The sequence below is a fragment of the Manacus vitellinus genome, unplaced genomic scaffold, assembly GCF_001715985.3.
Source record: "Manacus vitellinus isolate BGI_N305 unplaced genomic scaffold, ASM171598v3 scaffold_4_pilon, whole genome shotgun sequence".
NCBI lineage: Eukaryota > Metazoa > Chordata > Aves > Passeriformes > Pipridae > Manacus > Manacus vitellinus.
The window spans coordinates 32694921-32757674 of record NW_021940604.1 but is presented as its reverse complement, the minus strand read 5'-3'; the positions used below and the strand labels follow the sequence as shown (position 1 = coordinate 32757674).

Here is a 62754-nt window from a genome sequence, read left to right as displayed (position 1 = left end):
CCCTGGGCTCAGCACTAACCCCTCGGGCGGGCTCCCTGCCCCGCCATAGCCGCCGGGCGGAGGGAGCTTTTCCAAGGGGAACAGCAGTTTCCGTGAGTCGCTGCGTTAGACGGGGCCCGGGCGGTGGGGAGGCACCGGCAGCAGCACGGGCTGGGGCGCCAGGCACTTCTCCACCGCCGGAATTCCGCAGCCCAGCCCGAGGAACAGGGCTTTGGCTCCGCGGCCACCTCTGGGGCGGCCCCGCGTTGGTAGTTAACTTTGTTGCCGGCCCTAGTGGAACGCGGGTCTGCCCGCGCAGCGCTGTCAGACGCGGGTTCCGTGCTGGGGATCCTTGTTGCACACTTCAGAATCCCAGTGCTGAACACGTCGCACTTGCACACCCCACACGAGAAACTTGGAAGCTAACCTACTGAGCTCTGCCAGACCTGTGTCTCCAGATAAAGACAGCAAAAGGGAGGCAGGAAGGCACACACAGTATTAGTCACTTCCCCAGAGGCAGCTCAGCCACAAGCTGAGCAGTGGCTGCTGCCCCTGAGCCCGGTCGAACATTTCCAGCATATCTCCAGTGCTCTACAAACACTTAAACTTGCGCAGTGGAGCAAATACAGACAATTACAAGGTTAGTTCGGTGTCAACAAATGCTCACATGCTGGTGTATAAGTATGTGAAACATACAGCTTGTATTCGTTGATACAAGAGAAAAATCTCAAGAATTCGATGCCATAAAACTTCATTAAAAGCTGGACCACTCAAATTTATCTGAAATAGCAACAAGTACAAGGCAGCTATGCACTTACACGTATTCCAGCTAATTTTTAATTTGAAAATTTGATTAAAGGTTATTTTTACTCAAACTTTTCACCATCTTTTAAAAAAATGAAACTTTAAAAAAAATTACTAAAACAAAAGCTAACATTTTTTTGTGTAAATCTGTGTGATATTTTTAATCGTTTTCTTTATAAAAATGTAAGTATTTTTCTCCCTTCAAAAGTTAATAACTTTCACCAAAAACATAGCTGTCAGCTGGGCAATGACAATAATATTCTCAAAAATAAGTCTGGGGAATATTTTTCAGTGAAAATACTGCACCCAAACATGTTATTTTCAGATGTCTACAGAAGGTGCTTCAGTGTTATGTTTATAATACAAATGTGGTCCAGAGTATTATCTCAATTTCATAAATGGATTTGTTTTCCAGAACTAATGAAAAATCACAGAATTATTAGGGCTGGAAGAGACCTCTGGAGATCATCCAGTACAACACCCCTGACAAGGCAGGGCCACCCAGAGCAGGTTACACAGGAACTCATCCAGGTGGGTTTTGAAAGTCTCCAGGGGAGACTCCACAATCTCCCTGGGCAGCCTATTCCAGTGCTCTGCCACCCTCAACATAAAGTTGTTCTTCCTCATGTTGAGGTGAAAATTCTTGTGTTTTCATTATAATTCTCAGTCAGTGGATCTGACAAACTATAGGTGGCAAACTCCTGAGAAAGTAATTCCCACTTTCAGGACCATTTTTAGGGGAAAACCTTTTTATGCACTTAACTTATAGAAGTAAAAGCAATAAAAAGACTAGGATAAATGCAGTGAACAGATTTGCACCCTTATTTAAAATCTCAGCTAACCCAGAGTCAGAGTTCCAGCTATTTGATCCTTTGAAATTTTACATAGAAAGCAGGAAGCAGAAAGTCTGACACACAGTTCCTCCAAATATAGCTCAGTTATTAGCCTTAATTCAGTAGGACAAAAGTGGTATGCTCAGTAAAAGATCCATCGAATCAGGTTTTTTCTTTTTAGTCACATAGAACATCAATTGAAAAAAATACTCTGCCAAGAACATTTGCAGGCACTTATCTGGTGACTTAGATTTACATGAGGAGCTTCATTGCACACGCCTGAAAGTTTGACAGCTTCTCACCATAATATAAGTTGTGCTAATTCCTGAATTTTCCTGGTATATGTAACCCCTGCCTGCTTCTCATCCGGTTGTAACCATTGTAGAGCCACACTGAAGCCACAGTTGGACTTCTGAGCCTCCCCAGCACATCCACACTAAAAACCAGTTATTACAACAGGACCAACTACAGAGTAGCACAGATAAGATCTAAGATCTTCTGGGATACTCAACAGGAATCTTACCTCCAGTTTCTATGATGCCTTTCCAAGGTGCACATGCATTGGAAATTTAGACTGCTGTAGAATTTGCTACACTTGAGCTATGAAACGCAGCAGTTACAGCACTAGAGGGGCAGATCACTGGTCACATAGCAAATGTTACCGCTTGTAATAACAAAAACAACCACCCCATGCTACACCTGCCACAGCATAATTCTGAAATGATTGAGCCACTCTTGGGGTTTTCTCAACAATATACTTTTCAAGCCATTCTCAGCCCTTAGCCTTGTTGGTAAGACTGCCAAGTTATTAATATATCTGTATATTATAAAAGATATCTAAGTTAAGGAAAAGATTGCATTCTGCAGTTTATTCCAGGTAGTGCACAGCTGGCCACTGGCCTATTTGCCCTGCAAGATCCTTGGTAAAATAAGGCTATTTGGGGAAATACTTGTTTAATTAAAAGTCAGTTAAATGTCTTCATCCTATCAGTCAAATTCTCTGTCTTAAGAGATAGGCTGAGTTACAAAATACAAGGCCTGTACCTATTAAGAGAAATGTGCAAGTCAGAAATTAATGAAAAGGAGATAAATAACACATGAAATTTTGTAAAGAAAAAAAGCTTTTCATATATGACTATCTCAGTCTTTAGTAAGCCGATTTGAGAGTTTTTCCATTCTATAAAAGTAACTTACGATCTAAAATTGTCACATGATTTCAGCAAAGAAAGGCTTAAGTAATGGTAATATTTTCTTTTAACATTCTTTCCAGTTATATCCTGTGTGCATGTTCTGACTTTTCCAAAACTAGGCAGGGGTAGCACTTATTAAAACAAAATCAAGGTTAATCCCTCTTATATTTAAACTATTTCAAAAGTTCTAACTTTGACCCTGCTAACTCTTCAAACACTCCACTTATTCTAAGTCAGGAAAATAAAAGGAGCCAAGAAAGCATTTGCAAGTCCAGTATGATTCACAGGACCAGAGGCAACGGACACAAACTGAAACACACGAGGTTCTCTCTGAACATCAGGAAACACTTTTTCACTGTGAGGGTGACCAAGCACTGTCACAGGTTGCCCAGGGAGGGTGTGGAGTTTTCATTCTTTAAGACATTCAAAAGCTGTCTGGGCAACTAACAACTGCTTGAGCAGACAGATACATACTATGATATGCTTAATTATCTTGATCTTTACAAATCCAACTCTATCCACTGACTTAATGATACTTCTGTCTTGAGATTGGAAAGACTCCTCTCCTTCCCTCCCTGGCCACTGAATTCAAAACCTAAAGTGACTAATTTTTCACTAATTTTTAATTATTCTAGTTCTGCAAGATGGATGAGGAATCTGCTCCTACAGACTTGACATGATACATCTCAGGGCTTTTGAGGTTGGCATCACCTGCATTCTGCTAAATATGTGCCCAGATAGTTGCAGGCAGAGAACAAGCCTGGCAGTGAGGAAGGATGGGGCTCTCCCAGAAATTATTTTGGTGTTTAATTTTATGTATAGACTGAAGGTCTTAAATTCATTCTGAACTGCTTTTCTAGCTTTTGTATATAGCTGTTGTGCTATAACAACAGCATCAGTGAGAGAAAAAGTATTGAACTGCTTATTTCTGCAAGATATCTATGTTTTGAGTCTTTTCCAATACCAATCACTGCTTTTTCCTCTTCCCACTAACTGTCACCCCCCTACACACAGGTACATCTACCCTCAAATTAAACACTCTAGAGGTGACATTGTAAGAGAAAGGCTCAACAGAAGTAGTAGAATGTAGTTTAGTTCACATTCCAATAATATCTTTAGGTTTTTTCCAATTTAAGTTAGAGGATTTTAACTCAGTTTTTTATCAGCCATGGGTTCAGACCAATCATTGTAGAATTCCATGTATTTTGCAGTACACTGTAAGTTAATGTGTAAGTATTGAAAGAGGAGTGGAGGAGGAGAGCAGTATTTTTGCATGTACAGAAAACAGTTAAGTCACTTCATGTGTATGTGGAAATGCCAACTCAAAGCCATCCCAAACTGACTATTATCACTCAGGAAACAGGCCCAGCCTTGTAACAAAGAACTACAAATGCCCTATGCTTACTGGCAAAAAAGCAGTGCCAAGAATTAATCAGAACCTATACCTTCAACATGGACAAGAGACAAATAAAGAAACCTAATACTGGTCTACAAGTCAGAAGTGCCATGGGGAAAACCTAGAGAATAACTGCTTACTCTTTCTTCCAGCAGAAGAACTAGGAAGCGCCAAATCAAACAGGCAGATAGCCAAGCAAAGAAGAGCTACTTTTACACACACGCGACTAAGATGGGGAATTCATTGTCAGATGAAGCTGTAGGTATTTCCATACACACCCCCCAAGTAATTAATGTAAGAAATCCCCATCTAAACTTATTAAATGCAGAGATAGAGATATCACCCCAATTTAAATTTCACAATAAAAATTAGTGAAGGCTTGGGGAGCATTCCAGAATGTACTATCATATCTATGCTTGCCCTATCTTTGCATTTTTCCATTAGCCAATACCCACTACTGGAGACCAAATATTGGTCTCAACTCCTCAGTCTGATGGTACAAATACCCTGTTATTTCAGCAAGCAGAACATGCAATCACTAATTTGTTCCTTTCATGCCAAACCCTTCCCACTTCCTGCAGAAGTATACATGCAAATGCTCCTCTTCCTACAGATTCCCTCTAATCACATATTCCTCATCCCACTATAGGCCTATAAACCACAGGCTTCCTATACAAATAGTTCACAAGCTTATCAAGAGTGAGGAAACTATTGGAAGAGGCTTCCCAATCTGACAAAAAAAAATACTGCTTTACTATTGCTATTACTCTTGGGTACAAGGAACGACTGCTGCCTTTTCCATCCTGTTACCCTAAGCATCTGATGCTTTAAAGCTCTTAGAGGAATGCTGCCATTAGGTCAGTGTCTGGCAAAGCTCCATGAAAAAAAAAGGAGACAAGATATTCAGCAAAGTGACGAGACAGTTATCACACACGCAGCCCCATTTTCATCAAATTAGCATGGAAAGGCTGGAGAAGGAAGTTTCCTCCATGTCCTCGTGCACTCTGCTTATGAGAAGAACTCATGCAAGAGAGCTGCAGAGAGTATTCCTCATCAGTATCCACCTTTAAAATGTCCCAAAGTCACCTCAGGACAGTAGTGTTATCCTGTCCACTTGCGCAGTGCGAGGTAGCCAAGTGCTGAAGCTGCAACTCACCGAGCACAGCCACAAATGAAAATGTTGATAGAGAACTTACTGCTATATTTAGACCTTCCTTCACCCCAGACACCTATCCAGCCCTGCCCTTACCTCCCTGAACTGCCTAGCAGCCATCAGGACTCCAGTACTCTGCACACTTATAAAAGCCAGCTGAAGGGTGGAACAAGGAAAGGGACCCTTGGGAGCTACTTAACCCCATGTAAGTTACTTACTGCATTAAGCCCATCTCCAAAGGCAGACAGAAAGTCAGTAGGTCACAGAATATTCTTCTCCAGCTCTGGGCATCTTTCCCAGGAGAGGAGAGCACAGCACACCACAGACACAATGGCCTCAGCCATACAGCAGATGGGACAGATCATGAGCTGTTATCCAGCTGTAAGGCAAATGTGGAGAGCACAGCCTGTATTCCCCCAGCTAAGCTCTCACTCACCTTAACCTCTAAACCATGACCCAAATATTACATGTGAGAATGTGCCTGCTGCCCAGGCTTTAGCTGTCAGACTATTAACCCTTAATGGCATGGATGATCAATTGCCAGGGATTGGGCTCATGTCCCAGGCTTATTTAGTTCACTACTAATGACATGGTTGATTACTCAGGAAAGTGCCTGATACAGCAGTTGCAATACACAGCTTTCAGGTCAAGTGTTCCAGGCTACTTAACATGTAACCAAACAACCTAAAAATCCTTTCAAGCATGGATGAGCCCAAATAACCTTGTGTCTTTCAAGGTCCTTGTAAGAATAGAGCAATCTTACCCCCCTCCACACACACACATTTACAGTCTTTGCCAGGTACAAGGAAGAAGTGACTACAAAAATGCAGCATTTCTGCAGATCCCAAGAGCAGACAATACCACCTTTTGTATACAACTGTTTTTAAAAATTTTTTAAAGATACCTGGAGAATGCTGCCCTAAGGGAATTCTCATTTACAGTACAAACTTCAGACCAGAGTACAAGGATGAGGAACTCTTACTATATCAGTACCTCAGGCTGTGCTTGCTACTTTTCAATAATCTTCTTTTGGAAGGTCTAATCTGTACTTCCACATGGGCCTTCAGAGACACTGATCTTAACCTAACAGAGAGCTTCAGCACATGTATAAGTTTATCCTTTCCAGCTTGTGCAGCAGTAACCAGGTATCCCTTCATTGCTTTGCACAGGGCAATGCAGGCAACACGACTGCTCAAATCTGAACAAATCTGTAATTTAATATGGTGCAACTAATGCAGTTGTATTGTGCTGCTAGAAACAATAGTTTAGTTCTTTAGGGAAGTAAAGTTTTAATTGTACCTAGCAACTGGGCACTAGAAAATAATAAATTGCTGTTCTCTGATCTGTAGAGAACAGTTGAGGAGTATTAGGCTTTCAATCTGCTTTCAGAAAATAAAGTTGTGTCTCTTTGATTCTGTAAGAACATACAGGGTTTTTTTTAAAAAAAGTTTGGATCTAAAAGGTAGCAGCAAGTAAGAACAGTTACAGGAAAGTTTCATTTTGAAAACTTGAATCTATCAGGGTCAATTTTTTAAAAAAAATCTTTTCTCAGTTTATGACTAATTAAATAACTGGTTGATAAACCTGTGAACTTGTTTACTGACACCACATACAAATTAACCAAAACACTTTTAGTAGCTCTCGTGTCTTGTTTTTGGCTGGGATAGTTTTCTTCTTAATAGCTGATTCAGTGATGTAGTTTAGATTCAGTATGAGAACAGTGTTGATAACACTGATGTTGGGGTAAGCACCACTTAACAATAACCAAAAGTCAGGGACTTTTTAGTATCTCAAGCTCTGCCAGTGAGGAAAGGCACAAGAAGCTGGAAGCATGGTTAGGACAGCTGCTGATCCAATCTGGCCAAAGGGATATTCCATACCATAGCACATCATGCCCAGTATATAAACTGGGGGAAGCTGGCCACAAGTCATGGATCATTTCTCAATCTAGGCATCAGTCAGCAGGTGGTGAGCAATTGTATTATGCATCATTTGTCTGTCTTGGGGTTTCTCTTTGTTGTCCCCTTAATGTTACAATTACCGTATCTCATTTCAATCCTCTTATTTCAACCCATGGCTTTTACCTTTTTTCATGTTCTCCTCTCCATCCTACCAGGGCAGAGGTGAGCAAGCAGCCGTGTGGTACTTAGTTACCAACTGGGGTTAAATCACAACAGATACAAAAGAGTTTAAGTTTCTAATTTTTTTTTTTTTTTCTGGACTCTGGTATCTGCAACATTCCTCACTCTGATAGAAAAAAAACAAGCTAAATCTAGGGCAAATTATTTCCTATTTTGTCAGGGTAAGATGAAGTACACAGCTTTAATGATCTTAAGACAGTTTAAAAATACCTTTTCAATCAACTTACCAATTTCAAAGTAAGGACTAAGCATTTGATTTATTTCAGTCCATTCATCTCTTTCCACCTTTCCATATAAATAAAAAAATGACTGAACTTCATTTTAGGACAGATTTTAATCATTCTTCACCTGGAACTATAAAACTAGCACCACTGTTGCTGGAAGAGTGCTCCTTCAGCTGTGGAGAACTCCAATCTCAGGGGAAAAAAAAGCAGCTATTACTGCTCTGGTGAGAAGCCTGAGGTATGAAGTGGAGCTCAGGGGTACTGAATGTATGAGCACACATCAGTACTTCAGATTTTCACCTCCAACATACCTCAGTTAAACAGCAAAGCTGGCTTAGCACTGGGGCCTTCGCTGAACTCCACTTACCACCTTTTCTGTTAATGTGAGAATTGAAAGGGACATCAGCTTCAAAGAGGAAAAAAAAAAAGCGCTTTTACTTCAGCCCTCTCCCAATCTCATCCTCCCTACAATTACTAACATACCCACTACTTCATCTATTTTACAGCCCACGTATCATTCATTTTTCAAATCTTTTTTAAATGGGCATAGGTCATAATTGCCAAGTAGTATTGAAATACAAATCAAAATCTCCTCAGGAAATTCCCAAGAAAACTGCTGGAAAGGCTCTCTATCCTTCTCCTGTTCCTTATGCGGTCATCCTCAGACAGAATACTGAACGAGGCAGACTTTGTCCTACTCAATACAGCCATTCTTCTGAGCATCAAACACCACTTTGTCCTCCGGAGCTTGCAGGAAGTTTCAGACAATGGCAGAGAAGTACTGTCTTCATAGCCCTGATAGCTCAACTGGACTATCAACTAAAAAGCCACATGTTGTTCAAAAGAAAATGGAATTCATCATTGTAGTTTTACTTCCCCCATTTATATCCTCCAAGGGAAACAGAAAATGGTAGACAAGTAAAAATGCTTGTAACACCGGTTGTAACACCAAAAAGCAGAAAATGCAAATCATCAGACACATGCATTTACATAGCATACAAAGGCCTCCATCTGTGCTCCACTCACCTGAAATCACCAGTTATTCGTAAATTCATTCATACTTTGGATTATAACTCAAACTTTGTCCTCTAAACTGTGGGAGGGGGTGTGCAGAAAAACTACTAAAGTCAGGGCTAAATACCCTTCAATTGAAATACATTTCCTTGGGCAAAGTCAAACAAACACCTGCTCACTCTACTGTGTCCATGTTTAAATGTCTTAAGGAGCATCTTTCTCTACCAATTGATATTTAATTTCAGTGCTGAATTTTAACTGGCAAAACACATACTCTAACTTTATATGGCAAACTTATACAATTAAGACCTTGTCTGCTCCAGGTGACAACTCCAACACCAGCACACAATATGGCTGCAGCCACAGCCACACACTTCTCTGCAGAATGGCAGCCTGACAGCACAGCTTACACTGAAATTCCAGTTCACTAGGATCTAGTACTTCAAGCAGGCATCACACCAGCACTGGCACTCACATAGCAGTGAGGGTGCTGTGGCAAGATAACCACTGCTAGGTTAGTTTGACTCACTTGCAACTCTTGTTTATAGATCCACAGCTTTCACCAGCAAAACGAGTTCCTCAACAAGACAAACTTCCCACCTTAACAAAGACCTTATTAAACAGTAGCAAAGCATTTATGCAGTCAACTCTTCTATCCTACTTGCAGTTGCAAGGTACTCCTTTTGCTTGTAAGCCCACCACTCAATTAAAAAGAGACTGCTTTTTTACCTTGTTACTAAAAGGGATACATGGCAACATTCCAGAACAAAGTTTGTCTAACCACTGATTTCTTGGACCACAGCCCAACAGCCATGTGACGCTTCTAAGCTCAACACTGATGACGGTTAGTGCAAGATCTCACCAGACTAAAACACAAAAAAGCAAACTGCTTTCATGCTCTCTACTGCACAAATCTCCAGTTAAAGCTTTAAATCTAACAATCTGTTTTGTAAAACTGAAGTTTAATCAAGTGCTTTTGCAGAGAAATCTCATGCCACATCTTCCAAATGCATCAGAGTAACCCTTCACAATTACTCCCCATCTCAATCACTTGTATAAAACATCACTCCAAAAACCACACCAGAACTAAATCCACAAGTGGTTTACAAACATTATCTCCCTCCCACAAAGCAAAAAAGCTACTTGCCATTTTAAAACTGGTTACAAAAATGACCTTCTTGCATCACTTCCACTAGTCCCACATTCCAAAACCTCTGGAGTATCATGGTTAAAATATTTGTTCATGTTTGCAAATACCAAACTTTCTAGACTAATACACATTTTTCATCCACAACCCATTTTCTGTGGCCATACAGGAAAATTCATACAGAGTTTTGCAGCTCAATATCCAATATGCCTCATCACTGGCCACATCTACCTTTTTCTGATAAGTGAGGCAAATCTTTTTCATGATTAAAACAATGCTTTACAGGGCTTCACAGAAATGCACAGTAACCCCCTTTTTCTAATGCTGCCAATCCTACATCCAAGACCATCTCCAACGAATGTGCTTTGGGTACCTGAAGTACCACCCACAATCCTGAAACTTTGATCCCCAACCTCACAAGACAAACCCTCACTAATTTTACTGGATATACACATGGCATTATCTCCTTAAGAGCTTTCACATTTTGTATTATCAGCCCAAAGGATAAAAAGATGGTACCTTTAGTCCAAAACACATACCACACTCTTCTGACCCCACAACGAAGTCATGCAAATCCTTTTGAGTATCTAACAAAGTACTTACCAAATACTGCTGTCGTATTAAGCATCCCCGTCCTTTGCATCTTTTCAACCTCCATAAGACAGACCTAGCTCAGACTAGCAACTTCCAGACTTACCATCCAAGCAGCTTCACTAGATGCTGCCAACAGCACCCAGACTTTTCACAGAACTGCAGTGGGCAGATGGAGACCAGTCCCTTCCCAATTCTGAATATGGGATTACCAAGTTTGTTGTCCTGGTATCATTTAAACACTATGTGGAACATCATGTGTCCAGTACATGCTGCAAAAGGCAGCACAAGGCCACATTGCCTTTGTAGCTCTTGCAATTACCAAGCAGTCAGGGAACACTGTGGTGTGATACACACCTGATGGGCAACAGGCAAGTTTTTCACATCCTCATCTTTATTCAAGAGAAAGCATGTACAAAACATGGCACATGGAAATACCTACCATTCTGAGAAACACAGAAATAAAGGCTGTTGAAAGAGATGAAGGGAAAGCTGTTCTGTAGTAAATTTCTGAAGATTCCAACATTCAAGAGACTGATTTACAGCTGCTTGCTGAAAAGCAGCTGGCCACTGCTTATTAACAATAATAAACTATAGGAGATGCTCAGTGAGGCAATACACACCTGGAATTTTGTCAGTACCTTAGCATACATTTTAGTAATCTATTGGACACTTATTTTAAATTTCAATAGTTCATGTGCTGTTCCTGGTAGTGTCTTGCACTTTGTACTGCTCAGGCAGAAAATTGGGCTTTACATGGTATTTGTCACTTATCACAGGCACACTCCATGAGTTATAGGAATTTCTCCAGTTCTCTAGAGAGCTGCTAGCACCCAATGCTGCTATTTTTGGCTGCAGACTTTAGGGTTGTTTTTATGTATTTTGGTGCATTTCAAAATGATTCAGTAACTGTAGCTCTTTTAACTGTTAGTTATTATGCCATTCTCGTGTTTCTTCCTTCATAAAGCATTTCTGACAATTAGGCTTGACATTTTAAGGCAGATGGAGTCATACATAGTCATCTTGAAAATCCAATTTACTTGGTGACCAATTTATGAACCTTCATTCCTCTGTGGAAGAGTGACAATTTGACAAATACAGCAAATATGCTGCTACTGTGATACAGCACTGGTACTTTTCAAGTGACTGTCTAAAGCACAAGTTCTAGTGTATGTGGTCTCTTTTCCCACCACTGACCTCTTTTCCCCACACTGCAAGCAGCTAATAGTGCCAGTGTGTTCCTCAAGGAGCAGTTCCACTGTTGCAGTACTAGTCTTTCCATGCTTAAGTGGCAGTCAATAAAAACCCAACTCCTTGATTCCTCAACTGATACAAACTATGATGCGATCTGCAGACATTACATTTTTCTTTCTTACAAGTGTTTCAGGTTTATGCTTCCGTAACACCATTACCTTCTATACTTTCTCCCGTTTCCTGGATGACATCACCCTTAAAACGCAGACTCCCTGGTTTGCATTTGTGTACTCATTTTGCTCTCCCTTGTCTTTACAGGGCTTGCATGCGAGCTCTGTTTTCCTGAGTTATCGCAGATTTTCAGTATCAGAACGTGTAACCAATACAGTATTTTAAAAGGGTAACTGCTCAGGGGGTTTTCCATGTATTAATGCTCAACATTCATTTCACTAATTTTGCTGTTATCCTTCCTAGAGAGGGCAGCCTAATATTTTAGTAAGGCACTATTTTAGACACGCAGACAGTGATTTTGGTCTATATGCAGTTTCTGAAAACAGCATCTACTAAACAAAGTTGCAGCAGCTGTTTCAGCAGGTTGTAAAAGCACAGCATCCCACTCCAAGCCACAAAAACTTTTCAGGTGTAACTTCTTCCTGGTTACTGATCATCCACATTTGTCAGACAGCTCTGACAAAGTGTCCAGCTCATCACTGCAAACAGAGAGCAAGAGTGAAATTTCAATTTGCACATAAGCACACAGCACTTTGTATAAATTGTTACTACTTCTGTAAAAAAACCCCAAAACTAAAACCAAAGACAGTACAATACTTTTCTGGAAGTTTAAATCAAATATTTTGGTCTCGTCTCAGATTCCGGATCCGTATTAAGTTTTTCAACAGGGAATTCAGGTTCGGGATAGGATCATCACAGATGAGACAAAGGAAATACAGAAAACAAATATAGTTTTCTAAAACATTATTGTTTTCTATAGTTTGCAGACTGCAGTACAAAAGTTAAACAATCTCAAGTCCTGTTGTATTTCAGTAATAAAGTACATAGGTTTGAAAGCTAACTAAGCTTAGGCACAGCTATCAGCACACATTGTGCTTTAGGGAACAAGTATTTTTAAATGCCAACTATGACTTAACATATCATTAATCAATTAAGTATATTAATAACTGTCATAATACAAAAAAAATTGAACTGTAAGCACAGTTATTTTAGGCTTAAAATGAGAAAATATTTAGAAGCTTTTCAGTTACATACCTGAATAAGCTAAAAGCTTCTAAAAGTAAGTTCCTACATTTTGGTCCATTTTCCTGTTAAAAAAAAAAAATTTATTAGTTCAGGAAAGTTTTCTTCCATCACCCAGAATTACAACTTGCCACCTATTTAGGCTCTTATACAGTCCAAACTGCATTATTCAATATGTTGGATTAGTATCAATACACTAAGTCCTGAGAAACTAATTAGAAGACTCCACTTCAAATATGCTATTTCTAATACAACAATTTACATGTCACCTCTTTCTTTTAAATGGGGCTGACAACAATGCAGTTTTATAAAACAGCATTTTAAAAGATTACCATGACTGAAACCAGTTTTGCTGAGTTTCAAGGTACATACAGACTATGAAACCGATCACCTTCAAATGCTTCACCTGTTCTGTGTTAGTCTAAACTCAGAAGCCAGATTCACATGTGGTTTGGGATAGGTTCTTCACTGATCAGACATACCAGTGGTTTTAAGCTTTACTTGGTTAGGAAGCTTTGACATTTATTGGCATTCATACCTTCAGTTGAGAAGCAGCATGCAAGCATCTCAGCAAAGACATAAAATGCACTGGTTAGTGACACTAGCAAGGTTTGCTACTTCCAACTTTTCTCTACATCAGCCATGTAAGTCATACCACTTCCTACTTGCAATAGTGCCTGTCTAAACAATACAGCATTTTATAGGCAGCAGTGCTGCACAAGAAGTTTCACTCATACAAAACCTGTTCTTCAAAACAAAGTGCTCGTAGTTAGCAAGGTATTTAAAGGTACCTGTCTTGAATAACAAGTGGAATAAAGTTGCAAATGTGTAGTAAGACAGGAAAGTTAGAAGTTCTTACACTAACTTTCTAACTAAAACCAACCTGTGAATATACTTAAACACCAGAGCAATAAAATGAGTTGCTTTTCTTAACTGCTCACATCTGAGCGAGCCCTAAATAAACAGTCCTAAGAGGGTCAAAGTGCAAACATCATCACTAGCTTTCAAATACCAGCAACACTTACTTACCATACCTGGCTAATGCTTATTTACCTGCTATAAGGCAGGATACCTCCAATTACAGGGGTCTAACACTTCCCCCTCCCCGTGCTCTTTAAAGATGCAAGCATTTGAAACAGTACATATTCATGTCAACACGGACCTGAGATGGGTTTAAATAATGCACCAACATTCTTATTCACAACCTGGCGCATGCTGGCACCTGACTTGCACACAGGGGCAGGAGTAAAAGTAACACCAACTGGGATAGTGACTGAAAGTTTAAGTGCTTTCATCTCAGGAGCCAGATCCATACGAAGTTTCTCAGCAGTGTATCAAGTTTGGCAGTTTTATCACTATACACCACTTAAATACCAGTGACTGGGAACTATAACACCACTCATACATTCATATATTCCACAAAATAAGCTTTATGTCTTACATATGCAATGTACTGAAAAGGGAATGCATTACTTTAAACCAAAAATTTCCACTGCTGCATCAGTATTACCTCTACCTGTTGTAATTCCTGTTGCCAGGAAATCTTCAGGATGCCTCACATTCCAATTACTAGAAACTGTTCATGCACTCTAGAAATTTGAGTAAAATAATAAATTACAACATGTTCATACATACTATAACACAAGCAAGAACAACTGAATTTTACTTTTGTAACAACTGGTGGTAAGCATTTGAGTCAAACTAAATCGGATACAGATCCTTTCTTTCAAAAAGGTGAGAATATCAACTATACTTTTAAATAACAAACATACATTTTTATTAAAAAATTGCAACATTCGCATATTTACATTAACAAGTCTCTGGATGCTCCCTTTTTCTTTGTCTGAACACTTTCTTATATCAGTCACCCAATAAAGTGCAAATTCACAATTAAAAGCCATATTGAGGTAATACTTCAGATTTAGCATGAACACTTCAGATAGGCATTTTACCAGCTCTGACACAAAAACTTCGTAATTCCTCCAGCCTACACAGTTTTAAACCATGTCAAACATGCCTAAAATATAATGATATCTTTTATGATTATTTTAAAGCTAATGACTTAATGATTATTTTAAAGCTAATAATTTGGCAGCTACTAATTTGATCATGCACATATTAAACTAATCCACTTATCATTAATTTATCTCCACTAATCATTTGAAACATACATAGCTTTCAGGAAAATCCACTTGTGTGTAACAAGTATTCTTCTACATGTGACAGTGCTTCCATGAAGTGCTAAAATTAAAAATAAGCAAAAATTATCTTTTAAATTAGAAAACATCTCTTGCTATGGTCTAGCATCATCTATCATGTTACTGTGTCAGAAACGATCATCAAGCACTAAAAATTGACTTTTTCATAAATTCAATATTCTTCTGGAACAGTCTTTAACACCCGACAAGCTGAAATTTTCTATGCACTAGAAAAAAAGTTACCCTGAATTGGTTTGGAACTCTTTTGCAACCATGACAATGGCTGAAGACCGAAGACATTCAAGCTTTTTATTCAAAAATATTTGAGTGGTCATGCATTTATTCACAATGCAATACTGCTTGTCCGTTAGTTTGCAGGATCATCACCTCAGTAATTACATTTAAATATGGTCATGTATGTATATTAACTCAAAGACATATCCAAGGCAGACAGCTAACTCACACTACCTCAACAATCAGTATAATTTAGCACAAGCTAACCAAGTCATTTGTGACCTGGGTCTTCATGTTAATATAAATGCCACATCAAAAGAAATGCAACTAAGAACTGACCTATGGGCTGACTAACTCAGCAAAGAGCACCAAACCTTAAAATTATCAAATAATTACTCATCGGTTTGATGGCAGCTATGAAAATGCAGTGTACTGGTTTTCCTTTTTGTCCCACTTAGTAGCCATACAAAGATGACAACCCCACGACACTTAAAACTCCCCATACTTTTGACAGACAGAAATATGGAAACCAATTAAGAAACGGAAGCATTTATTAACTTGGTCAGTAACAGAAATGCAGTATTACTTCTAGAGCAACAATAATAAAAATTCCAGAACTGTTACCTTAATACACAATGTACTGGACACAACAGAAACCCTCCTCTCCATCATACCTAAAAACAAAGAGTGAACAAACTTAAAACTTGAAATCAGTAGATTTATATTACCAGGCCAATAAGTCACACATCATGAGACAATTGTCAACAATCTCTACCCAACAAGTTCGCTGAAGAAAAGCAGCAAGAAATGCAGTTTTAAGTAACAAAGGAGTTGTTATATCACCTTTCAATCTCATATTAAAAGCATTGTAGAAATAACTGCATGTACCTGCTGTTAAACTTCACTGTAAAGCATTTTCAATGACAATTCATCATTCCAAGATTTCAGTCCTCTAAGTAGAAGAACTGATTTCCACTGGTTTAAAAAATCGTTTCAAGCAGGTAGCAAGTATCAAAATCCACTGACTCAACCAGCAGAAGAAATGCATGACGAAGTATGTTTTACCATATACAATACTCAAAATATGCATGTTCCCATGAAAATGCTTCTCACTCTGCACTACACAGATCAAATAAATGCAGCAATCATGGAAAGATAACTCATCACACATTTTGATTCAGTTAACAAAAACAATTTAAGCTATGGAAAACCTCGAGTAAAGCTTCCGCGTAGTGGGTGTAATAAACATTTTTACTTTAAACTTCAGTTATTGAGTGTGAGGATTACTACTGGTGTGTAAAGAATCAAAAATTTTACTGTTTAGTAATCTCATGTGTGATTCAGGCTATCATAAGACAAGCTAATTCAACACTGAATGAATGCACCCGACAACTTCCATATCCTCCTCATCTTTACTTGCAGATAAGAGCCTAGAATCATAGCTGGGTTTTTTTATTGTATTTCCCGTGCTTCCAGAAGTACCACAGCTCAGTGAGATCAGCACTGCAAGAGGGGGGAAAAAAGGCTTTTTAAGGCCACAGGAAGCTTTTTGGGGAGGTGGGGTTTTTTTCTCTGTTTTCTAATATATGTCCACTTATTCTATTGTATCATTGTCTAAAAAGCAAAGGAAACATCGTTAGTTTAAACGTTAATTCTATGGTTTACATTAAAAAATCAAGTAAAAGTTATGTTTGGTTTTTTTTCCTTGGCATGATACGTGAATTTCACAGTATTTTTACAAATCTTCTGCAGGACAATCCCACGATGCCGATGGCTGAGCCCTCCAAAACATATAGACAACACAAACGCGTGCACGAACCCTGTGCCACAGGAACAAGGCGGCTCCGCCTCGTTCGACGAGACCGAACCTTTTACTGGAACGAACACCTACCTCGTTCTCATTGGCATGTTTTATTTCATTCCTCTGCACTAGTCAACATTTTAGAAGGTTCCCAAAAGGGGAGGGAGCCCCGCCCGGTGGCTGAGAGCACCGCCGGGCTCTGCATCCCCGCACCGCTCCCTGCCGCACCGGAAGAGCAAAATGGCGCGGGCCAGGCAGAGCCTGGGGGGCCCCCTGCCGCGACTACCGCTCCCAGCGCGCACTGCGCCGCGGGACTGCGCTTCCGGCGGGGAGTTACCCGCGGGGCGTGCTGGGACACGTAGTCCGCCCCTGGGTCCCCTCGCACCCCTGGTGCTGCCCGCGGGGCCCCGTGCACGGGCGGCCCGCGGCCTGCGCAGGCAGGATTACGGCCAGCCCTACGCACGGCTCCAAGCCTCACCTGCCAGCTCCATCCTCGAGTACTACGCGAGCGGCGCCGCGGGGGACCCTCCCAAACGGCCAAGCGCAGGGAAAAAGCCGCGGCGCACCCCCAACCGCGCTGGGGCTGCGGCACACCCCGCAGTCCTGAGCGCCTTACCACGTAACTTCACAGCAGGCGCTCCGCAGGGAAAAAGGAGGCGCCACCCCCTTCGCCAGCCTTATATATACGTCGCTGGATGGGAACGAGGCTAGCCACGCCCCACGCTCACGAGACGAGGGGAGGAGACTCGGGGCCGCGCTTTGCTCGCGCGGAGGGGTTGGGCCATCTCTGGCCGCCCGGGCCGTGCGGAGGGCGCGGCGGTGGCTGTCTCGCCTTCACTGCCTCGCGTTCCCTGCGCTCCCGCCTCTCGGCTCTCGGGGCACGGCGTGTTCCCCGAGGCGAGAGGAGATAGGGGCACTTGAGCCTGGCTGTCGATCCCGGTGGTGTTCGTACGTTTTGCGTTGCAGGTTTTCTGCATAAAACGGAGAGCATTTCTATGTGAGTTTTTAAAGTGAGGGCAGGAACCAACCTGATGCAGATCCACCTCTCAGACTTAAAACAATGTTTCTCACAGAACCACAGCACCATTAGGGTTGGAAAAGACCTCTGAGATCAAGTCCAACCTATGACCTAACACCACCTTGTCAACTAGACCGTGGCACTGAGTGCCACATCTGGCCTTAACACCTCCGGGGACAGTGTGAGGGTGGTGAGGCACTGGAACAGGTTGCTCAGAAAAGTTGTGGATGCCCCATCCCTGGCAGTGTTCAAGGTCAGGCTGGATGAGGCTTTGAACAACCTGGTCTAGTGGAAGGTTTCCCTACCCATGTCAGGGAGATTGGAGCTACATGATCTTTTAAGATCCCTTCCAACCCAAACCATGTTATGATTCCCTCTATGCCACCTCAACTTTAGCTGCTGGAAGTTGTGTGGTTGCACCTCAGTCAGAAAGTGACTTATTCTCCAGATGAATCTACCTCTTGTGCTGCTGTGGAAGTGCTAGTGAAAGAAATGGGAGCAGGTACCTGGGCTACAGTAGGGATAGCAGGAGCACTACAGCCTAGATGATTAAACTGATGGGAAACCACATCCCAAAATCTAATTTATGGGAGTTCTCACTAATTGTTTATAAATATTTCTTTTGGATGCCTGATTATTGAGAGATATCAATCAACTTAGTTGAGGAAAAACAAGGAAGGGTGAAGAAAAGCTCAAAAAATTGCTCAGTGTTTTGAGAAGTTATTAACAATATGACAAAAAAAACCATGTTCCACAAGGTGGGCTCTTAGTAGGAGGGTTTAACTTTTGGGAACACATAAGGGAAAAGCAAGTTGTGAGTCTAAAGTGCTAAAATATCTCGCAATTTTATTCCTAAAATTATTGAGGATAATACTACCAGAAAAAGTAAACAGCTGACAAATTTTAAACAGGTTTTATTCTGCAGCCCATGGCAGGGGAGGACACTCATTTTGTCTCTGCTTTTCTTCTTCCACAACCTGTTTTACCTATCTGAGATTCTCCTCTTGACTGCAAGGTACAACCAGCCCACTGCATTTTCTGATGTAGAGGCATGAGGAAAAAGGTCTACAATGCTGCCTCTTGCTCTGAGTGCCTCCCACCAGCACCTCTTTCAGCTGCTGTTTCTGCAGGAAAAAGCGAGAAGCTGTGAGCACCTGGGAAGAGTAGCTAGTGCTTCAGGCAGTGCTCAGCAGCCAAACTTGGGCACAGACAAGCAGTTTATGCTGTTGTTTATCTATCCATCTGACCTATTTAAAAAGCCTCAAAACTGATGTTTGCCACAGGGCACTGAAAATGTTGACCCACCCTTCCTTAGTGACATTAGGGTTAAAGAGAAGCAAAGTAATCACAGAAATTAATCACTACTTGATCAGCCCTAAAGAAAGACAGCAGCTCCTAAAGCTAAAGCCCCTAGAAGTGCTAAATAATCCCATGTTTTCAACAGCACCTGTGGAGGGCTTTTACGGCATGTTATTCTCTCAAAGAATGGAATTTTTTTTTGGAGGGGGGAACCAGACAGACTCATAATTTAAACCCAAAGTACGTTACATAAAGCAGGAACAAGTCTTGCAGGGTATACCATCTAAGGAGTCCCTCTGCCGTGCCTTTTCCAATTGGACACGTCTATCTTGTATTGGCCTTTTTAGCCACCAGTGCGCTTGTAATAAATGTGGGTAGAGCCCTTCCCAAATCTTCATTCGCAAAGCCCAGCCATGAACGTTACATAAAGCATGAACAAGTATTATTTTGGTTTGCATTTGATAATAAGAAGCCTATAAATAATGAGGTGACTCAGGCCTGTCCAGACCTGCAAGATACTGCTCTGTACTGTGAGCTTTGCAGACAAACACAACTGTGCAGTCACTGTGGGGAGCCTCACACCTTGCAGTGCTACTACACACTGGCTTTTGTAATTTAGCAGAGGAAACTCTTCATCTCTCTATTAGACTGTAGGGTACAGGTTTCCTAGCAGTACCTGAGTGCACGTTGTATGTAAACTTTTTATCCCCAAAGAAATGTGCCTCATATTTCTCAACATCACCCAAGTCTGCTAGCACTGGAGAAATCTATAGGTCAAGTGAAGTACATCTTCATTGCAGGCAGGCAACAATTACAATTACAAGGCTGAAAATAATTATCCAAACCAAAATGAAAATGTACACCACAATTATAGATTTTATTTCAAAGTAAGATTCCTTCTTTTGCCTTTCTTTCCCCTTCTTCAGGCTTCCACATCTTTAACCTATATCCCAAGTGTCTGGATGAGGGTGTAAGACATAGAGCAAGACCTGATCCTCAAATGCCACTCCTCAGAGAGATCCTAAGGCTAGAATGAACCATAAACCTGTTTGCCATAAAGTGTTAGTTTATAGATGAGTCACTTCTGAATTTAGCTCACCACACAACGGCGCATTCATGCACAGCATCAGCACTGTGGGAAGGGAGTGTTGGTTATGAGATCATGGGGGTGTAGTGGATTGACTCTGTTGAGACCTACAGAAATATATGCTGGCCTGAAAGGATGGTGGTGTGATTACCCTCCAGGGCTTTTCAGTTCCAGGCAACTTGCTACAAGTTCTTTTTCTTGTTTTAAATTATTTCTTTCTTCTCTCGTTCTTTCTCTTTATTTCTGTCTCCCCCCTGCCACTTCTCCTCTGTTCCTATTTTAAGTTTGGCTTCTTGGAATTTCTCCAATAGCATTGCAGCTTTGATGGCTCACACCTCTTGGTTTGGTTCGGTTTGGGGTTGTTACCAGTGCATCCTTTGAGATACTGAGTTCCCTTTCCCTCTCACTTCCCCAGCAGGAAGTCTATTGTATGCAGGTTTAATTTCTTCCTTCTCAGAACAGATAGTACTAATTGTAAAATCCTGGGCTGACTCTGCTGTATTTCACATTATGCATCATAAAATGCATGAGTTGGGAAACAATTTCATTTAGCTTATGAATTTGCCCCTGGATTTAATGTCTTACCAGAATTTTTGATTTGAACTTCTAAATTATATCTCTTTGAATTTTTAGTCACTTTATTGTCACAGAAATATTAGTACTCTTTTTTCTTTAAATTTTTATAATAAGAAATGAGATCATAAAAACTTCAGAATAGTTGTATGGGGTCAGATCAGAGGTCTACCACCCCCACCTCCCACTAGTATCCTGCTTCCAACTGTAGCCAAAAGTAAATGCCTAGGGAGGGGAGTTGGGATAGAACAAGCGTGTAGGGATCCTTCCCTGCCCAGCCTCTGGGAATATAAAATTCAGAAGCCTCTTAGGAGTGGGTTTGGGGTTTCTTTTATTATTTGTGTGGGTTTTTTGTACATGAGAATTTAACAATTCTCTATTAATTTTCTACCCATAAATTTTTTCAGTCTTCCCTAGAGCCTGTATAAAATTTTGGCATTCCCAACAATGGGCAGGGAATAGCAGAGCTTAATTAGCATTATAGTAAAATGCTCTTCCTGTAGTTCACTTTGCAACTGCTGTCTGTTTGCTCTTTGCAGTTTTAGAAGCAGTGAGCAATGCATCCCTCTGCACTTGTTGAGCCCCTGCTCCACAATCTCTTCTTCAGGCTGAGAAAACCTCATTTATTTAATCATTCCTCACAGGGCGATTACTTCCTACCTTTGACCTTACCCTCACTGATCTTCTCCAAATTTTTTTTTGTTTCGTTTTGAGATGGGAGTCACAGAGTATACAGTGCATTCAGGAAGCAGTTCCTTTATGGGCTTATGCAGATGTGTGATGATATTCTCCATTTTCTTCTTTGTTCCCCAGCACTTCCTAAACTTTGGTTTCCTTTCTTGGTTATCGCTGTGCATGGAACTGACATTTCCACAGAACCATCTGTCATAACTGCAGGATCTCATGTCTGAGCAATAAGGGTCAGAGCCCACCACTTTACATTTGCTGTTGTGTTTTCTTTCCTCAATGAGCAGTGCTTTTTACTGATCTATGTTGAATTTCACATGTTGCTGTTATACTCACTCAGCTTTTTTAAGCTTCTACATTTACTTTTGCGTCAACAATGACTGATTACTAATTTTTTTACCCCTCTGCATGCCACCTTTTTTAGATCAATTCAGTAAGTTCATCAGTACAGGTCATGCAGATTTCTGAGGTAGTTTTCTTCCACTCTAAAAATGAACCATTTACTTCTATCCTCTGTTTCCTACCTTTTATCTTTTATCCCATGTCTGCTTAGTTTGCCTAAAATCATTTGCTAAGAGGCCTTGGGGAATCTGTGCATTAGACCACATTAGCACTTGCTTGACAATGGCAAGCATGACATGAGTTTACCGAGTGTTCTGACCACTGTCCTATAGATGATACTTATCTAGATGCACACTAGTGATTTTTTAATTATTTTCCTGGTACAGATGTGAGGCTTAGTGGGCTGAAGTACATTATAATTGTTTGCTACTTGCCCTTCTTTAGCACCAGAACAATTTAAAGGGGAGCTCACACACAGCAATTAGCAGTTCAAGTGTTTCACTGGGTTCCTCCAGAACATCATTTGATCCTGTTGAAACTGCAGCATCTTCAAGAACTTTGAACCAATTTCCCTGGTGAAAGCCTCAAAGGTAGTGTAATGCACGGAATTTCCCCAGATTTTCCACACTGAACACAAGAAAAAAAATTAATGCAATTGCATGGCCTGACTTTTTCTGAACAGACTTCCTGTGCCTCATGAATTTGAAAAAGCATATATTATTAGTTTTGATAGACTAAACAGTGTTATTCTGACATGTATTTTGTGATCTTCTTTTTACCCTTTTACAAGCCTTGAATGGTGATTTTGTGCCTTCAAGATAGTGTTCTCAGTTCATCTTCATACCCCTTGTGAGGATTTAATTTCTTTTAGTTTCATTTTTAACAAGCATCTTCATTTTTAGATATGTCCCCTTTCTGAAGTTGAGTACAGCTGTGGTGGATATTTGGGTTTTCTGCTACAAAGATAATCTAAGTGTACAATACTTACTTATACTGACACATTGGGTTTATTGCCATAATCTAATCAGTTTATTTATGGCTAAAATTAATGATAAAGAATAACTAAGCTTTATACAAGAAAAAAATCTCAAACCCTCTGCACTTGGTTACTTTAAAGAAACTATCAAGTTGTATTAACATGTATTAAGACAATCGAACTAATTAATATTAATGCTTTAAGTTAAATTGACTGATTTTCCCTCTGTTTGCAAAGGAAATTCTGTGTACTGTCTCTAGGAGTACATAATTGTAACTCTTTTATTGTTTAACAGAAGCGCTCATTATCTTGAACTACTGCAGCATTTCAGTATGCCCAAAAATACTTGGGGGAAATTTCAGTTTGAGTCTTTGTTAGTAGTTGAGAACATCATCTTTCTCTCTTGTTAAATCTCCTCTATGTTATTCTATATAAACAGCATATTTCTGGAAGATAACATGTTTTATTTAATTGCTATATAGTTGCTCTTTATCTTGCTGACTTTTGCTCACTCTTAAGAGGTGAAATGAACAGACTCGGGTGAGATGAAAGCATTGAAGTGGAAGTATTGTAGCAAGATGGGAGAAGAGCAACCTACTGTTTAATGTTCTTCTCATAGATTTACAACACGGCTGTTTATTAATATCATTTGTAATCACTTCATTAATTCAACAGGCACAGGGAAAATAAGGCTTTTCTGTCATATTTATATGGCCTTGGCAAATTGAGAGTCAAATCCACTTTTAAATAGGAAATATATCTTCACTTTCCTTAACAAGAGGCTTCCTCTGGTTCTTGGAGAAGACAAGGCTATTTGATTACTTTTACCAGAACTATTCTTAATATTGCTATCTTTAAGAGCCTTTCTTACAGAATCAGGAAAAACAACGCATACTCACTTTGCTCTTTTTAAAATCACGTACCGTGTGAAGTATTACAACAAAATAGAAGTTGTAAAACTGCATTCCAGTATCTGGAATTGAATCTGGATATGATAACTACAGATCTCTGGGTAAGAAAGAGGCACTCCCTTTGAAGTTGATAGTACTTGGAAGCTTCTTTAACTGCTTGGAATGTTTTCTTTGATAAAGTAAGACAATAAAATAGGCATACATATTATTTTACTCATAGTATTCATATTAAAACATATACAAGTTTGGGTTTTTTTTAAATAGCAAAGGTGCAGGAAAGTGTAACTACCTTAGCTACTGTGCCAATATATTAATTTTAATAGGTGTGATTTTGCATCAGGACTTCACTTTGGATGCTGCGTAAGTCTTTCTTTATATGAAGTTTGCATAGACACAGGTGTTTCTCAGTTCCTTTATTGTAGAATTCTATTTCCATGTTGTCTTGTTTTTAAAAACAGTAAGTTTTCCAGGATAGCTTAGCAGGTTTTGTGAGTGTGTCTTGCTCTTAGCAGCTCAGTTTTTCTCATACAGGGAGAGATCAAATAGCATTTTCTATAAATATGTTTTAACTTCACAGTTAAGTAGAACTTATCAGCTCCTGCTAAAAGGGATTACCTCATTCTTTCCTCCTCTCCTGTCACTACTACTGGCTACTACATGCTGCTACAGCAACTACTTGGTGCAATAGAAAGTAACTTTTTTTTAGCTTTAGTTTTCTAGCAAATCAGCCACCTGTGGTGACTCACATTGTGAGCATGTAGCTACTAGATTTAACAGAAAGGAAATGGTGGGAACACAAGCCCTGGGCTGGGGAAGAGTTGTGCCGGGTGATGTCCCCTGACAGCAACTAACGCTTAGACTGCTATAAATATGATGTGAAACCTCACGTTTGATCCATCCAAAATGCTATTTTGCTATTTAACTATGCCTGAATGCAAGAATTCTACCATTAAAATAAACAATAGTTGATGTTTAAGAAGTCTGTTCTTCTCCTCTTTGCTGATATTTACTCCTGTACTGTAAGGAAGAAATAATCTCTATCTAAATACAATTAAATTAAAGGGACAGTTGATATTCAGAGCAGTACCTTTATGACTGGTCCTACTAATGAGCAATGCAATTGTGATGCTCTGCCCTAAGATATATCAGATTAATGTGCTTAGTGTTTGAAGGTAGGAGTCTGTATTTGTAAAGAACAGAAAGAGGCAGGCAACATAGTTAATCCCATAACCATGATACTATTAATTAAAACCCAAATAAGCCATTTCAGCTGTGTAAATAATTTGTAAACTTGTAGAGAAGGTAAACTAATATATTGATAACTTCCTAGAAGGGAAGTTCACAGCATTGTAAATTTTTACCATGAACACAAGGACACATTCCCTGTCCTGATATTCTTGGCTGGAGCTGGTAACTGACCTCCTGACACAGCTGAGGCTGTGTCCTTCTTTTATGATGAAAGTGTTCAGACAAGATACCTCCTGCTGAAGGCCCTCTGATGCTCTAATCTGCTTTGCCTGGTTGTGCTCTCTTGGATTTTCACCAAAACTCAAAGGAGCTCACCCAGGCTCACAGGGCAACAGGGGGAAAGACCTGGGCATTTCAGAAGTTTCATGCTCTCTCTGCCTGGTCAACAGCAGACAGTAGAGTAAGACAAGACCACCTTGTTTTCTCATCCTCGGTTTTACTTAAGCTGTGTAGGAAAAGTATGGGACAAGGGTGACACTCCTTGTCAGCACTGGGAATATGCTCTGCTTGGCTACAGAATATGCAGCTAATAGGCAGATGAGATTTCTTTATGCAGTTCACGTGACATGAAGAAATTCCTCTGCCAGAGGTAATGAGCGCTCACAATTTCTAAACACAGAACCCTTGCAGAGCAAAGTGAAGTCTGAATCTTGAGCTGTAGTCCTATTACAGACATGAATCCTCTGGTGCTCCTTAATCTCCAGTTGCTGCCAGAGTCGCAAGGTATACTCCTGTCAGCATCCTTTGCAATCCCTGAGCCAGGCCCTCTTGGGAGCCAGGAATGGATGACTAGGAGATGCACTTGTGGAGACTCTCTATTCCTCCTCAAAAAGCAATGCTGGGGAAGTTTTCAGAGAGGCTAGTGATCAGATCAGAGAACATGCCTCCAGGGAAGAGCAGTTGGCTCAGCCTCATCTGGAGCAGCTCCTAGGTGGAAGCCTGTGATGTTGTGCAAGATATAAAAAGGTCTCGCCAGTACCTGTTCTTGGGCAAAGCAAGCAGCCCACTGCTGTGGGCATCCCACTCAGCCCCCCTGGCAATTCCTGACATTGCACCCATATGGGAAAGAGCCCCCAGTCAGCATTTTATTGACATTGGATACAGAGCCAGGTGACACAAATGTTACTGATCCACGGATTCTGCATGATACAGCCTTTCTGCTGAACTCAATAGGAGCTGTGAACCAATTCTGTACTCCTCTAAAGTACAGAGGCTGCTGTACAGCAGCCTCTTCTGAAGCTTCAGAAGCTGCTACAGCGTGCTATAAATTGTATCACCTGAATGAAAAAAAAAATCTGATGATGGTGCTCTATTGTTTAAGAACAAAACAGAAACTTTTTGAGTACTGTTGAGGAAGGAAGCTCATCAGTGCAGCTTTCAGCTGTCTTGTGTCAGGTAATCTACTTGAAACTATTATAGTTCACTGGGCCAACACAGTATTTTAAACAACTACTTTGTCACATTTCTTTCATTTTTCTTTCTTTATTTTTTCTTTCTCTTTACTCAAGTTACTCAAACATGCACTTTGTCTTGTGTAAGTAGATATGAAGAGAGGAGGGGATCTCAGTTAAGGAAATGTTAATTGACACCTTTCATTTCTCTTCAAGGTCTTGTAGTTAATTGGCATGTTTAAGCAGTTTTCATGGACTGCATTGGGAGTTTGTGGCACAGCTTGATTGTAGGGTTTGTCTCTTACATGCAAGTAAGGGGTAAAACAAAATAGATTTAGCATGATGGATACATATTGTACTAGGAGTGTCATAGAGTTTGAAAACCTTATCCAGCCCAGCAGACTGTTTGTTGGGAGAAGCAGACTAAGAGATTACTCACGTTCTCTCCTTCTGGAAGTCTAGAAGGAGATCCAGCTCCATACATCCCTCTCCTCCTGTCTCCCCAGTTTGAGTTACCACAGACCACGCTAGGAGCTGCAGTAACTTGATCCTACTTTATATCCACGTTTCTCAACAAATGCAGGACTCATCTTGCAGGCCCTAGAAGGGAATATCATGCAGAGAGGCTCTTGCCCAAGTTTCTCCACACCCTGCATAGGACAGGGCTGTGGGACTGTGCACAGCCAGGGATTCCTGAAGGTCGCAGCAGAAGAGCCGGTGAAGGAGAAATGTGCTGCAGGATGCTGCATGACAAGACAAGAAGCTGAAACCTTGTTTGAATTCGTGAGCAATTGGTTTTACAATGATGATCAGACGTGTACACCTGACCCACAACCAGCCTGGGAGACGGATGCTTGAGTGGATAAATTTTCCCCACTTTATGATTTCGAACAGGATAACCATTAAGACTGTTTCTCTGTAAACACAAGAGGGCACTCCCACCTCACTCCTCAGTGATTTGCAGCACTTGTAAAAGGACATTTTTAATGGAACAACACAGATTTACAGCTAATCTTTTCTACATGCCTTGATAATACAACACTATGCACTTATAAGCATTTATAGGTCACGCATTTATAGGCCATATTCAAGAAATGTGGTCTTGGTTTTATGCTTTCTCCAAATTAGAATGTATAGAGAAAAAATTGAATTTAATCCTGATCTCAATGAAGTAGAAACAAACCTCATATGTCCTTGTAAGCAGAATCACACTGAAACTGGGGAACTACAGACTGCTTGTTGAGATTTTAGGTGCATTATTTCATGGAAACAGAGATTACTTCTTTTGTCTACAATAAAAAATTCACTAAGAGAAACTACAGAAAGGGGTAATGAGATTTAAAGTTGTTACATTTGCCAATGCTTGCACGTCTTGAAGTAGAATGTCAGTGCCCCCTTCACATAAGTTTCCCTCATCCACTCACTCTTGTCTTCTTAGTGTGTTATGCTATCAAGGCTTTGCACACTCTAGTCACACAAAAATAAATGCTTACTTTTAAGCTTACTCAAGGGCCTCTCAGCTGTAGGGATCAAAGTCTCATTTGATCGCTCAGAAAGGTTTTAACAGCTTTTAATATTTTTTAATTATTATTTTATTATTTTAATATTGTTCAGCACAGTAACGGAAAAGCTAGGCTTGCAAAGTGGAACTTTCTGTTCATTTTAAAATACAAATAAAACCCACAAGTAATTACTCTTTAAAGAGAAATATAAATCTACAAACCCTGAAGTCCACTCTGCTACATGCTTATATTTCCTTCACTTGGAGAGAGTTATTTGGTATTGTTTAAAACTTTTCCATGGGGAAAGAAATTTTAGCTGCATTTTTAGCCTCTTCACATTCTTTCTGTAAGGTGATTTTCCATCCTATTTTGTATAAATGAGATCTGCTTTTCATTTTCACTTAGCAGTCCCCTCCCAGTGAAGTCTATTACTAGTCTCTGTTTCCTATACGAGACAGAAAATGCCAGGCAGTGGAATAAGGAGTGGAGTGGAAGGAGGGAGGCCTGGCAGTCCCCAGTGGGAGATGGCAGATTTTCATATGTGATTCTTGGCCAGATATGCTTGGTGATCTTCCCCAACACTTCTTTCCTCTTCTTCTTACCCTTATGATTATTTTGGTCCTTATGAACTTCACCACCAATTTCTTAATTTGCCCTTTGGCCAAGAGGTCTGATGTCTCTCTTTCACAGCAGTTTTGATTTGAGATGCTGAAAGCAAGGAACAGAAGAAAGAACAGCACCATACAGTACAGCACTCTGGGGGAAAATTTGAGGGAGTAGAAGTGCAAAGTACTAAAATAAGAAGTATGGAGAGTGCTGGCATTAAAAAGCATGTGAGTATGGGCTGTGGAGCGCTGCATTGCATTTTGTCTTTGTGACACTGCTTTTTTATTTTATGGCCCAGCAGACCCATAAACTCATACTGACTATTCATAAAGCAGACAGTTAAGTATAGTTTGAAAAGATTAAAACCAGGAAAAGTGTTTGTAAAGTAACTTCTTAGAAAAATATTGAATCTAACTGAATTATCAGTTGTCAGCTGGCTCTTCAAAGAAATCCAGTTTAAAAAAATGTGCACTTTGCCTGAAACAAATGAAGTAGTAACAGATTCTTTTGTGTGAAAGGGCTTATTTAATTTTTAAGCATGACCTTCTCCTCAGTAATCGTAAATGATTTATAGGTATCAAAGTTTCTGAAATGATGATCATAAAAGTTGACTTTTAACTATGTTAATGAACCACATTGAAGAGGCTGGCTGCTCTACAGAAGGCCACTTCTGCCAGCCCCAGGAAATTGTGCCCCCAGTAAGGGTCAGTAGTGATTAATAAAACAGAAGAAATCAATTTGAAGTGCTAGTGACCCTCCCACAGGTTTGGGGTTTTTTCCTATAAATGCTCATTCTTACGCATGGCAAAGTTTGGGCATGTCTTGAGTTGTGTAAGGAAAAGTTTGCATTTTGTGCAGGCAGCTACCAGTGCACAGGGTATGCTGCAGTGCACGAGGAGAGTCCTGTGGCACTGGAGGCAGCATGGGGAGGCATATAGGCCAGTGCTGTCCAGAGATAACCAGTCTGGACAATGTAGAGTCAGTAACTTTCATTTATCAACTAAGCTTTAGCAATAAAGAGTTAAACTGCTCTCTGTGTCTAGACTTCAGTTTTGAATTGTTTAAACAGTGCAAAAAACAATGTCCAAGGAGAAAACCTGTGAAATGCCTTACATCAAAAATGTGTGTTTAAATCATATTAGCAAGTAAAAAACATTATTTGCTTATAGCATTTACAGATGGTAGCTTAAAAAGGTTCTGAAGATAGATCCTGAGAGGGATAAATTAATAATCCTGAATCTCATCCATGCTTGAAAACATGAGTCAAATATAATTCCAGACACTTGGAAGGCTGCCTGCCCAGAGCAACCTACCATGGTTAGTGACAGAGTAACTTCCTTCAAACAGCACTGAAACCATAAATAATGCAGATTATTAGCGTACTTGACTGGCTGTACAGAGATTGGAGGACTAATGCAAGGAGGAAAATCAGCAAGAAGAATTACATGGGAGATTGTGAAACAATGACTGTAAACAAAATCTGCAACAATAATTCTCACTAATGAAATGGAAACCTGCTTCATGTTATTTGTGTAGTATGAGAATGGGGCAGAAGGAGAAGACATAGAAATGTTTCGGTTTACAAATACATTCGCTCAGAATCTGCTGGTATTAGAAATCCTTCAACTGACTTTACTAGACTTTTAATCAAAACTTACGTCACTGAGAAATACCAGAATGGAGACAACAGACTAATTTGGGTTAGCATATATATTCCTAAAAATAAGAGTCAGTGCTCTAGCCATCTGCTACCAGAGATCACCAGCAAAGGAAGAGTATCTGAAAAGATTCTGAAATTCCAAGCAAAGCATCCCCAAAATGCTGCTGAGCAGAAATTTCTCTCAAAAAATAGAACTATACAATTGTATGGTCTTTAAGCTTGGCCATTTATTCTCTCCTGTTCCTCAGTCTTTAAGGATTTTAGTGCTTTTAAAATCTGTCTTCAACAAAAAACTACTACATTTGGACATTGAGGGGTAAAAAAAAGGACTTTAACATAAAACCGTTAGTTAAAAATATGCAAATGTTTCTTAATTGTTAATGCAGTTGTACAGCATTCATATATATCTGTCTCAATCAGAATTTGTAGAATATCATAATTCAAATACAAAAGTACGCACGAAAGATTTGACTTTCACATGAGAAAAGTGCCTACAGTACTGTCAATGGACCTTACTGGCCAAACAGATACTGGACAATTTCACAAAAAATCAGTTCAGATATAGCATGCAGCCCCACACTGAGTAGTATGCAATACTGTTTTCTGATGAATACACACCATGCTGAATAACTGGTCAGGGTTTTCAGGCACAGCTACAAAGTTAACAGGTGAAACCAACAGAAGAGGTGCAGCTCTTGGGTTTAGGGTATGATTAGTGCATTTCCATTGGACCCCTGCCTTGATGAAGAGCACTGTTTTAGAAATAAAAGCTAGTCCAAAAAACAAATTTAATAGTGGGTAGAAAAAGTGAACGACATTGATTTGGGAGTAATGTAAAATAAAGGTTTGTAAGTTTTTGTATCTTATTTAATATTCTTGGTCTCGCCCAAGAAAGTGGATAACGAATGGTGGAGTGTTGTCGGCAGTCAAAGAAACTTGGAACATTTTTATACCAATGTCAGTGTTCAGAACTCTCATAATACAGATTAGCAAAATATAGTGTATACTTTACACTGTATTATATACAGTGTATTATACATGTCATATATTTACACACTGCATAACATGTATACATATATGTATCTATCTGTACACAATATGTTCATATAGTATGTAAGTTTGTGATATATGATGTATATCTAGCTCATTTTAGGTTACTGCTTCACAAAGACCTTCTGTTGATTGTTGGCATTTGCTGTGAAGGACAGGTCTTCCCTGTCTTTCCGCCACGACAAGGCTATGGGGAAGGCAGTATGGGATAAAACTATTGCCTGAGGTCTCCCCTGGGCAATGTTAGAGTTTGTTGATGGGAGTTATAGACAATTTCAGCTTCCCTGGCATCCCAGCAGTACAAAGAGTACGGAATAGAAGTTAAATAACCTTTATTGCCAACTGTAACTTTTGATTTACCCATTCAGAAGCTGAGGGAGAAGTGCTTGATTAAGTAAGGTTCTGTTGTCAGTCTGAGGTTATGCAAAGACACTTCAAATTTTAGAAGTTACTTCAGAATAAGCAATATAGAAGAGGCCCAGCTTACTGTGATTTTTTTGTCTTATTTCATCGTTAAAATATTTTGTCACTCTTAATGCGGCATTTAACATTCCAAATGCGTGTACAGGCTTTCTGTCATCCTAGGTTACCATCAGAATCATAGAATCAGCTGGGTTGGAAAAGAACCTCTGAGATCATCAAGTCCAACCCTTGATCCACTACCGCTGTGGTTACTTTTGTATCTAAATAGTTATGACTACAACCTTTACTCACTTGTAACTCAGCCAAAACTCCTATTAACTTAAATAGATCCATAGATAATAAAATTTTTAATGCCAGAGGGATTTTAGTACATTGTGTTTATCCCCTCTTATGTTTCAAATACCAGGCATTTAAACTGAAATACTTATCGAGCTCATAAAAAATTAACATACATTAAAATGCACCAGAGTTTGTAGCTTTTTTAAATAGATATCATTATTGCAATCTTAAAATATACTTAGAAAGGTTAGGCAGTTCTGCATAAGAGAAAAATAAAACATTTGCAAAAAAATATAAAAATGTTCTCCTATCAATTAATTAATTTAAGTTTTTAACCTGGCCTGCAGGTTTCCCATGGCAGGGCTCTTAATCTGTCTTTATGGATTTATCTGCAGTAAGTCCTTTATCAGGACAAAGTTGCCAGAGAACTGGTGGTATCTGCCAGGTTTTCTCCACAGCCAGTGGATTGCTGCACATGCAGAGAAATCAGCCCATCCCCAGAGAAGCTGTGGATGTCCCCTTCCTGGAAGTGTTCAAGGCCAGGTTGGATGGGGCTCAGAGTGACCTGGTCTAGTGAAGGGTGTCCCTGCCCACAACAGGGATTTGGAACTATATGATCATTAAGTTTCCTTCCAACCCAAACCGTTCTGATTCCATGTGCCTTGAGGTCCCAGGAAGCAGAATGTATTTCCAGAGGGGAGAGCTTCTCTGTGGACAGGATGCACAGAATGCACAGGTTAAGGCAGCCAAACACTGGTGCTTTTTCTGGCAATGTAGCCTTCACTACACTTGCTGTTAGCTGTATAAATGTATCAGTGGCATTTTTTAGTGGCTATTAATCTAAAGTGAAAGCATGTGGATGGGGTGGGGAGGTAAGTCTTACTCCTTTAAGCCTTATTCCGCCACTCTTACAGTCCATCATTTGTAGAATCATAGAGTGGCTACAGTCTTCCAGGTCCCCACCTCAGTCCGAGGAGTTTTCTACTTCAAAAAGTTGCTAGTCCAAACCTTGTCCATATGGTCGGAAAAGGGGGCAAGGACATTTATCCTTCCTCTTTTGTAGAAGTCTTGCTACAGAAAACAGTTTAAGATTTCACTGCCCAGAGAAAGATAATGTTTTCCACCTCAACCCCCTAATGTCTGGGTGCAGAGGTAAACTAAGTCTGGTTGCTTAGTTGTCATGACCCCAGTGCAACATTAGGCTTTGTTGCCAAAGTAGTGGTTCAGAATCAAAAATATGAAACTCATTATCTTGCATTGCTAAGTCATATATTACTGCAATGCCTATAAAGCCATGCCTCATCTCACAGTCTCTTTGTGAAGCTGCAGTTTAAGAGTGAGGCTGCAGCTTAAAATAATTTGGTCTTGACATCAAGGATGTACAATTTTGAGGCCTTTATTTCTTCATTCTAATGACAGATCAAGTTGTTCAATGGGATATTTAAACACTGACTTCTAATATGCGTGGGCATGATCCACATACATCCAGCATCCTCATGCAGTTCTCCGGAGGTAAGCAAAGTGAGACACCCAACACTGCAGTTTGGGCTATGAAGGCTATTGAGCAGGTAATAGCAGCTCAGAGTTATTAATTAGCATGCCTAGATGTGACAAAATTATTAATCTGAGTGGATAATTTCTTATTTGGCAAAACAGCGATAACCAGGGCACTATGAGAAGGAAAGAGGTGAGTCATCTGAGGGCAGAAACAGTCACAAGTTTGCATACATTTTGCCATTTTAGCTGAACATTTTTAATTACTTTTTTTATGCCTGACTCAAAACAGAAAACCTGTGGTTTCAAATCCCAAATGTCAAAGAACTTAGTTGTGTAGTGTTCAAAACCCTCTTCTCCCCCTCCTTACTTCCTTAGATCTGTGCGAGGCACTGAGGACTCCCATAAGGATTTCAAATGCTCAGAGGGTACCATGTTTCTGCTCAGCAAATGTGTAGGCAATAAGGATGAAACCATTGGTTCTGTAGGAGCTTATTCCCTTCCTGAGCACTGACTAGGAGACCAGAAAACTGCCCTTTATGTCCAGTTGTAAATTCAAACATGATTCAAAGAATTCAAATAGTGAATTCTGAGAAGGTAGAATTACAAGTAAATATTCCTGCTGTACACAAACAAAAGCATTTTTAATAGTTCTCACATCTGTCATAAGTTTGTTGTCATTAATCTCAGTGAAGTTCTGCTGATGGATATTGAATGAGGATCTGATCCTCTTCTTTCATTCTGCTTCTCAGGAAGGGACTCCCTGTGTAGGCACGCTGGCTTGCCCTAGAAGCCCCTGTGTGGCTGCAGACGGGTGGTGATCATAGTGCAATCGTCCTCTAAATGGTGGGAGTTGCTGGGTGAGATACCAGCAGGCAGGGAACAAGTGAGTTACTTCCAGAAAAAAAAGTTAAATGCTGGTGACTTGATCTGCTTACTAGAGAAGGATGATTTTTATTTTTTTTTCAGAGGAAGGGCAGATTCGGGAGATACAGATCTAGAATTGAGAGCCTTGTCCTTGCAGCACAAGATTGCTGTTCTCAGGTAGCAGACCATAATCTTTGCGTTGAATCTGCAAGGCAGCATGGCTGTGGTTTGTCAGGCTTGCTCTGTCTGAGCTTTTCTTGGCATGCCTGTAGCTTGGTTTCACTTGGTCTAGTGTGTCAGGGACCTGAGTTGCATCTGAGGCCTTGCCATAGTTGGTCTGTGGTTGTGCTCATCAATGCGGCGTGGGAAAATACTGTATAGTTTCACTGTTGGGAACTGAACCTTGGAAAGAAGAACAACAGATTAGGTTAACTGGTGGGAACTTGACTTCTGGGAGAAAAACAACAGAGCCATTGTTGGCACGGAGTTGGTATCATAAGCAACTGTGATCTCAGTTCGCACCCTGACCACACCTGAGCCGATGTCGCAGTTGGAAAATTCCACAACTATGAGGGGGATATAAGATGTGGTTCTGGGTTGGATGGATGAGGAGGATGAGATGAACACTGCTTTGATCCAGAGGACACCCTGAAGGTGCATGGCCTACCTGCCCTTCTCGCCAAGCACCATGCTCCATCTCCTTCTCCTGCTCAGTGGCTTTTCAGAAATCCAGGGGTCAGTATGTATTAATTGCTGTCACAAGTAATAGAATAAAATTGCTTTGTTTATACTCTTCATGTCTCAGTGTTTGTAATTTTGGGAATCCTTGTGAACCTAGAACATCTAGCTATGAAGCAGTTTCTCTAATTGACCAGGTGTCTGTGGGACACAGCAAAGAGGGATGATAAGAGATAGGGCACTGCCCTGTCACTGGAGACCCCACAGCTGTAAACAGTTCTACACTTCTCAGATAAAGAAGTGGACAAAACTGGTTGCAGGGGTAACAAAGAACATAAATAAATATAATATTCTTGTGGTGGAAGGTATACCTGAAGTGCAGGGAGCTTCTCACAGTACTCTTGTACATTGTCAGTGCAGAGCTACCCTAGAAATGATAGGACTGAGAGATGGTACAGACCTAGAGGAAAAATCTCAATGTCTCAAGGTCATTTCACACTTTACTGTGAAGATATGGAACAATACCAATACTACCAATAGTATTGGCATAATGCAGTGGAATATAGCATAGTATTTGTTTCTGCCGCTGGGAGAATGCAGTTGAGAAGAGTAAAAATTGAAAAAAATGCACTTAGTAATTCACACTTATTCTATGTGAGCTAAGTGTATGCATAGGCTTACAAGCTATAATGTTTTAGTTTCTCATGTGATTCTACAGGCTGTTTATAAAATGCTCTGCAAACATCTGCTATTATCAGTCCTTCAACATCTGTTTCAGAGACATTTCTCTAGATGAATATTCTGTTATTGTTCTTCCTGATTTCCCTCAGTGAAGGGGAAAGGTGATGAAGTGTGTTTTATCTCTGACATCTCTGACAAGAGATTTACTCTGCCCATTTAAAAATGCCCAGTATGCATGAGCTACTGCTGCTGGCTGGTTTGTTAGTCTGCATGATTTACAGCAGACCCACCGTACCACAGTAACAAATGTGTGTTGTCCCTTTCAAGACACATTCTATCATCTTGTTGATAAACAGTCTCCTTGGATTGGACCATCATCTAAAAATAGGAATGATATGTACAACAAACCTCAGATCTTGATTTCTTATGTGCTTGCATTTTGTGTTGCTCTAAGGGTGTCCTCTCAGTGTAGTATTATTCTTAAAAGGATGTCAGGAGAAAGCTGGCATATAGTTAATTTGAGTAGATCGTTTTCTTTTCACAGATATATTATTGTCATGCCTGGTTAGTGCAGCAACCTGTATTTGTTTTACGCAAGCAGACAAACTTCACTCTTGTGCTTGGCTCAGCACAAGGCAGGACCTATGGTATTGTAATTCAGAGAGTTCTTCCAGAGGATGAGAAACAGTTTTCAATGGGAGACTCCACGGCTCAAGAATTAAAATCTCTACCCATAGTCACTGAACAAGAGCAATGCAGCTCTTTGGTGCTTAGAACTGTTGTTTTTTTCTCTGTATATTAGCCCTGCAGTTTCATGATTGACTAAAGGTAGTCTAATTGCAGGGTGTTATTGTCCCAGCTACCTCGGTGCGTGTTCCCATCGCTGCTCTTGTATCAGCTCAAGCAGTGCTTCAGGCATGCCTCAACTAAGACTTCAGTGGGATTAGTTTCTAAGCAGATCAGCAAGCAAACTCAGCTCATCCCTACTGAACCTGATGTGGTAGAAGTGCATGGGGGCACAGAGACACCCATTCAGTGGTGTTGTGCTTTTTGATCACCTTGTTGTGGTCACAGAACTGCACCAACAAATAGATGTGCCTCTTACATCTGTATTTTTGAGACTGACAGAAAATGACAGGAGCTAGAAGCACAGGATGAGATTCTTCATCACAGCAAGTGGAATGATCGAAGCCTTATTTTCTGCAAATTTCTACCCAACAAAGCCAGTTCCTCCTCATTACAATAACTCCAGATCCCCCATATTCTTCCCCAAAATTTCACTTTTTTTCACAATTCTTGAAGGTAATGGCACTCTTTTGGTTACTTATTGAGAGAATTTAAATAATGCTAAATATTAATACATTAAATGATCTCTTAGAACCTGGTGAGCACATGGAGGATGGCAATGAGTGGCCATGATAGAACTGCTTCTACTCAAACCCATTGAAAGAACCTGCAGCTTGTGAAACATTTTGAAGGGTGCTCATTTTGCAGAATGATAGGCACCAACAAATGTGTTCCTAAAAGGAGAATGCTGGATGAAATGTCTCAAATAAAGCTAAGCTCCATTTTCGTAATATGACGTTCTTACTCAAATCAGCCTGTGCGGAAACTTGAAAGCTTTACAGCAAAGTCATGAGTAAGCCTAAATTGATAACATTTTTACTATGCATTTTCTACAGGAGCTTACATTGATTTGATATTATGGTTCTATTTTAGTTCTTTGTCAAATGAATGCCTTAACTCATTTTTCTCATGCCCATACTAATACACTGTCCCTATCTGTAATCTGTAGAGGCAGCAGAGAGATACTATATACAATTCTAGAAATGCACCCATCAAATTATTGTGCAATTCTCATGCATCATAAGAATATGATGTGATGTGAATAAGTGTGTCTTGTGCACCAGACTTATGGGATTACATTCTCACTACGTTTCTCTTTCTGTATTGTTTATATGCTCTCAAGCATTTATAAATACTTAGGTATAGGTATGTAGATGTCAACTGCCCTTTGTTACTGTGGGTCTTAGGACTGGAGTAATTACAAATATAAGTTTATTTCAAAATAAACTGTGGACTCTGGAGTTATAGTTAGAATTAGTGTTATAAGTTTCAAGATGATATATTCCTCTCCTCACATAGGTGGGGGAGGGAGGCAATTTAAAACAGGTCTTTGTTCCCAAATAAAGGGACGGCATAACAGCATAGCTGCAACTAACCTCAGGCTGCAGAGATCAGGGGGAAAGTCTGGAGCAAGGTTGTCTTCTCTTTGGTGGATAATGATCAGGATGGAAAATACTAAAGCAAACTGGACATACATAGGACCCTGAAGGGATGTACCCATGAATACTGAGGAAGCAGACTGATATGTGCTTTCAGCTTATTATGTTAAGGTGCATTGAAAGAGGAATCACCTTACTTGAATATGGAAACTTACAGCAATTTGGAAACTAATTAATAGTGCATCAGATTTCCCTACCTTGGGGCCAGCAATATCCATCAGAAAGGTAGGGCAGGTGCCCAGGGAAGGTATCACTGTGATCCAGGAAATTTCTAATGTTGCTATGTCATATCAGAGACCTTTGGTTCTCCAACTTCCTCTCATTTTTCCGTCTTTTCATTTGCAATCTACAGAAATGTTGTCACTGCTATTTTGGTAAATAGCCGTGGTTTGCATATCTTTGCAGCTATAGTGACCGGAATGACTGGAATTGTTTTTCTCCCCCCTCCCCCCCCAGAATACTATGTTAAAGGATTAAGAGGTTTCCTAAATATGTATAATAAATAATGACTAATGCATTGTTTTACCTTATGTGATAATATAACTCCTTATGGCTTCCCAAAAGAAGGAGCCAAAATCATCTCCTATAAAACTTCATTACAGTAAACTTTCAGTAGGGATGAATTTTCCTCCAGATGCCTGACCTTTTAAATTCTCCTTGTTTTTCCCCCCCCCACCACCTTCATTCACCCAAATACTTGCTCTTACATGTTACATTTTCACTAGTGTGACAGAAGGCTAAAATTCTTTGATTGGCTACTTATCTTTTTTGCTGAAAGCAGATGACCCTTATCACATGTTTTACCCCTAAGATAAATAATGCTCTTTGTTTCTTTTTGATATAGGCAGGCAGGCTTGGTAAGGGTGAAAAGGTCTGGGTAAGGGATATAGCCATTCAAATTTAAAGACAACTTTCCATAAAATGGAAAACTTATAGGCATCTGTCAAATTCTTGTTGCAAGAGCAAAGGGCTGCAATAATTAAAGATTTTTTTTCTAGGGATTCTTTTTGCAAGAGCCTATCAATTAAGCATGATGAGAAATAAAGCTTTAAAGTGCCATCTTGGAATTGAATGGGACCGAAGCAACAGAGTTGATTTGCATCACTAGCAATCCATTTCTAATTAAAAAACTCATCCTGCTCTCTTCTGCATCTCTTCATTACAAATGAAGAATGCAGCTCCCTGTCTGAAAAATAGAACTCCACCTTTGATCCATGAAGATCTGCCTCGTCATCTTGGAACTACAACACACTTTTATTTTGTAGTACATGATTTTTATGCCCTTCAGCAAAATGGAACAAAGGGTGATTGTACAGTGAAATTTCCTTCCTGATTTATTGAAAGAACAGCAAGGCACTACTGTGGTACTATTGCTGCTTTTAAAAAAATTTGTTAAAATTGGTTTCCAGCTCTTCATTCTGTTGCCTCTATTTTGTGTCCTCTAGAGGGCGATTTAACACAAGCTATACACTTATGAGATATTCAGGCTGGTAAGTGCTCTGTCATTGATACGAGAGGTTGAAGAATTTATTTCCATTCAAAAGGCCTGAACAAGCCAAAACTGGTTTGTCTGGCTGCCTGTCCATAAAAGATTTGTAAGGGACTGCTTAGACTGTTAGAGTGAAGAAGGGTTTCTGTGCTCCCAGGGTCACATTGGCCTTTTCCCATAGAAGGTCAAACAGGTTTCTGAAAGTCCTCATTTTCCAGAAAAGAGTCCCTTCAGTGTATGCCTGGGGACATCCTCTGCCTTTTTTTCTCTATTGTTTTCCCCCCTTATACTTGAAAGAAAAAAGAAATGCGTTACCATGAACAAGTCATTGATATTTGTGCTGCTGCTGCTCAACTACCTACATAAGGGTCTTAAGGGCATCCTGAGCTCATGGCTGGGCCATTGGGCAGGTGCTTAGGATGCTCAGGGATTCCTTGTCTAGGCTGCCATCTGCCTGCCCTTTGGAAGCTTTGTCACCTCCGTGCAAAATGAGGACAACAACCAGCTACATCTGATGGAAATGATGTTTCATAGGGCTCACCAGGTTCCCTGTAAGAGAAGTGTAAGAAGAGACCACTGTCAATGGCCCTACAACAGCAATTGGCAGAGGAAGCCAATCCTCTTAATAGAAGAAAATCCATAAATTTCAGACAAGTTAATGATACTGCTCTCAGAAACAATTCACAGAAGTATTAATAACATTGTAGTGTCACTGTGTTAACTGGGTTCAGCCCTGTTAAGTTTTTTTCTTATCTTTTTAACCATAACTGGTTTGTATTTCCATACCTCTTTAACCTAAAGTGCCTTGTATGTTGAAGGCTTAATATACTTTTCTTACCAGATAAAAGATGTAAAAATAATGTAAGCAAATATATTTATAACAATATACTTAACCAGAGCACAGATTTTGCAGAAATAAGGAGTCTTGCTCAGTCTTTTTTATAAAAGGAAAAGAATAATGTTCATTAGAGGATGCTCTTATAGTGGTAAGATTAATATTTTAGAAACTTTGGTACACTATGCTTGAGAAGGCAACTAAATGCGCTGTCCTTCCCTGTAAAATCCCATGTAGGAGTTTTCAAAGCTCAAGTTAAATGCTTGTCTCTTCTGTAACTCCAATCACAAAGCAACATACGAAAACCAAAATGGGAGAGTTCCTGTGCTCTCAACACTGGGAGTCGAAAGATTTGTGAAACCAGGTGGTAGCCAGCAAATAAAGACTGGAGTAGTGTGAAGTGCATTTTGACTCCACTAGTAGAAGCTGAAGAAGTGTGCAGACCCTAATATTGCCAAACAGATTTGGCAGCAAGGAAAATATCTTGAAACAAGCTGACTCTTGTTATCAAACAATAAACAAGATTACCTAGAGCATTTAAATCATGTGTTTGAATCTCGCTTCACAGATCAGGCCGACCTGAATGTTTGATGGGGAACCACCTTCCCCTGTGTGATGTTGCTCAGCAAGCCCTTTCTTGGAGCTTTTCTCATAAGAAGGGGAGGAAGAGTTGCTGGTGTATCCCTGGAGATGTTCAAAAGCTGCCTGGCCATGGACGAGCAAGTGGCTGTAGGTGGCCTTGCTTCAGAAAGGGACTGGATAAGACAACGGCTAGATGTGCCTGCCAACCTCAAAAACTCTGTGATTCTGTGTCTGGTCACCAAAGATTCCTCTGGAATGACACAGCTGTGAGAAAGAGCCTGTTGCTTGATCTTGTTTTCTGTCACCAAGGAACTGGTAAACTGGATGTACTTGCTCGTGGAGCAGAGCATTACGGTTTTAATGAGCATTTCCTTGCTGACTGTGCTGTCAGTGTGGGTATCCTACCACATCATGTTTCCACCTGTGAGAAGTAGCACTAGTACCTGCCCTTTCTACCCACTTCCTTACTTTCTCCTTCTTACAGTGTGAGGATCATGAGCCTGAAAGAAGTTAGGAGAACATCTTGAACTCTTCCCTGTTAGTTTTCTGGGGTGGAGTGATTGCTATCCAAGCATCAGTGTACAGAATACAGTTGTATTTCATGGTGAAGTAGATCGCTAATATAGAAAATTTCCAACAAAAAGAAAGCAATCAAGGCCACATAACAAGGCTTTGAGTAGTCAGATCCCTGACATTTTAAAAGGTGTCCTAAAAGATATAAGTACTCATGGGAAAGTGGGCAGTCTGAAAAATCTTAGTGTTTGTAAGCAAGACAGAAAAATGTCAAAACTGCAGATTACACAGCTGAAGGGGATGTATACTCAAAGAGAGGATTGCAATTAATCTAGATGCACCATTAGTTATATAAATCACACATTTATTCAAAATGTTACTCATTAATTGACATGACTACCCTTACCTAGTAATATTTGGAGATATACACAACTTTCCCAACAGTGCAGTATTGAAAACTTCAATACTGAATTTTGCTGTCCCACTAGATAGGGGCTGAACAGCCATAGCCCCAAATGGTAAGAGGATGGGGGTGAGGATGTATTTGAAAAGCTGGGCTTTGTAAATCTGAGTGGCCAGCAACAATGGGAGAGCGATTGGTGCCTTTGGGAGAGGTCTGCCCTCCACCTGTGGAGAGGTGCCACCACCACCATACACACTCAAGCCTGGCAACAGTAGGACAGCTAAAGTTGGCTCTGATGTGGGCAAAAAGGGCACAAGGATCTACTTGCTTTGTTGTCTGAGCGTAACTGCCATAGACTCCTACCTATTTTTCTTGTGCCCAGAATAAATCCCAGTAATAACAATGCTAATCAATAATTGGTCAAGAGGCCTACTGGCAAAAGCTGTAAAATGCAGTTGGGGAAAATGAGAGGAAAGGCAAAGAGTGTTGCTTATAACAGAGAAACTTAATGTCAGACTCTGAGGAGTTCCTGGTGTTAATATATTAAGCTTGATTCACTGCAAGGCTGATGCTCAGCATGAGTGCTGAGTTGACTACATGGGCCTGCATAGCATAAACGAACATTTGGTATGTGATATTATAGGCTAGACTTAAATGGAAACTTTTATTTAGATATTAGGTCAAGAACCAGCTTTTCAGATACTGATTTTGTTCACTTTTATAGTTTCCTATAATAATGTAGTCTGTGAGAAAAATAATCAGAGAGGTTTCCATGCTTTGGAGAATGACGCCTTTCAGAGATTTACTGAATTACTAGTGCAGGTCATATGGGATCTTTAAACTCAGGAGAGTTGGGACCTGAATCTATCTGTCACAGAGGTCTCTTACTACAGCATGGGTTTCTGTGGGGTGACTCCAAGACCAGTAGACTGGAGCTCATCAGGCAGAGGGTATGGTGGAGGTGAAGAAACAATGTAGTGTCTTGAGCTAACCTTCAATTTTTTGAGCTGTGTTAGAGGTCTCCCGTGCAATTAAGATAAACAGGGATTTGTTTAATTTATAGCAGCCACCTTAATCTGCATAAACCTATCCTCTTCAGGGCTGCTAGGGCACCTTTTGGTTACTCTGGTTCTTGTAGCTGCTGCATGGGGGATCAAGTCAAGATTTATTTTATTTGAGGGGGCTCCATGACAGGCAGTGTTATTGGGGACTTTTTTTCATTGTTTTTGAAAGTCCACTTTTAGAATACATTGTAATGATACAAGGGTGGTCTTTAAAAGTCCCCACTGATCATGCAGTCAGTGGTAAAGTTTTACATTGCTAAAATAGGGATCGACTGTTAAACTGGCACTTTGGAACAATGATGGCTTTAAAACCCAGGCTGAGCAGTGTAAATTATGGAGATAGTTTGTAACTTTGATCTCTTTGGATTTTAATTAAATGCCTCATACCAGGAATAACCAGTTTACAGGAACTGTTGTGTTAAAACCAAACTACCAAGCTGTGTAATTTGCTGTATTAGATTGGGTGGCTGATCTGACTTCGACACTGTTAAACACTTGAGGCTGTAGAAGGAGTTTTACCGCCACCACCTGCGACTCCTAGAACACTTCCATCAACGCTGTCTCCGTATAATCCTAAACATCCACTGGTCAGATTATCTGACCAATATGTCTGTTCTAGAACAGGCAGCAGTTATGAGTATTGAGCCATGTTGCTGAGAACACAGCTGTGCTGGGCAGGATGAAGGACCACCGCCTCCCTTAGATTTTGCTTTATGGTGAACTTGCCACCAGCTGCCGCAAGAGAGGAGCCCCGAAGAGAAGATACAGGGACTCCCTGAAACAACATCTCAGCCTTGGCCACATTGATCTTCATCACTGGTCTACTCTGGCCTCCAGTCGGGAGGTCTGGAGGCACACCATCTATAACGCTGCTGATGCTTTTGAGAAAGCACATAAGATCACTCTCGAAGAGAAAAGACAACGCAGAAAGAATCGTATCCTGCCGATACCATCCAAGGAGTCTTTCTGCTGTGCCTTTTGCAACCGGACTTGTCTATCTCGCATTGGCCTCTTTAGCCACCAGCGTGCCTGTAGCAAATGTGGGTAGAGCCCTTCCCAAATCTTCGTTTGCGAAGCCTAGCCGTGATGATTTGTCCTTGGTCTTCACAACCAACTGGCTTATACACGTGAAAGAAGAAGCTGGATTATCTCCCTCTATTTAAATTCCTGTCATATTACCCAACACCTCTTGAGTAGAAATCTGTCTATTGATGTCAGAGGTTATTCAATCAGTTCGTAACTGAAACCGTTAGTACTTCACATATAGAGCTCAGACTTGGCAATACTTATGTAGGTGACTAACTTTCTCCAGGAGCAGTGCTATTTGTAAGTACTTGCGGGCTCCTAAGTGCTGTAATTCCTTAAAAATCCAGCCAGGATAAATTCCTGCAGAAATGTATGGCAAAAATATACTGCTCTGCACATCTTCAAAGAATCCAACTGAATCCAGTCTCTACATTTTCATGGAGAACTACACCAGATAAATTCAACTCAATAACAGAAGTAAGCATGGTAACTCAGTTTGATTTGAAATGGAATCCATTAATGACTGGTTAGTAATGTAGTAAATGACATAACAAACACAATGTAGCATTTCAGATGTACTGAACAAGTACGGGAAAATAGCAAAACAGGCAAGCTAATAAACAGCCTCCTGGCATTATGCAATGCTCTCAATAATCCATGTTTTAGGAAGAATGGCTGAGTGTCTTAGTTTAATGAGACAGAAAAGTGCTTGCTAAGGAGGGCGGGACAGGAGAAAAACCAAACACCTACCTCTGAGTTATAACTTCGAAATTAAGAGGCCTCAGTCGAAAAGGTGTGGAAAAGAAAATAACAGCTCTTTAGTAATATATGTGTGTATATATATATATATGTAACGCAACCGAACAAACCACAGTTCTGTTACCAAAACTCCCACGGAAAACAATTCCTGGTCTTTGCCTTTCAGGGCAGTTATAACTCCCCCAGCACGGGGAGCTGATGGGTCGCCGCGCCTGTGGGGCCTTTCCTGGGCACTTCCCGGGGTCGCAGGGCCGCTGCCGGCACGGGAAGGGAGAAGGGGGAAGGAAAGGTCCAGGGAGGGACCACCCACCCTCCACAATCTCCTGAGCTAGGCGAACCATCCCAAATAAACCAGACCGAACCATTCCAGCGCACCCTGCGTGGCTCTCCAAAAAAAAAAAAAAAGAAAAAAAGAAAAGAAAAGTAAAGAAAGCCCTCGAAAACCAAGCACCTCCCGGCCAACAACTGCCAGCCCCTTTTCCCTTCCCACACCCCCCTCCCCCAGGTCTGAAAGGCTCACTGCCTTATGCTTCCCACCCCGCAACTGTGGCTACAGGGATATGGGCTTTTCCCTTAAGCAATTTAGCTGGTGTGCCGAGGTTATTTAGCATTTCAGTGGCAGCAATTAAGGCCCGAGCTAAACAAACAATGGAGCCCGACCTTACCTCACCCCTAGCAGGGATTGTTGGTGTGGAAAGATTCACCAGCAAAATAAAAGAGGTATAAAACTATAATACTGAGTTATATGCTTTTTTTTTGTCTTTTGTATGGGAAGAGATGCCATTGACTTCCAGATTTATGGAATTGACCCAGAAACAGATTTTCACATGTGAATTAGTTGAAATTTTCAACCACTTGTGAGTTTAGATCTATGAATCACAGAATATTCAGAGTTGGAAGGGACCCACAAGGATCATCGAGTCTGACTCAAATAAATGGACCATACAGGAATGGAATCCATAACCTTGGTATTCTTAACACAGTGCTCTAATCAACTGGGCTAATCTCAGGGTCACAAACCTACTTCTCTTTCCAATTTATAAAACAAGTTAATTCCAAAGTGGAGAACTTTATTATATCTGTTGAAAATTGTGTTGTTATTCAGATCTATGACTCCAAATATGAACATATTAAATCACACTTCCCTCCCTATCAGATGGTCTCTGTTATGGGATCAGAACTGGGATACTGAACATTTGAAAGTTAATATGATGCTTTCACTGTCAGATTTCAACTTACTGTCTGAGAAAAAAAAATCATGAAGAGAGAGAGTAGGGAAGGAGGATCAGGGCTTTGCATAGTACAGAATCTCTGTAGAAACGTATGCTGTCATTTGAAGTAACATGACTCTTGTATGTGAAATCTTCAATTAGACTTTTGTTCATACTCAGAATGCTTATGAGCACCGGTAGTTGAAGGCAAAATATTGTTGACATTGATTAAATCTTCAATATTTATGATGTTTGTTGGGGCTTTTTTGAGTAGATACACCTATCAATAACTAGATGATAAGGTCTTAATCTTCCTCAGGGCAATTCCCTACTTTGGTTTAGTAGTTTTTCAGTGTCAGTGATACATAGATACAAACGGTGTGAAATAAAAAGTCATCTGGACATGAAGGGATATTGTGACTTTTTCTTACTACTGTTTGTATTTCAGGAGCTGATAGAGTTTGCAATTACATAAACCCAATTTTGTTTACAGGCACTGCTCACATCTGTTTTCTCAAGGTGAAACAAACACCTCAGACAGCTATTAACTAGGACTGACAAGGGGAAAGAAAAAGAAGTTTTTGAGAGATGGCACTAAAGTTTTGCCTAGACTGTAGGCTCAGGATTGCTTCTGAGGGGGTCACATTCTCCATCTTATCATCTCCAGCTTTGACAGGTAGTGTAAATCACGGCATCTGCAATATTCTGCTTCTTCCTATTACCACCAGGGATCATTGTGGGTGCATGAGCAAGTAATCTACCCCTGTGAGAGCACCAGGCATGCAATGGATGCTCTATTTTAGGACCTTTCATAGAAGTTGTCTCTGGTGATGTTTGCAATCAGATCTCCTCACCCAGTTCCTTTCACAGATGGGCCATGTCTGGAGAGGCAGGGGGTCATCCTGATGTACCCTCTTCAGGGGGAGCAGCTCCATCAATGCAACCAGTGTCATGAAATGCACAAAGAACTATGTCTGGTGTGGAAAAAGAGGGGTACCATGAGCTGTGTGTGAATGAGAGGGGTGTATTGAACTTAGAGTGCTGTTTGGAAGCCTGGGGCACTGGATGGTGCTAGAAGACTTCTGTGTTTGAGACCACTAAGCAGGTTGGCTTTAGTGATGTTCCTCAACAAATATAAAAGTCCAAAGTATGCAGATTTTTAAGGTGTTTGGCACTGAGTTTGCTATAATAAACTTATACTGTGACCGTACCAATAAACAGAAATGCTAAGGTCTGTTCTCTATCCCTGAAGGGAAACCATGGGCCCATCCTTGCTATAAAGCTCTCTTAGCCACTAGCACACACAGGGTAGCCACATTCAAGATGCCTGGTGGTGGGCACCCATTCTGTGCTAGTTTCTGAGCTGTGCCTAAACTGTGTTTGTGAATTAGCCCAGGCCAAAAGCGTACTAGCAACCCTTCAAAATTTTAGCGGTACAGGCAGAGCCTCTCTAGGGCTCTGGAATCACTTAATGAGTGAAAATACTCAGAGAGGTGCATGTAGGCACAGCTTAAGGGTCTGGAAAGGGGGTGCTGCAGAATAAGTCAGGCCAGGCTCTTTTTTCCTAGTCCAGATCAGGACTAATTGTTACTGATTTTCCAGAGAAGGATTAAAGATTTTAATAGAGAAGGTCTAAGTGTGTTTTGAAAGAGCTGCTATAAAGAAAACCATCAGGTCAGCAAAAACTAAGAAGAAACCGAATCTGAGAGGAGTAATGGTGTGTGAATGGGGATGTGTCTGACTTAAAGCACATGGATGCTCTGGGGGAAAAAAAAATGAATAAATGACACCATATAAAATATCTGTCTGTCAGAGCTTCTTCACTGATTGTTCTCCAAAGTCAGACAAAATGCGAAGTGTGCCATTGCTTCAAGCCACAAGGACATTGCACATCTTTGTTTTGTTCCAATCACACAAAGGAAAAAAATAGAAATATGTAACTAAAAGCCTGGCAAACACTCTGGTCCTGAAGCTTCTCCATTGTACTCAGGTGTACCTTGGTGGAAGTCACGTGGCACATTGGTTTTCCCAAAACTTAGGGTTGATCTATTTTACATATAACGTGGCTTTTTTCACGTCAATTTGCCATGAAGTATTAATCTTCTTTATTAATCTTATTAATCAACTCTCAAACTGCTCTAAAGGTGCACCATAGATTTGAGTTTAATGTTAAACATGCAACAAAATAAATAGCTAGCCAAAGCCTTGTCTATCTGAATGCAAATGTTGCATGAACTTAACAGTATGAATTTCCTCTTGAGTGTCAGCAGAAGGCACTGTGAGTTTCACAATGTGTCAGTTTGCAAATGTCACTATGCTAAATGAAGCTGGACTTTTTTTTTTTATTTTAGACCATAGAAAGAATTCAGAGTTGCAGAGCTAATATTCTCTAACAATAGGCTTGTATTCTTAGAAACAAAAGTGGGTTAATTTTAAGTCTGACTCAATGAAAGCGGCCAGACTTCTACACATCAGACAATCTGTGCAACACTATTGCAAACCTTTTTCCTTTTGCTATGTTTGCAGTCTTCAGCAGACTCCTACTAGGTTTTATGAGACAGCTCTCTCTGGAATTAGCTATTGTGGCACGTGCCTGGCTTCGATATGCCAGTCTATTGCTCCACAGACAGGGAAACATACCTCCTGTCAGCATCTGCCCTGCAGCTCTTCTAGGGGTCATTGCTTCAGGTGCCTGGATCACAGATACTTTGAAATTTTTTTGCAATGAGTGGGGGAAAAAACATCATTGTATTGATGTCCTTGAAGAGAAACTACTGACATATTTTTATGTGAGTCACTCTGGCACTTACGTGAAGCAACACAATTCCACTGAATTTAAATGAGTTTAATTAATAACAATTTAATGGATAGCTTTTTAAGACTGATATACTCCATAAATGCTTGTAGCATTTTAACAGGGTTATACTCCATAAATGCTTTATCTTTTATTTAATTATTTTCTAACATGTAAAATACCAGAATTCTAGGACTTAGAGTTAAAAATTGTAAGCTCAATGTGCGTGTGCCCTATTGTATATGTGACATCCATGATTTACCCAAGATAATACAGTACTACATTTGCATGCACACATGGCCTATTATTCCTATAATTGCTTTATCACTTAATTAAATAATGTCAGCTTTTCCCAGATCTCTAGTAAATTGATATGTCCTTTCTAAAGTACCATGACTGATGCCTGTGTCCAGCTCTATTTGCATATTTAAAAACAAGATCTTTCTAGTCCAGTGTGATTATTAAGACAACGTATCTATTTATCATATTAACTGACAATCTCTTGATTTTTCTGCTGCAAAGCCAGAAATCAAATCTGAAAATGTCAATTCAATAATTTATTGCTATTCACTGAAGCACTCTGGTATGTGCTTTGCTTAAAGCAGGACTAATTCTGGAGGCAGCATAACCTGAAGCTGATTCCACTTGTAAGCTGAGCGATGATGTTAGCTACAATTTTATACATTCACATTTCAGTATATTTTTCTATACAAAATTATCCTCAGATCAAGGAATGAGATAAATAAGTAAAATATTTAAGTACTCTGCCGAGTTAGTGCCTAAAAAGCACAGATGCCGCTAACATAACACCATTGACCTCAGTAGGACAAGAGCATTATACGGGTCCAAATGAGCCAAAATGTATGAGCTACTTTGAGTATTCCTTGGGTAGAGAGGGGAAAGATGCCAGTTTTCAATATCCTGTCATATGTGCTGTCACTTTCAAACACTCTGTCATTGCCTGATATAAATAGCACCTGCAGTTTGGTACTCTGAAATATGAATGCAGAATGCAGAATGCAAACTGATGAAAGAGCCTGACTTATGAAAAGATGATATGTTAAAAGAAAGTGGGAGTGCAAGAACAAATATCCTCAAACAATACGTGGTGGATTATATGGCTTTTCATCTTCCTTGAACTGAATGCCTAGGACCTGAAAGGATGGATGTGCCTTTCCTTTTCTGGGTTCTCCAAGTAAACAGATGGTTTAAATCTTCAGATCCTGACTGCTGCTAAAGGTGTTTTGTGTCAGTAGGAAAATGCCACTGTGCAGAGCAATCCCTTCCCGTGTTGCAAGGAGCTGATTGAAGGGGACAGGCCTGTTAGCAGCAATGCAGACACCTGAATAGCATGAAGGGTTGGGAGGAGCAATATGGTACTGCGTAAATTGGGATTACTGCAACTTTAGTCAGGGCTGGAACATAAAGTGCTAAATATAATTGTAGCCAAAAGCTTGCACTATTAGATGAAATGTCTGGAAGCACCATCAGTTAGCCAAGGTGTCCAGACCTTGGCTATCATCACTGTACAGCACCACATTTAGTTGAGTGTTTTTGGACAGTTTAAGTCAATACTTCTTTGACAACGACACTGTGTGGAAGAGGGGAGGAGGGAATAATTCTGCAAGTAACAGCTGATGACTTTTCTTTGGAAAACTCTTGTGCCTTTATACTCTGAGGTAATGGCATCACATCTGCTAAAGAGTACCCTTTGTGCAGATGTGAACTTTTCATTTTCCCATTAATATATGTCCAAATTTGATTAAGTTTTTACCATTTACTCCTGCTCATTAAATGTTAATCACAGCTTGGACTTCCATAAATCTCTGCAGTTTCCACCTACACTAAGCAGTGCAGCTGCCTTGCCTCTTTCGCCTCCTAGCCCCCCAGACAGTGATGGGAAATGGGAAGAGGGCTGCCTTGCCACATCCCCAGGTGCTTTTTTCTGCAATGTGCATGGAGAAGCTGCCTTATTTGAATCCAGTGCCAGATCTCTGGCTTGGCTTTAGGAAGAGGGAAACGAAGAGGTTAGCAAGTATAACTTCAGGGACAGAAAATCTATAATTGGGATTTGAAGAAGAGAGGAGAGGGAAGAATCAGAGACCAGTAATGAAAAACAGTGAGTGGAGAGAAAGAAGGAAAAGAGGTGGATCTTATGAGGAACTGCAGTGTGGAGAGGAGGACTTAATGCTGGATAGGAACAGCAGATCTCTGAGGATATTGAAACCTGGGAAATAATGTTAATTTATCAGTGTTGTTTAGCATTCTTCTTGATAAAGAGTTGTGGGTTTTTTTGTTTTTCACTTACATCTGGGCATATTTCTCTCTCTCTCTCTGTATTGGAGAGAACCAGGGATATTGAATCAGAGGAAGGAGACTTACATCTGAGATCGCTGCCCCTCCAAATTGTCTCAGACCGAGACAATATACTACCTGTGTTTGTTATGAGGAAGGAATGACAAGAAGGTAATGAATAGGGAAATACTTTGATGCCTACTTTGACACATGGGTTTTTCTTGGCCCTTTTGGAGTTTTCTTGATCATTCATTTCTATGCAGGCTTAACTTTCAAGTCCCAATCTCAAGAAATGCTTGGTGCAATTAAAGGAGTGGATACCATCTATAATAGGAGGCTGGGCTTGTCATGGATATGTATTAGAATATTTCTGTTCTTTCCTGTGCTGACTATGTCAGCTGGAGTCCATAGGACACATGTAGGGGATCCTTGGCCAAGGCACTGAGGCTAGAGACAGGAGAAAATTCAGAGAGACCATGTGTAGAATAAGCCAGGAAGTAAACCAGGAGCTGCCAGCGAAGTTCCAGGAGCTGCCAGCGAAGTTCCACAGCTCATTTTCAGTGCAAATCTCTCTTTGATGAATTCATCCCAAGTCTTTAAGCTTTTCAGCCAGAAATACAACTGCTGTGCAGTTCACATCCCCTCTACCACTCAAGATCTTAAAGATGCCCATATCCTCTTCGGTTGTCTCTTCTCCAAGCATGTATTGAAGTATACAGAAGCACAATCATCCCTTGATCATTCCCCTGTTCATGTTTTGAGTCTAGTAGAACAACACAAATTACAATAATGAAGGTATGGATGCAGAAAGACTTTCATAGTGGTTTTGTTTTGTTTTCTGTTCCTTTTCTAACAGCCATTGACACCTAATTTAAACCAAAATTGTTGTGGAAATGATGTTTTAATAATACCCACTATAACTGTGAGTTGTTTGTTTGCAAGAGATAATGGTCAAGTCAGAGCTCATCCATTTGCATATAAAGCTAGGTTTGTTTAAAATATTCTAAATACCTTTACTAAATTTTACCTGCCCATTTTTATCATTCTACAAGATCCTTCTACAATTTCTTACAGTCAGCTTTCATCTTAAATATCCTGAAAGCCTACCATGAGCAAATGTTTTCATTTTCCCATTCATCCTCTTCTCAAGATCATTTAGGGAGATATTGAACAGCACAGGCCACAGCAGAGATCCCTGTGATGCTTTTTTTAGAATCCCTCTCACTATGAAAATTGCTCATTTAACCATATTCTCTCTCTTTAACCAGTTCTTCATTTACATGGTGGTGTTTCCTCTTATCCAACAGCAATTTTGTTCACTTGAATGTTTTTGGGGGAAAACTTGTTGACTAATTATTAAATCATTTTCTGTGCATCTCTCTGAACATTGCCAACATTTTTCATTTTCAGAAGCATTCATCAGTCTCTCACTGCCTTGTTAGTGTTTTTTCAGTTCTCAATTTCAGATGCCTTATATTCATAGGCCTTAGAATGATCCTCATAAATCTTTGAAGTTCTTGAGAGCCGGAAGGATTTGTCTCTTCATCAAATTATTAATAGCAGTGAAGGACATACACTGCCCATCTTGCAGATATTTATGCCTATTAACTGCTAGGATCACTTACATTGGTCTTTTCATCAGTATACAAACATATAATTGGTTTTACTTTCACTGAAGTCTCAGAACTGCTACTGGTTTCTCAGTTCCAAATTTGCTACCCCTCTTACAATATTTGATGCAGCTTGTTTCCATTTACTATATTCCAAAGATTAATATCTAATGATATCAATCAGTCACTGAGACTGACTCATGTCCTATAACCATATTCAGAAGTAAGGAGTTGTGAATGCCTGTTCTCTGGTTTAATTTAACTAAGATTAGATTTCACACACACACACACACTGTTTTCGTATCCTCTTTTTAAAAACTCATATGCATAGTTAAGCCACCCTAAGTGGTTTAATATGGATTTCAAATATCTCTAAGACAGAGCAGCTGAGTCTGGGATGAGGGGGCTGAGGAGGAGGTTGCTGCTTCCCTAGGGAACATGGGACATGCTCATGGAGAGAAGGACCGAAGAGTCCTTCCAAGAGAAGGAACAGGAGGATGTGCAGAGGCTGAGGCTGTAACAGATGCAAGGATCCCTGGGACCAAAGAACCAAAGGGCCATTCCTGATTAGACAGTTGGATACAGATACCCTACTTCCAGAGAGTGGAAGTGCATTTTGTCTTGTGTATGTGATCTGTACTGCACCAATGGGCTTCGAGAGCAGAGGGAGGTCCATGCCCGCCCTATTTAATACCCCAGATGTTACCTGTCTCAGTGGTGACAGAAATGCCTTAAAAGACAAGAAAATGCCTTAATTTGGGCAGTTTTCTCAGTTTTCTGCAATTCAGAAAATCCTTGAATTGACTTAAAAAATCAAACTGGAAACAGGGGCTTGTGCAAAGACATAGTTGATGGAGGAAAGAGTCTTTTGTAACCTTTTTTACTTCTATTCAGCTTGATTTAGGACTGTAGGTATTCTCTGCAGAAGACATGGAGAATTTAGTTATAGTCTAACGAAACTTGACTTTCACAAGTTTAAAATCTTTGCACTCTCTTTTGGAGAGTTTGTTTCAAAGATAAACTTCAAAACTCTGGCTAGCTTGCATTCCTGATGAAATACATTATGCATCCATTTAAACGTCTGAGTTTCTCTCTCTGCAACGTTGCTTTCTGCAGAATTAGCTTATTCTGTGTTTGCAGCTTCTTTTTCAATGACAGCATTTCAAGGTCTCATTTTCTTAGTCTAGATTTTAATTAATTGAGCTCTGAGTATTTCTTACACTGGTATGGGACATGCAGTTTTTCACTACTACTGCAGATATCCACTGTTCTGCATCATACTTGTTTTGATATGAATATGAATTGCACAACAGTTGACCTTGGGCTCTACTTAGTCCTCTATCAACTGTGCAGACTGCCAGGCCTGTGTTTTGTCCTCTGCATAAATAGCAAATCACGTCACTTCTTATCTGGCTCTTTGTACAAAAACATGCTTTCCCGGGGGACCCATTTCCATTGATTCCAAGAGTCATGGTACTTATCACCTTTCTGTGCTGCTTGCATGACCTTTGTTCTTCTCATAGGTTGTACAGTGACCTCCAGTGCCGTTCAGCTTGCTCTCTGCATGTTATCTGCATGCCTTCTGCTTTCTGTACCATGCCATTGCTTGAAGCTTTGGGAGCTCTGAAACCTTTCTGCATAACTCTTTTCTCCCAAAGCTGCTGATTTCACTTGTTGCATTGCTCAAAAGTTGCAGGGACTGATTTGGAAGCGTGCAATTTAGAGACATGGAATGAAAGTACAGAGCTAAGGGATGTACACTGGCCTTAGACGTCATCTGTGGTCTCCTGAAATTCACCTGCTCTTGCAGCCCAAAGGTGGCTGAACATGCCAGCTTTTCAAAGTGATCATTTGAACTGCTCCAGTGATTGCCAATGCCACACCTCGGATGTGCACGCAGGACAGTCCTTGGTAGTACTGAGTGTACTCCAGGGAGGCCAAAGTGGGCAGCACGACACCTCCCACTGCACGTTACTGATGGAGGGAGTCGGTGACTCTCATCCACCTGACACCAGAAGCGAGCGGCCACAAGCACCTCTGCAGTGTCGTGTGAAACTCCCCAAAACACCAACACTAGTAGCAAAAGGAGATGCAGAGGTAACTACCAACCATAAGGGAAACATAGGAGCAATCCAGAGCATCCCAGCTGGAGCTGAGCATGTGTCCACTCCTCTGCTGGTTCGCAGCCACGTGGGTAGCTGTGCTGCTGTCTTGTAGGTGCCAGGTTATTTACTGCTGTTCCTTTGGCAAGCTCAAGTCCCAAACAGATGGATGCTTATGATCTAGACCATGCTATTGCACCAAAGCTAGTTGTTGAAAGGCCATGCCATGAACCAAGTGCAGTGCACAGAACGGAGCAGCAGCTGAAGGGATACTATAGCCAAATAGACTGAAGCTGCAGCTCCAATTTTTCCATTTCTCTTTCTGTGGTTTGCAGGGGCTGCTTTCTATGATAGCAGCTGATAAATTCTTCACCATCAGTCCAACAGAAGACTTTCTCAGCTAAAGCTTCTGAGTTTTGACAAATTTGTGATCAGAGCTAAGATTAACTTCCTGCAACCATGTGTATCTGTTGCGGTGTTTTTGCTTTACTTTGGATGGAGTTATGCGACCCCAAAGCGAAATTCTGTGGATGAAATCCTATGTTCTGCTGAAACCTTGTAGATTCATGTTTATTAATTTAAAATTTGTCCTCTCAAAAGTAATTTTCTTCTAAAATTGTTAATGTATTCTGATAGCTGTTAGGAATTTAATGCTGTCATTTTCCTTGGCTTGCTGTGAGGGTTATGTGTCACTTATAATTTATACAATATGGTGCTTAAAAGGTGTAAGTGCTGTTTCATTATTACAGGGAGCTGGGAGAAACAACACGGCTGAGAAAATTAGCTGTAGATAGCCTCTAGAGATTTATGTAGCTCAAGGATTTTGTGATCTCCTTTTGATGAGATTCATTAATACTGTTGAATGCTTAGTTACACCTCCAGCTCTGCCTCCAAATCCTGAACTGTAATATCAGAGAAAAGTTGCAGTGCTCAAAGCCTAGTGTTGCTGGAAAAGGCAATGAATCCCATCCTGTACAGGCCAATCCTGCTCAAAGAGTCCACTGTCCTTGCAGGTTTGCTGGTGAAATGTGTGAAGAAAAGTGCTTGCAATGACAGTAGTTCAAAGATACTCTGGTGCGGTTTAGTTTATTCCAGACACTGCTTTTCCTGGAGAGGCAGTACTGTTCCAATCTAACCACATTCATACCAACAGCTGCACCTGGAGGTACTTTGATTCTCTGTCTCCAGGAAGATGGTATAATGTATATTTATACCTTGTACCATAAAGCACGCGATAAATGCAGCCAGGATTTTTGCCTGCAATGATACCACCTAAACTGCGGAAAACCTCTTCAGAAAAACAAGAAACTATGAATCCTTTGGTGAATAGCAAAAAAGAAAAGTCAAAGTTAAGCAGAATTCATGGAAAATCAAACTGAAAAAAGGGAGGAGATGAAAAGGTAATATTTTTTACAGGTATGGTGGCTAAATGAATAGGCATACAAAACATTTTCCATGATATCTACCCAATTTAATGGTCTCCTACTCTGTTATTTCCAGCTACTTCCAAGAAAACTGGGATCTGCAGTTGTTGCTTTGAGATACTGAATGTCTCAGAGGGACGAGGCCGCTTTTCTAGAGAGGTAGTTCATTAGTGTGCTCGTGCAACTTACTCTGATTTCAGAGTCTTTTTTTTTTCTTATTACCTCCATGCTTTCATTGTCTGAAAAACAGATATGTGATTGCATTTCTGGGGAGTAAGTACAAGAGGCTGGGTCCTACCACAGTTATGCTGTGTGAAGACCATTCAGTGAAAAGCTTGCACAGTTTATGGACATTTGCAGGACTCTCTCTGAATTCCCAGTCTATTTTAACAGCATCCTTTCCAGTACCTGTTTAAAATGGCCTTAAATGGCCAGAAATAGTATTCAAATCCTTTAATAGTACTATTGAACAATATAAACTTTCTGTTTGAACATCCATCCAAATTTCATCCTGGAGAAGAGAAGGCTCTGGTGTTACCTAATTGTGGCCTTCCAGTACCTGAAGGGAGCCTACAAGAAATATGAAGAGAGACTATTTACAAAGGCTTATAGTGGCAGGACAAGAGGAAATGGCTTCAAACTGAAAGAGAATAGGTTTAGATTGGGTATTAGAAAAAAATTCTTGACTGTGAGGGTGATGAGGTACTGGAACAGGTTGGCCAGAGACACTATGGAAGTGTTTGAGGCCAGGTTGTATTGAGCTCTGAGCAACCTCGTCTAGTGAAAGATGTCCCTGCCTATGGTAGGAGCGTTGGTACTATAAGATCTTAATTCCAACCCAAACCATTCTATGATTCTATGATTCTATGATTTCTAGCAAGCAGCTTTTCTGAGATGTTTGCAATTAGGTCATAATGCAAGCAAAATGTGCAGAAGATCCAATCAAATTCAAACAGTTAAAATTGAAAAGCAATAAAACTATTCTAGGAGTACTTAATTTCATAGGGAAAAGCCCATGCATAGCGTATCGATATAACATTAATTCAACCAGACACACAACAGGAAAAACTCATTTAGCTCCGGAGTCAGCAACAGTAAACCATTTATGTCATCATCTGAAGGCAAACAGAACTGAGATGAAAGCCCTAGTACTCAGAGTGGACCAGTCAAAAGAACTAGAAGGAGCATATCAGTAGGACAAACTGAGGGCATGCCAAGGCTTGGGACACTCCATTTTGCAGTGCACATGGGCAACTTCTGTAATATTGTAATCATATTGTAAAAGATGCAAATCATATTGCAAAGGTGCTGAACTAAGTCATGTGACCCAGGTCAAAGGTAGAAGAAAGTTGTGTTCCAGTCACATAGTGAGTTTTCACCGCTGCCACTGGTAACCTCTACTCAGCACTGGTGAGGCCACACATGGAGTGCTGTATCCATCTCTGGGCTCCGCAGGATAAAAGAGACATGGTAATACTGTAGAATCCAGTGAAAGGCCCTGAAGATGATGAAGGGATTGGATTATCTTACACATGAAGGAAGGCTGAGAGAGCTGGGGCTGTTCCTTCCAGAGACGAGAAGACTTAGGGGGATCTCATCAATGTGTAGAAGTGCAGGCCCGTGGCCATGCTGCTCCTTGCTTCCAACCTTGACCCACAAACTAATTCCCTGACTTTACCCTGGCTCTGCCTCACTACTATAGCACTGCCTGGGGATCACTGCTTCCAATCCTAACCTGCAGACTGACCTCCCTATTTGATTTTGGACCTGCCCTATCACTACAATTCCACTTTATGATCTGCACTCCTGGTTGAACTGGCCACTGTCCCAGGGTTTGTCCTGCTCACCTCCCAGCCCCAGGGAAGTAGCCCTGGTCTCTCTGCTCCCTGATGTGCATTCAGATTCCTCCACTACACTCTGTTGTGCACCGTGGGAGCCTGCATCATGCAGAGCGGACAAGATGCTTGCAGATTAGCTGTCTCTCTTCAGATTCCCCACACACAGAAATTGCCACATCTACCCAGTTAAACATGCTCTTACCAGAGGGAAGAACACATATATTTGGCACATAAATGTTTTGCAATTGCAGCTTGCATGTTCATTTCTTCCGGAAATAGGCAGGAAGAGGCATAAGGGTCTTTTGATATTCAAAACATGAATTAAATCATCCTCACAGGCTGGAGGCTGTGTCAGGGACCATGAAAATTTGGAAGGGTACACATCCACGTGCACACACAATTTTAACCTGACTTTTTGTCAGTATATCCCAAGCAAAGAGGGTAGAAGATGGTACTTTTTAGCTGGGAAGAACCATAAGCTGGGAAGCACCATAAGCTGAGAAGACTGCAGTGTTATGAAGATTGGCAGTTCCTCAGAAAGATTCTGCATGGTGAAAGAGATTGTCATGACAAGGTCTTCCAGCCACAGAGCACACTGAACATCTACACTGAGCTTCTGTATGGTCCCTTACAGTCTCTTAAAAGGTATTTTATCTAGAGGGCCTCTCTAGTAATCCATTTTTTTCTTTAAGTGCTTAGTAGACCCTCTCCACTCCACTCCACTCCACTCTTTCTGAAGAAAGGAGTTGTGGAAAGAGGGGGGGTACTGTGCTTAGAGCTCCAGGAAAAGCATTATTCAGCTCCATATAACCTAGATAAATGGATGGGCATCATCCTGTAGGGATATTTCATATGCACATTGTAACCAAGCCTCATGAACCGGTGTGTGATACAAAAAAAAAAAAAAAATTCCAACTATACCACCAGAAGTCTACTATAGCTTCCAGCTGTTCCTGCCAATTTGGCTGTTTCAGGGTACTGAGCAGTGTTGTTGGATGTACAGACAGGGGGTTGTACAATTAACCCCAATTTTTGAGCAGCGGCAAGGTTGTGGCTCGTCGATGTGCAGAAGGGACTGAAGAGTTCAGTGAGTAACTGAGGCATTGCCTTCAGAAAAATTGATCTGTTCCAATCCAGCAAAAATCAGCAAAACAATTAAAATATAAAGTGGTCGGGCAAGGAATTAATTTTCTTGAATGCCTGGAAGATGCATAGAATTTGTGGTTGTGTGATTGTGTGATGTATTCAGATATAAGCTTGAGGATTTACAACACATATAATTAAGCAATGAAGCAGAGAAATTAATCTTAAATGACCTCTCACTATCAGTAAAACACACTGGAAATTATAGATGAATTTTCCTGCATCAGGTTAGTATATTTTTTAATGATCTTCCTTCTGAATTCCATGTTTTTAAACCAAGGATCTGATCCAATACCACTACATTTATGGAAATACTCATACTGACTTCAGTGGGATTTGGATCAGGCTTCTTACAAATATCAGATGAGTTTTTTAATTTCCTGGAAGGTTTTAAAACACATAAACTTCAAAATTTTTTCAGCTAAATAATTATCTGTTTTGGCTTTTCAAAATTCATGGAACCCCACAATAAAGCTTTGAAGTAATATATAAAAAGCTCATGAAAGGATCTACCTGTTTCAGTCTAAAATAGTTAGTAAGGCTGGAGTGCAAAATCAGTTGGTTTTCTTTATCCCTTGCCAACAAATAGACAGTGCTTGCACAGAGATTTTCTTTTTTCTGCTTTAATAGCCAGAGAACTTTACCAGTTTGTTCATAGTTAAAAGTATCTGAACCCTGTTGTGCCCTGCAGTGAAATGAAATAACATGTCTAGAGTTTCAAATTGCCAACTGATGTGAAGCTGCAGTTGGAACGTAAAGCAATTCTGTGATTAGAAAACGTCCCTCTCTCTCTATTTTTTTTTTAATTTGAAGAAATCACATCAGTCATGAGGAACAGAAAATTCTTTCAATGGGCTTTTTGTCATCTGATAGTGAATTACCATAACAGCTGCTTTGCAGGATGCCATTTACTAAGCACTGCTTCGAACTGATATGCCACTCACAATTGCTTCTATCCTATTTTCAGGTTTCATAAAAAGCAGGAACCTGGTAGTGCTAAACATCCAAACCTCACATTGTCATTAAAATTACATCTGCAATAGATATGGCCCTTTGTGTTTTAAGTTTTCGTGTTGTCACAGACATATTTCCCCATAAAGAGAAGCATCACTGACATATCAGAAGACATTTGTTTCAAGGAGAGCAACATTTCACATCTGAGAATTATATAGACCAAAAGCTGTCTCCTCATATAGCAAATATAGCAGATCTTCCCTGTAATTTATTGGCATGGATGTCAGCAAGGGCAGTTTGGCTGTACTTGGAAAGCAATCTTTCTAGCTGAGCAGAATACAAATCATCTCTTTGCTCATCACTTTATTTTCCGTGTATTTTCAATGCCTCCTGTAGTCAGCAGAATGATTAAAATTGCTGTAAAAATATCCAGAACCTTTATATATCTCCAAGAATTTGCGTTATAAGACTTAACAAGAAACTTTTGTACCATAATGCTGCCATGAAACAGCCAAGGAAATTCATTCAGTGGAAGAGCAGCAACTCCTTTCTACTCCTTTTGAGCTGCTCAGATCTCATAAAACTTTTCCAAAGACTTAACACTGGCTCAGGGGGAAGGACTTTCTGTTTTAGGGTCACAAGCCTCCAAATAGCCCTGTGCACTGAATTGCTGGGAAGCTATCACAGTAATTGCTCTGCAGCACTCACTGAGATCACATGGATCTAGTGGAGGTCCCTCACTGGACTCCTTAACTCTCTTTGCTTCAGCTGGTCCACTGATAACCCTTCCTTGCACACTGTGAGTGTCTGTACAAGGTAAACCCTTCTTATGTTTGAAATACCATTCTCCAAGTACTGGCTCTTCTTTTTGTAAGCAAATAAAAATTATTGTTGTAGTAAGTGTTTTCTATTAGGAAAAGTCTATTAAAAATTTGGGAAAATGTGTTGGATATACTGAAGAGATAATTATTCACCAGCATATGTCTAGGTACAAAAAACATTTTTTGAGACAGTTTTTGGTACAGAACTGAACTTCAAAGTACAAACAACAAAGGCAGAGAAAGTGTGATTCACTCACAATTTCAGATAGCTCAGTATGGTCCATATTTGTTGCATGTATATGCCTGCACTTTGCCATACTTAGCAGTGTCTGGGAATGTACATTTCATAGGTATGGATCATTGGAAAAGTGATCGCACTGCCAAGTAAATACATTTACCGGTATTTTTCTAGGTGGATTTGTCAGAAAACCACAAAATGTATAGCTCATAGGCTTTGCTCTTTGTAAAATATATTACTATATATAACAAGGCAGTTCCTCCAGAGCAGTGAGGAATATACAGAAACATTGTGATAATCATGGTTGAGAAAGGGCATCATGTTATTCTCTGGAAAGGTCTGCCAAGGTCCTGGAGTAAAATTTGGAGTTGTTTTGAGACCATTTTACTTGCTGAAGCTTTTTACCATGTCTCAATTTAAGAAAGGATATCCCTATTATGGACCTTCTGAGTGTGCTGTGACAGAAAATATAGTAGTAACCCACAAAGGATTTTTACCATAATGTGTACTTGAGAGTACATAGATGTAAGAATTAGATGTTGAGAAATCAGAGCTTTGAAAATTAACACCTCATTTTTTTTTCTCAGGTGTAAACATAATTTCATGTTTCGGATGTGATCACTGCTCTTGTCAAAGGCAGAATATTTCCTTAATGCTTGAAGAAAGCTCAGACTGCAGATTTCTAAGAGCTCTTAAAAATGCTTAGGATGGTGATGGTGGGTTCTGTTTCCCCCAGGAGATACAGATCAATCACAAATGTGAGTCTGTTCATGTTTGTAGTGTAGTGAAAATAACAACAGATATCTGCAATTCTAAAGTATTCCTGTGTCAAAACTTCTCATTTAAGTACAAATATTTTGAGCTGTGATAGGTCACTGAGCTCAGTTTGGTTTGGCAAGCTGAAGAACTCAAAACTAGTTCCTTTCCATGACAATACTGACCATGTGAATTCTGCAGATGGCTTTGTACCCATGACATGATGGAGTTCAGGTTCCTTAAAGGACAGAGCAAAGCTAGGAAGATCACAGCCCTAGCTGTGAGAATAGTCTGTGAACTACTGACAGATCTGCCTGGAGAAATCTGATGGGATACAGCCCTGGAGAGAAAAGAGGTTCAGGAAAGCTGGTTGCTTTTCAAGGATCCCGTCCTTTAAGGTGAAAACAGGCGGTCTGCACAGATGAACAAACTGCTCTGGACAAAACTCAGACGTATAAAGGAAGCATACAAGAGCTGGAACCAGGGATAGAGGAGCCAGGAGGAATGCATCATGAAGGGTTGAGCTTAGAAAAACCAAAGTTCATTTGGAGTTAAATCTGCAGAGGGATGTAAAGGGTATCAAGAAAGGCTTCCACAGGTACATGGGCAGCAAGGGGAAGACTAGGGAAAATGTGGGACAGCTGCTTAATAGTGCAAAGACTCTGGTGACAGAGAACATGGAAAAGG

The 62754-nt window shown here is 40.3% G+C and overlaps 1 long non-coding RNA gene and 1 other non-coding gene across 8 annotated transcripts; both read right to left on the bottom strand.

The window, feature by feature from the left end:
* Positions 1-10845: 10845 nt before the first annotated feature.
* Positions 10846-17824, bottom strand: LOC108640687. Of its 7 annotated transcripts, none has more exons than XR_001921388.1 (6): positions 17770-17824; positions 15977-16026; positions 15092-15161; positions 14431-14509; positions 12933-12985; positions 10846-12376 (listed from the first exon to the last, which is right to left on the bottom strand). It is a non-coding gene; the product is annotated as an uncharacterized LOC108640687 (long non-coding RNA). The 7 variants fall into 7 exon arrangements; XR_001921386.1 differs by lacking the exon at positions 17770-17824 and adding an exon at positions 17632-17745; XR_001921387.2 differs by lacking the exon at positions 17770-17824 and adding an exon at positions 17244-17396.
* Positions 12529-12599, bottom strand: LOC112841222. Its single transcript, XR_003212834.1, has one exon. It is a non-coding gene; the product is annotated as a small nucleolar RNA SNORD50 (small nucleolar RNA).
* Positions 17825-62754: the final 44930 nt, after the last annotated feature.